The sequence below is a fragment of the Melozone crissalis genome, unplaced genomic scaffold (genome assembly GCF_028551555.1).
Source record: "Melozone crissalis strain CALT ecotype California unplaced genomic scaffold, PUWL_Pcris_2 ptg000139l_1, whole genome shotgun sequence".
NCBI lineage: Eukaryota > Metazoa > Chordata > Aves > Passeriformes > Passerellidae > Melozone > Melozone crissalis.
The window spans coordinates 529,170-600,614 of record NW_026535912.1 but is presented as its reverse complement, the minus strand read 5'-3'; positions in this window follow the sequence as shown (position 1 = coordinate 600,614).

Sequence of the window (71,445 nt, the reverse complement as noted above, 5' to 3'; positions counted from 1 at the left end):
TGTCACTGTAAGATCGTGCTCCACTTGGCCTTTGGCTCCTTCTTAAGAACTTTGCCTTCCAGGGCAGGAACATCTTTTCCTGCCTGGGAACTGGAATTCCAGCCCCTGGCAGTGTGTGCCATGGATCCCAGAGGGGCATTCCCGAGGCTCCCAGGGTGCTGCTCCTGCTGTGCCTCCCAAGGAGCTCTGCAGGACTGTAGAAGTCCATCCGAAAATCCTTCATTTTTTGCCTCACAATTGTCATGAGAAAAAGACCACTGAAGCGTTAAAAACTGTTGAGCCAGTTGGGAAAGAAAGTCTTATGCTTATTTCGTGTGTTCACACGTGGTGTTTGCAGAACATGCCATGCTGTACTCTAAGGGGGCATGCTGCCCTTTTTTGAACAATGGAACTGGACTTTCTTCCAATCTCCTGACTTGGCTGGACTGAGCTCTGGGGTGGCTCCCCCCCTCCATGAGAAGACCCCTCTTGCCTGTCTTCAACCACTGTGACGGACCAACAGAGATGCGAATCCTCTCATCAAGGAACCAAGAACCCCTCTGGCGCCCTACTGGCACCCCCATGGCCCCGCCCCCGGCAACCTCCTTCCAGAGACTGGGACTATACCCCCTCCCAACTCAGGGAGGGGGGAAAACCTGCCCAGAGTAAAACATACCTGTGAGCATTCGGCCATGAAAACAATGGAACAGTCTCACCCCCTCCTCCTGGTCCTATTCTTCTCCCCTCCATGGAAACTTAATTTTGGCCACCCTTCCCCCAACCAAGAACAGTATATCTTGGGGTTCAGTTTGACTGCCTCTCTGAGATCTCCCCAAGACGTGTATCAGCAAGTTTTGGCGGCGGGACCCCGAAGACATCACGTTTTGGTAGCTATACCCCATTCCCTAACCTTCTTTCCTCCCTTTTTCCCTTGTCCTACCCTTCTCTTCCCCGGATCCCCTAACCAAACGCATATTTAGCTGTGGTTATTGTCAATAAAATTGCATCTTGTTGATTTGTTACTGCAAAACCCCTGTGCCTTTGTTGGTTATTTTTGCACCCAAAAATCATTCGTCACCCATTTTTTTGGGGGGAATAAATCCCCTGGAAAGGGGTGATCCCTTAGCAATTGCCACTGCCCCTGACCAAATCCTAGAAAGTGTACAAAAGACTGCATGTTTGCAAATGATTCATGAGAAAAAATTAATTCCTGGTTTTGAATCCCCAATGCAATTGCCTGTGAAGCCTGAAATTCTGACCCCTTTAATTCGTGGGCTTCCAGAAACATTGAAATCAACAGCATTCACTATTCAAAAAACAGTTATGGCTCTAAGCCCAATAGATAGATTAGAAAGACTTCCTAACAACTCCACTCATCAGTCTGAGTCCACTGACACTGCACCTTCGCCCTATACACCAACACAGACCCCCACAACACCATCTGACACATCTAGCAGCAGCCGCAAGACTTGGACATGGGGTGAGGTAGCAGTTGATTTAATAAACTATTGTAGACAGTATGGGCCTGTAAAAACCCTGGAAGAAAAATCAGAAAAAACAAAAGGTGTCCGGTTTATGGGAACCCCTAACACTGAAAACACAGAACCAGGAAAACAGATTTCCAACAGACAACACTGGTGGATGCTGGGAATAAAGAAAGGGGTTCCCCGGGACATAATGGATGGTTTACCACTTGAAAAATTGCAGAAAATCATAACTAACTGGAATTTCAGAAGAACAAATACCCAGCCAAGTGCCCCGATCCCCCTCCCTCACCAGAAACTAACAAATACTCCTACCAATACACAGTTCAGTACACACAGTACATCACAGTCTTTCACACAGAACACAGGCAATGAGCCAAAGTTAACCCTTCCCCAGTTTCTCCCTCGGAACCTGGGCAGTGAGGCTGCGTCTCAGCCTCTCCCTCAGAACACAGCCAGTGAGCCAAGATTAACTCTTTCTCAGCTTCTTTCACAGAACTTGGACAGTGAAACCCTGGCTGCGTGTCTCCTGAAAAGCACCAGCAGTGAGCCGGAAGTAACTCTTTCGCAACTTCTTTCACAGAGCCTAAGCAACATAACTGCCCACCCGCCCGTGCCCCAAAACACAAACAGTGAATCTTCACCAACAGAGCTTTCGAGAAACTAGTATCTCCACCGCTTACAGGTGAGCGAAGGGGTGGAAGTTGGGTTTACTTACGAATGCTCACAAAAAATAAATCAGGAGACATGTTAATTACAGCAATCACGGGCCCTAAAAAAGTTCTGGTAGCCTACATTGTTGATACGGGAGCCCAGATTTCTGCACTAAGACATAGAGATGCCCAGAAGTGTGGAGTTGTTCCAACAAAAAGGCAATGCTGCATTCTTAATGCTTTAGGAACCATAGAACCCATGAATGTTGCTTTAGTCAAAGTAACACTCCCTGGAGAAGAAAATCAATTGGTTGTCAAAATGGTAATTGGGGACATACCAAATAATCTGCTAGAGATGGATGTCCTCTCAGGAAGGCAGTGGGAAGACACCGAGGGTTTCCTGTGGTCTTTTGGCACTCCGCCACTTAACATTAAACTGCTTCAGACCGCACCCGCACTGCCTTACAGTAAAACAATCAATGTGAAACAGTATCTCTTGCCTTCTGGAGCTAGAGAAGGCATCAAACCAGTTATTCAGGAATTGCGTGATCAAGGAATAATTATTAACACACGCTCCCCATACAATTCACCCGTGTGGCCAGTCCGAAAGCCTAACGGGAAGTGGAGGCTTACGGTTGACTACTGTAGGCTGAATGCCAACACTGACCCTCTGACTGCAGCAGTGCCAAATTTAGCTGAACTGATAACATCAATACAAGAAAAGGCTCACACAATCATGGCAACCATAGATGTCAAAGACATGTTCTTCATGATACCTATACAGCCAGAGGACATGGATTGCTTTGCATTCACATGGGAGGGACAGCAGTACACATTCACTAGACTCCCTCAGGGATACAAACACTCTCCAACACTAGCACACCATGCTTTAGCTAAGGATTAGAAAAAATACCTAAACCTGACACTGTAGCTGTGTACCAATACATTGATGACATTTTGGTGGGAGGAGAGGAAATTAAAGAGGTGGGGGATCTCCAGCAGAATATAATCTCTCATCTGGAGAGCCTTGATTTAAAGATTCCCTCAGAGAAAATTCAAAAGCCTTCTCAGGAAGTAAAATTCCTGGGAATTTGGTGGCGATCTGGCAGCACATGCATCCCACCTGACACTTTAACTTCTCTAGAGCAGATGAAAATGCCTGAAAACAAAAAAGACCTCCAGCAAGCCTTAGGACTGTTAGTATTCTGGAGGAAACACATCCCAGATTTCTCAATCATTGCTAGGCCCCTTTACAATTTACTGAGAAAAGGAGTCAAATGGGATTGGACTCCTTCTCAGCAGGAAGCACTGCAATTACTGATTTTTGAAGCCACTGCACATCAGGCATTGGGGCCCATTCACCCTAAAGACCCTTTCCAAGTGGAATGGGGATTTGCCTCCTCAGGGCTATCAATACACATCTGGCAGCGAGGTCCTGAGGGTCCAACAAGGCCTGTCAGCTTCTTTTCCCGTGGTTTTAAAGATGCTGAGAAGAGATACACTACCTGGGAAAAGGGATTGTTTGTTGTTAGCTCAGCTCTCATTGAAGTAGAGAAAATCACAAGGCAGCAAGCTATCATCTTGAGAGGTCCCTTCAAGGTAATTAAAGCTGGTACAAATGGGACCCCTCCACCTGACGGCATAGCCCAAAAGTCGTCAGTCAGGAAATGGGATGCTCAAATAGAGTATTACTGCAATAGCTTTTCTGTCACAGAAGGTGCTGCAAAATTCTTGGCAATACAAGACACTGAGAGCCTGGATAGTAGCCAAGACAAACCTGCTTCTGTAATAAAAATAGCACCACCATTCTCACCTGAAATAGCAGCAAACTGTTGGTTTACAGATGCTTCCTCAAAGCAGGAAGGAAAAATTTGGAAATATAAGGTGGCTGCCTTACATATTTCATCTGGTGAAAAGATTATCACAGAAGGGGACGGCAGCACTCAGGTAGGAGAACTCATAGCCCTCTGGAGTGTTTTCCAGCGTGAGGCACAAAACACTTCTCCTGTTTACATCTATGCTGATTCATATGTGGTATACAAAGGCTGAACTGAGTGGCTCCCTTTCTGGCAACAGAATGGCTGGGAAGTTAACAGAATCCCAGTGTGGCAGAAAGATAAGTGGAAAGAAATCCTAGAAATCACCAGTAAAGGAAACTTTCTGGTTGGTTGGGTAGCTTCTCACCAAACTGATGGGAATCAAGCAGGTGAATGGAACAACAGAGTTGATGAACTAGCAAGGCTTAGCCCCCTGAAAAAAGAAACTATTTCAGAGGATTGGAATCAACTGTTAGAATGGTTACACGTAAAAAGGCAGCACACAGGGGCCAAAGATCTGTATCAGGAAGCACACGCCCGCGGCTGGCCAGCCACCAGGGAAATGTGTAAAACATGCATATCGGCCTGCGAACAGTGCCGCAAGCGACTGGAAAGGCATCCTTTAGAGGATGATCCTCTGCATTTGAGGAAAGGTAAAGGCTTGTGGGATGCGTGGCAGGTAGATTATATTGGTCCTTTTAAGAAATCAGGAGGTAAACATTTTGTGTTAGTAGGAGTGGAAATTGTATCTGGGTTGGTACGAGCTGATGCTTTTAAAAGGGCCACAGGTGAAAATACAGTTAAAGCTTTGCAGGGATGGTTTGGAACTTTTCCAAAGCCACAAGAAATTCAGTCTGACAACGGGTCTCACTTTACTGCCAAGGTGGTTCAGGATTGGGCCAGAGCCAAAGGCATAAAGTGGACCTTTCATACTCCTTACTACCCTCAGGCTAACGGAATCGTGGAAAGGACAAATGGCCTTTTAAAGTGGTTCCTTAAGCCCCAGAAAGCAAGCTGGGACTGTTGGCTGTGGGAGGCTGTTAAAGGGCTAAATAGCAGGTGGGGAGTGAACGGCTGCCCCAAAGTCACTGCTTTTTACCCCACACCTCCAAGCATCATCCCTTCACTGGAAGGTCCCGACGATGCAAACAATCCATCGCATTACCCTGGACAACCTGTCTTAGTGGACCTGCCCACGGTGGGCGAGGTACCACTTGTGCTGAAAACCCCTCTGAATAAATATGCATGGGTAGCCTCTGACACTCTTGGAAAAGAGCACCGCATACACACACGCTGGATAATCCCCTCATTTTAAACTCCTTTCTGCCTGTCAGTGGCCGGATTTTTTGTTGTTCTTGCTTTTACAGGTGAACCCCGAGGGACATGAGAATCGTCTGAAAACATGATAACCTTGCTAATACTTTTCTGCATTTTACCGCAATTTCATGGACAACCCCCTGGTGAGCAGCTGTGGCCTGAAGCCATCGTTCAGCACACTAGTGTCCTTGGAACCTATCCCAAGGGCCGTTACCCGAGCCTGGCAACCCTAGTGCAGCATGACTCCAAGGTGTACCACCCGAATGAGTGGAGGTGGGATCAGAATGAGTTGATGAGAACCCTGACGGGAACAGTTGGTGAGTCAATTACGGTAACATGCAGAAAGGTGGAAGGAACCCTCCATGAAAAGGCCACCTCCATCATAGTTGCTGGAAATTTTATGGAAGCAGGTGGAAGGAATCATCTGGATATCCCCTCAGCAAAATTGTGTCCCACAAAGAAATGGGGGTGTTCCAAAAAAGAAAGTCCCCTTACTTTGTGTTGCCACCAGGAACATGTTGGTAGTTATGTTTCTAGTACCAAAACCACCAATGTTGCAATTACAAAAGATTGTAATGATGAATCACTTGATTGCTGGTAGTTTTGCTTTGATCAAACCCACTTATGTGACATGTCGTTGGGAGAATGACACAGCTAGTCCATTAGGACTAAGAGGCTTGGTTTACACATTCAAGATAAACACTGTACCAAAACCCACACCGAGTGCTGTAATTACACTCTCTCAGACCCAAAGTGTGAACCTTTTTTCTAACGTCACACCCCAATTGGCAGAGGCAGCAGGGAACTCCTTCGAGTGGCCCTGGTCTTAAGCCTTCCTGCAATGTACCGGATCTATGGGAGATGTCACGGGTCTAACTTGCTAACAGTAGTCACACATGAGGATAAGTTGTACACCAGACAAGAATGGGAGAAACACAAAACCTGGCAACTTCAAGGAGTAGTAGGTGAACTAATTAGTGTTGGGTGTTGAATGGTTAATGGGTCTAATTACAGCAAAGCGATGTCAATCAGTGCTTCCGCAGATCGGAAAACGAACAGAAGCAAATCTGTACGCACCCAAGCGTAAGAGGATTGCTGGCACAGCTTCACATTAACCAACACTACAGAGGTAATTTGTCTCTGGTCCAAGGATACTCAAGGCCTTTCTTTTAAATTTGTAATAAATGCTGAAACCACTGTTACCACTGTTACCACTGTTACCACTTCACCCATACCACCGGTCATACTCATCCCGATAATTTTCAAGATTGGGCCTTATGTGATCAGGAAAACTGGCCAACAACAAATATTGTTCAATCCGGCATGGTCTCTCAAACAGGCAAAATTGCTAATGCAGAACAATGTTTCAGATATTCAGCCAGCCTGTTCTCTGTTCCTGCAAACCTCTTTTGAAGGCTGGACCACTTGACTTCGGAAATGAAGCTCCTTTAAAACTAGAACACCAAGGGATGTGACCGGTGTTGTGGGTACAGGATTGGGAATTCTGAATAGCATGTATTCTGAAGTACTAATGAACAAATTGGCTACTACAACTAGAGACCTGACCAGATTGCAGCAACCACTGAGGTCATCTCTGTCAGCCTTAGGGACGCACCAGTGGCTGCTGTCAAACATTTTGCCAAATTGGGAAAGAGTGAATGTGAATGATCACAAATTGGTAATTGATGCACTTAGTGCTACACAGAACAATGTTTCCTTAGCCCTCAGCTGTATCCAGGCACAATTGTGGATGCAATCAGTCTCTGCTGCAATTATAAGAGAGGGTGAGGAAGGCACCTTCCCCACAGAAATTCGGAAGATAATCTGGGACAGTGCCACTGAATTTGAAAGAGAATTCCAATCCTGGTGGAACCTGGTGAACTTTACCTATAACCCCATTTCAAACACAGCCACTGCTTTTGTCTTAACCATACGCAATGCCTCTGTACATTTGGTCTTCCCTGTTATTGCATTAGGATTAAACCATGACGGAGCTGTTCTCTATCCTACTGAACATAGGGGATGGGCCCGTCAGGTCGATGACAAATGGCAAACTGTTAATCTGGAAACTTGTATTGTCCGAGAACAGCAAGGGTTTATCTGTGAAAGCAGTGCAATTGTAGCTCAGGATATCTGTTTGGACACAGAGCAAAACATCTGTCATTTTGAGATTCGTCCACATGAGGATACCCAGACAGTTCTTATATACATAGGCAATGGCTGTGCATGCTTTAGAACGACATGTGATTCTGTTTTTGTAGAAGATGTTGTGGTAGATACAAAGAATCATTCAAACTTTTGTGCTTGTAACTTTACTAAGATAGTAGGATGTGATTTCTCTTACGAAGCTCCAGTTACTTCTCACCACCTGTTGCAATCCAACTACACACTGATCCAGAAGCTGATGCCCACTCCTATCGGAATGAACCTCACCCTCGTGAGACAACTGCTGCTCCATCAGGACCTGGTTGACATCCTCGAGAAAATCAAGGAGAACAGACAGAAGACTCTGGTGACTGTTCATCACAACGTGAGACAAATACACCGGGTTATGGAGAGGGTAAAGCAAGATGCTGAGCATAGGTGGTGGGATACTCTCTTTGGGTGGTCATCTACTGCCACAGGTATTCTGAACAGTGTGTGCCATCCAATTGTTGTTCTTTTGATCCTAGTTACGCTTGGCTTTATCTTGTCAGCAGCCCTATTCATTCTGAATTGGAACATGATGAAAAAGCTTAAGAGACTGTCAACTGTAGTCAATGCACACTGCTTAACTGATGTACTCTATACAAGAGATGTCCCCAAAACACTTGATACGAAACAGTTATGAATTAAGCATATGTGCTTTAGAGAAACTTCTTAATTATAAAGTATGATTTACAGAAAGTTACTTTAATTTTTAGAAAATAATTTTAAAAGACAATGATTATACTGTGATTTGCTTATTGTTTTGATTATTTGTGATTTGTTTTAATAATTTTTGAAATTGTTAAACAAATGATATTGCTTTAATTGATTAATGTTTTTGAAATTGGTAAAATTAATCATAATTTTTTGAAATTGTTATAACAAATAACCACGTGTGAAATTGTTATGATGATCAATATTAATTATGTTTATGTTTATTGGTTCCCCCTTTCCCTCTTTCTTTCTTTTCCTTCTCTTCCCCTTTTATCCCCTCTCTCCTGTCACCCCTACTTTTCCGGGGTTATGCTACCGACATGCAACGAGTTTCAAAGACACTCTAGAGCACTGCTGATGAAGATTCCTCAAGACAATCGTGAGTCACGGGGTCGTGTGGAAGTCCATCCGAAAATCCTTCATTTTTTGCCTCACAATTGTCATGAGAAAAAGACCACTGAAGGGTTAAAAACTGTTGAGCCAGTTGGGAAAGAAAGTCTCATGCTTATTTCGTGTGTTCACACGTGGTGTTTGCAGAACATGCCATGCTGTACTCAAAGGGGGCATGCTGCCCTTTTTCTGAACAATTGGACTGGACTTCCAAACTCCAGGCCTGGTTGCACTGAGCTCTGGGGTGGCTCCCCCCCCCTCCATGAGAAGACTCCTCTTGCCTGTCTTCAACCACTGTGACGGATCAACAGAGATGCGAATCCTCTCATCAAGGAACCAAGAACCCCTCTGGCGCCCTACTGGCGCCCCCATGGCACCCCCATGGCACTCCCCCTGGCAACCTCCTTCCAGAGACTGGGACTATACCCCCTCCCAACTCAGGGAGGGGGGAAAACCTGCCCAGAGTAAAACATACCTGTGAGCATTCGGCCATGAAAACAATGGAACAGTCTCACCCCCTCCTCCTGGTCCTATTCTTCTCCCCTCCATGGAAACTTAATTTTGGCCACCCTTCCCCCAACCAAGAACAGTTTTTCTTGGGGTTCGGTTCGACTGCCTCTCTGAGATCTCCCCAAGACGTGTACCAGCAAGTTTCGGCGGCGGGACCCCGAAGACATCACGTTTTGGTAGCTATACCCCATTCCCTAACCTTCTTTCCTCCCTTTTTCCCTTGTCCTACCCTTCTCTTCCCCGGATCCCCTAACCAAACGCATATTTGGCTGTGGTTATCATCAATAAAATTGCATCTTGTTGATTTGTTACTGCAAAACCCCTGTGCCTTTGTTGGTTATTTTTGCACCCAAAAATCATTCGTCACCCGTTCATTTCGGGCGGACCTTCACAAGGGCCAGCGGACAAGGTCCAGCAGCTCTGTTGGTTCTGCAGTGCCACAAGGGCTCCTGGTTCCATGAGTTTCCCTACTGCCAACAGCGGTTCCTTGGTTCCCATGATGCCCTGCTGTGTCACCATGGATATTTGGTGCCATGAAGTTCTTCAGTGTCACAATGGCCTCCCTCGCTCCATGAGCTTCCGCAGTGTTACAATGTCTTCCTTGGATGGGCAGTGTCACCATGGACCATTGGCTCTATGCAGCCCCGCTGGGTCACCATGGACTCTGTGGTTCCATGAGCTTCTGGGGGTGTCTCCATTGTCTCCTTGGATCCACAGTGTCACTATGGACCACTGGATCCACGTGGCCCTGCTGTGTCACCATGGCCCCTTGGTTCCTTGGGACCCCAGGGTCATAATTGACTCCTTGCTTCCACGTCACCTCCTCAGTGCCAAAATGGTCCCTTCGCTCCATGAGGAACAAAAAAGTTTTGTAGAAACTTTGAAAAATCAATACACCTGGGAACATCTGTTTGCATTCAAGAGAGAGGTAAAAGGTGAGGATGGCAGGAGCAGCTTCATCTGCAACAGAGATCCAGGGAAACGACAGGGACAGAGAATTCAGGTGCAAGACTCAGACAATTCTGCTCCCAGAGATCATTTCTGCTCACACTGTCCCTTGTAGAAAGGTGACATCATTCCAGGCAGCCTGGACTGAGCAGGTTGTTTCTGAGGTGGGTTTGTTTTTCAGGAAACCCACTCAGGGTTTTCCATTTCTTCTGGTTTGAAAGCAAAATCAGAGAGAGACTCAATGTCAGAAATACAATTTATTACGAAAAAAAAAATCAAAAATCATGCAATAATACATAAGAAAAAACACTGATAAAGTCAGAATATAACCTGTCACTCTCTTGGTCAGGGTGCTGATAGCAGTCCAGTTGGAATGGTGGCTGCAGTCCTCCTGGAGTGGCAGATGTGGTTATGTTGGAGCAGTGATCCTGTAGCAGGGTGTAGCCTACCTCTGAAGTTCCAGTGGAAATGGCAGCTGTTGCTCTGGGGAACCCAGTGGAGAGGCAGCTTGTTTTGTCCCAAAGCCCAGATAATATCCAGGGGGGCATGCTTAGCTCTTCCCCCCTGGGTGGAGCATCTCACAATGGGCTGATATCATTCTATGAGTCATGAGGTGGGTCCATTAAACAGAAATGGCTCCTGGAGGGCATTATCTCTGAGTCATGCAGAAAGGCATTGATAGGCCTATTAACAGGAGATAAGGAATAAAACAATACCCCTCCTGTTTCAACAGCTCTTGAGGATGGGAATAGAGTACATCTTTATATTGTAACCTAGGTCATCTCTCACCAATGGAAGGGTGGGACCGAATAACTTCATATTTGGTGTCATTTTGTGCTCTGCTGGGAGTTTCCCGAGGGCTGGTAGTGCTGTTGGCTTCAGGAACAGTTTGGGTAATGGCTGTAGGACTGAGGGTTGGGTAAAAAACCAGAACAGTATTCTTGTATTTATAATCTTTTGCTACATGTCCAGTTTTCCTGCAGTTATAACAGTTTCCACTGCCTTTATTACATTCTGTATTGTGGGGAAGCACGTTTGCTGCAACCAGCATTTCAATTGCACCCTGGCTGGTGGCCTTGGCTAGGCTGGAGTCACGGTCTGAGACCGCTTGGAATATACAAGCATCAACCATCTGAGCAATGGTAGGCTCAGGGTCAAGGGGGAGGCTGTGAAGAACCTTTCTGCAGTCAATACTGGCATTATAGAAAGCTAATTTGCTAATAAGATCATCCTGGACCTTTTGATCATCTACCTGTTTTTCCAGGGCTTTCATAAGGTGCTTTATGAACTTGATATAGTTCTCATCCAGGCCCTGGCAAATGTCAGTGCAGTCAGTGTGGGGTGCAGAATTATCAGGTGTTTGGAGGAGGGTGGACCATGCAGCGCCTTTGAGATCTTCCAGTATTGACTGGGGGAAGACTTCAGCCTGATACTGCAGTCTAGTATAGTCTCCTTCCCTGGTAATGCGGTCCATTGTGAGGTGTTGTTACCCTTCTTCCTCAACATAACCTTTTGGTAACTCATGAACTTTTTTTATCCAAACTCCTTTCCAGAAAATAAATTCATCAGGTGACAATATAATTTTCATACACCGTTTTAAATTTTGTGATACCATTGTGAGGGCAGTAAATGGCACGTCCAGACAATTGTTAAAATAGGGAGAACCCCTCCCATAATCCTTGGCAGCCTTTACTAAGTCATTCATTTCCCTATGGAGGTAGGGAATCCAAGATTCAGGTGGCACCTGTGCAGTATAAGCAGGGGCCAAAACCTAAATGGGAATCTATTCCCTACGGATTCCCAGGGGCCAAAGCCTAAATGGGAATCTATTCCCTATGGATTCCCATTTAGGTTTTGGCCCCTGCTTATACTGCACACCACCTGAATCTTGGATATCACCTCCCGGTCCCCCTCCTTTGCAGCTTTTCTCCGCATCCTCTGCCAAGAATCCTTGGGCTCATCCTCACTCTCAGATAAGCTATCACTCTTTTCCTCTGTAGAGGAGGCAGGTCTGCTGGCAGAGGCGCAGGCCTTTCTGCCAACCAGCAATGCCTGGCGTTGAAGGCCTTTGGTAGCCCAAATGGCTTCCTTCCAGTTGGCCCCATGTCCGGTTCCAGTGATGTGGGAACTGGAAGAAGCTGGACTGGAGAAGGGGTCTGGAAGTGGAGAGGTGGAGCCTGCGCCGGGGAGGAGCTTTCTGATGACAGGGGAGGGACCCAATGCAGCGGTGGAATTCAACATTAAGGTGAGACCCGTCACAGAGGAGGCACCTGAAGCAAAGGTGGGAAATGGGGATGAAGGTGGGAGGGAATCTAAAATGGCGGTCTCTCTAACAGGAGTATTGCCGTCTTGTGATTTCTAGGAAGGAGGATTAGAACTAGGGAATGAAGGAATGTGGGTGAGGGAATATCTCAAGGCAGTATGGCCACTACCACCCTGAGGAGAGGACAGAAAAGGAGGGGAGATGGCAGACAGCAGATGGCTTGTCTGTGCCAAAGGGCGGGCGCCATCTCCCATCCTGTTCTCAGGGAACCTGGGTTCGGGAACGTGAAGGGCGGGTTGAATAAACCAGGGAAAAGGGTTGGAACCATGAACTCCTTAAATGATCCTATAAATTGAATGAAACAACAGATAAAATTTCCCAACTTTTAAAACCCCTTGTGTTTGTAAAATATAAAACTTTTCCCCGACAGCATCCCAAAACGATAACTGATAGACAGAATCAACAGAGATATCAGGAAGCTCCTCAAATAACCATGAACAATCCCTTTTAAACTCCCTTCAGAAATATAACTCCCCTCTAAATTTAAAACTCTCCAAAACTTAACAAAAACATCCTTTTCAGCTTGGGAATGAGTATTTCCCGTAGCTGCCCCCAATGGAAGAGGGAATGCACACCCACAGGAACAGAAAATCAGACGCCCAAACCCCTGGGAGCTCTCTGCCACTCAGTCACTCACTCTCAGTCTCACAGGCACAATCTCCAGCCAATGTGGGGCTTGTGGGGAGCACCAGAGACAGCTTTCCCTTGCTTGTCCCCACCTGGCATCACTGCCTGCAGGGTTCTGTTCTAGCTGGAACCTGGGGACACTTTCTCAGTTGTGTCCCTGACAGGGATCTCTTCAAAGTACAAGAAACTTCAGGGTTTCAACAGAACTGAGTTCTTGAGGGTTCTGTGACATCACTGAGGGGATGGTGACATCACAGAGCTGGCTGTAACATCCCAGAGCTGGCTGTGACATCCCAGAGTAGGATGTGAGGCCATAGAGCAGAGTCTGCCATGAGAGAGGGTGGCTCTGTGGCATCAGGGAGTGGGTTGTGACATCACCAGGTAGCTGTGTAACATCACAGAGAAGGCTGTGACATCAGAGAACAGATTGCGACATCACAGGGTGACTTTGTGACATCAGACTTCTGTGGCATCACAGCACTGCTGTATGACATCACAAGGGGACATAGAGTTGGTTCTGTGACATCACAGGGTCAGTGTGACATCACAGGGTCAGTATGACATCACAAGGGCTGGGTGACATCACAAGGGCTGTGTGACATCACAGATGGTGTGTGACATCACAGGGTCAGTGCGACATCACAGGGGCTGTGTGACATCACAGGGGCTGTGTGAGGTCACTGGGAAGGTCACTCTGCCCCGGCTCCCCTCACAGTTCCCCCCAGAGCAGTCGAATCCTGCTCGTGCACAGCGGGGTCCCCTGTCCCCCCGGGTCCCCCTGCCCCCGGCCCCGCAGCCTCCCCCAGAGGATGTTCCAGGAGATCGACCCCCGAGCCTGACACGGGGATGGGGGGCCGGGGCCCTGGGGGTGGCACAGGGGGAGAAGGACCCCCCAGCAGTGTCCCTGTGTCCCCCAGGGCCAGAGCCTGGGCCAGGGCTCCTTCACCCTGTTACGAACGAGGCCTTGAGAGCGCTGAAAAAATCCCCAGCAAGGGAGCAGCAAAAACCAGATTTAATATTAAGGGACAGCAGCACAAAGTTCCTTGGCAAGAGTCACTCTGCTCCTGACTGGACACTTCAGGCACACCAGGGAAACAAAGCAACAACAAAACCAAACAGAATCCAGGCAATCAAACCAGAAATTAACCCAGAACTGTCCCTCTGTGTGTGTGTGTGACACAAGGACAGTGAGAGCAAGGATCAAAGGAATATGGCCTAAAAGCTTAACAGAGCTCAAACTTAACAGGACTTAACTTATATCTTAACCTTAACTGATACTTTCAACTTCACAATTTAGCAAAAGAGCAGAGCGTAACAGCATTCAACCTAAATAAAACCTTTTGACTTTGCAATTTTAGAAAGGAATAACACTTTACAATATTTTGCTTAGTTTATAACTTACACTAAAGGTAGCAACTTAGCAATAGAACACCTCAGCAAAAGAACAACTCTTAGCAGCAATTAACTTCACTTAGGCCTTGTGATTTACCTTTCCTACAGGCCTGACTGACTCAGCTATCCAAGGCGCTCAAACTCCTCAGAGAGCAGCATTTCTGCCACATTTCCCCAGCACAGGCACTCCTGTGTGCACACTGACACAAAGAGTCAGGGCAAGGCACCTGTGAGAAATTCCCCTGAGGGCACAGAATGCTCACTGAGGATGCTTTGGCATCTTCCCAGTGGGCAGAGTGCTGAGCCTGGAAGAGTGGGGGGATCGGCCCAGGCTCTGTCATTGTTCAGGATCCCCGAGTGCAGCAAACGGGAGAGTTCCTGGCTGGGAAAGGCCCCACCCAGAGGGAGTCGCTGGCACAGGAGAGCTCCAAGGGCTCCTTTTGGAGCGCTGTGTGCAGGGCCCCAAGAGAGGGGCTTCAGTCCCAGCAATGGTTCATCCTGGCCACACTTGGCATCAACAGCTTTCTTTGGCAGTGTGAGAACAGGGATGTTGTGCCACGGAGGGAACAAAAACAGTTCCCAGGGCTGCTGCTAAAGGAACCAGGAGCTGGTTGGGCAGCAGCAGTGGCTGGAGCAGTGTTTGTGATGAGCTGCAGAGGAGCTGAGCCCAGGGGCTGTTGGCCAAGGCCCAGGCCCAAGGAGCATTTCTCAGCTGGCAGGGCGGCCTGAGAAGGGGAGGGGGGAATGCAGCAGCACAGGGCCATGGAACCAAGGGACCATTGTGACACTGTGGAGCTTTGTGACACCAAGGGACCATTGTGACACTGTGGGGCCCTGTGACAACAAGGGACCATTGTGACACTGTGGGACCTCATGGAATCATGGAGAGCACTGTGACATTGCTGGGCCTCATGGATCCAAGGGGACTGTACTGACGCTGTGTGGCTCCATGGAATGTAGGGATCATTGTGACACTGAGAGGCCTCATCAAAACAAGGGGCCATTGTGACAGCGTGGGGCTGCATGGAACCATGGAGACCATTTGGACACTTTGGGGTGTTATGGAACCAAGGGGACATGGTGACACTGAGGGGCGCCATGGAAACACAGAGACCATTGTGACACTCAGGGGACTCATGGAAATATGGAGACCATTGTGACAGCATGGGGCTGCATGGAACCATGGAGACCATTCGGACACTTTGGGGTGTTATGGAACCAAGGGGCCATGGTGACACTGAGGGGCACCATGGAAACACAGAGACCATTGTGACACTCAGGGGACTCATGGAAACATGGAGACCATTGTGACGCTGTGAGGCCTCATGGAACCAGTGAGACCATTGTGATCCTGGGAGGACCATTGTGATATTGTGGAGCCTCATGAAACCAAGAGGCCTTTGTGACACTGCAGGGCTGCATGGAACCAAAGGTCCATTGTGACACTGCAGGGCTTCCTGCCATCAGTGGTCCATTGTGACATTGGGCAACCAAAGGAGACCATTGTGACACTGCAGGGCTGCATGGAACCAAAGCTCCAGGGTGACACAGAGTGGCCTCCTGTCATCAGTGGTCCATAGTGACACTGTGGAGCCAAAGGACACCATTGTGACACAGCAAAACCCCAGGGTCCAAAGGTCCATGGTGACATTCCAGACCTCATGGAACAGAGGAGTCCTGTGACATTGTGGGGCCTGGGGAGCCACAGAGACCATTGTGACACTGCAAGGGCTCATGGAATCCTTGGGACCATTGTGACACTGCAGGGCCTTATGACACCTAGGGGCCACTGTGACATTGTGGGACCCAATGGAACCTAGGGGCCAGTGTGACACTGCAGGTCTTCTTGTAATCAAGGAGCCATTGTGACACTGCTGGAACCCATGGAATCAAGTCACCATTATGACACTGCGGGGCCCCATGGATCCAAGGAACCATTGTGACAATATGGAGCCCCACAAAACCAAGGGAACACAGAACAAGTCTGGCTGCTTTGGCCTCCCATAGACTGCCTGACTGGTCCAAGTGACCTTTGCATGTTGAGTGTCACTTCTCATCTGCTGCTGAAACACTGGGGCTCTGTGTTTTCCTTCCCAATGGAAAAGAACTGTCCTTCTGCTCCAGGCGCCCATGGCCAGAATTGGGATTTCACCTCCAAAGGTCCTTATATCCAGGGATTCTTCCAATAGGAATATTGCCAGGACAAGTCTGGCAGGCAGTAGTTTCACAAGGGTCACCTCTCATCTGTCCCCAAAACATTGGGAAAGGCTCCATGCTCTCCTTCCTAAGGAAAGAACTGTCCTGCTTCTCCAGGTGCCCATGGCTGAGATTGGGTTTCCACCTCCAAAATTCCCTAAATCCAAACTCTGCAATTACTGACAAGTCTAGCTGGCCTTGGCCTGCTGAGGCTCTCACTTGCCTTCCAAACCTTGAGGCTCTGTGCTTTCCTTCCCATGGAAAAGAACTGTCCTTCTCAGCCAGGTGCCCATGGCCACAATTGGGATTTCACCTCCAACACTGCCTGTTGTGACAGACTGGAGGAGATCGTCTGCTCTAAACATTTTGTGTGTGGGGGGGGGAGGAAGGGGCAGGTCCAGCCTTGCCCTGCCCTGTAAGCACAGCCCTTCCCTGCCCTGTGACCCCAAGGGGCCTCCAGTGGGTTTATGGTTTCTACCTGAACCGCGGCACACTGAACCCCCAGCACCGCCGTTCCACTCTGGGCACTGGGGCCCTCTTGGCTCTACTCAGTGCTGCTGCTGTACTCGGGGCAACCCAAACCCTGGTAGGGACCCGTGTCCCCGCACTCCAGGGATTGTGCGCGACTCACACTGCCCCGATCCTCCACGCACCCGGAGCTCCGTTCGGAGTTTGCGTGCCAATTCACCAATTCATCTGCCACCTTTACTCGAGTTTGGTGCACAGGAAAAACACCAAGCAGATATTCGTAAGAGGTCAAAATGACACAAAATTCTACTGGCAAAGTGCAAAAAATCAAGAACTTTGGAAGAGGATTTAACGCAACATCAAATTACACATAAAACACTTACCATAGCAGTAACTTCATTAACTTAGCCCATTTATCCTGGAAACATTAAAACATGCAAGCTGTTAGGGTATCCAAAAATGTTCCATATAAAGAGCATTAGAAGGAGAAGAAAGAGAGAGAGGCAGAAAGACAGAAGCTCTATAGAAAGACACACATATGACTAACAGCTCCTAGGGTTCCAGTGTGGGTGCGACACAAACTCCAGGAGAAGGCAGAGTCCATACCAGGGGCTCACCTTGTGCTCTATGTTTTTAAGCCCCCGGGCCCTTGTGAGCCTCCCCCAGGTGGGATTTCTGATCACACAGACCATCAGGGCTGGGTTAGCACTGTACCCACTGTGTGACTGATTGACAGCTCATCCCAGGGTGTCTCAGGACATTGATCTCATCCAGCCTCTGACAGTGACCATGGTGACACAGGGGAACCTCATGGAACCGTGGGTCAGTTGTGACAATGTGGGTCCAAGGACACCACGGGAGATGTCCTAGACAGGTAGAATAATGATAAAAGAAAAGCCTTTTGAAATGAAGCCTTGTTCAGCCATATCAATAGCTGGCCTATCATCTCTTCTGTGTGCAACTAAGCAATTACAAGTTCCCATGTGAAGCTATTTTGAGAATGAGACTTTGTGACCATTCTATTCTGAGGGTGAAAAACAAATGCACCTGCAATAACAAGTATTTTGTGCCATGAGAATCAGTGAAGAGGTAAACAATACAATAGAGAGATTTGATGCACAAGTAAAATCTATTTTATTAACCAATAATCAACTAACTGATAAGAAATCTTTGAACGAACTAAAGGTGCACACAAGGTCTGTTAAACTGTGTAAAATGAGTTGTATGAATAAAGACTAAAGAGTTCTTCTCCATCTTAGCTTAGTCCTTTGGGATTTCAGTTCCCCCCTTCTTGACAGCTTTGGGTTCTCCCTTCTTTGGAGCTTTGGGTTCCGCCTTCTTTGGGTCTTTGTCTTCCTTCTTCTCTGGGATTTTGGTTTCCTTCCTCTCTGATACTTTGGTGTCCTTCTTCTCTGATGCTTTGATTTTCTTCCCTTCTGATGCTTTGCTTTCCTTCTTCTCTGGGATTTTGATTTCCTTCCTCTCTGGGATTTTGGTTTCCTTTTTTGGGATTTTGGTTTCCTTATTCTCTCGGGTCTTGGTTTTCCCCTTTGCTGGTTTTGGAGCTTGCTTGCCAACAGAGACACTCTTCTTTCCCTTCTTCTGCCTCTCTTCCTCCTTCCTCCTCTCTTCCTCCTCTAAGGCTTTTGCCTCCTCCTGCTCAAGCTTTTGAGCTGGCTCCTTCAGCTCCCTTCTGCAGACAAAACAGAAAACATGGCTGAGAGTCCCACCAGAACCTTGGGCTCCCTAGTCCTGGCTGGCCCTGTACTTCATTCCTTGACCCTGAGGCCATTTCCGTGAATTCTCCTCAACCCACATAGGTTGGGAACATCCCAAGTGAGGGCATGGGTGGAAGGGGACCTCCAGGACCAGCCAAACCTGAGCTTTGCCATCATAAGGTGTTGACTGTGCCAGCTCCCTCTGAAGGCACAGCCAGACCCCTCCAGCCCCTGCCAAAGGCTGATCCAGCAGCTCTCTGCACTGGTGCCTGGAAACGCCCTTTGTCTCTTGGCTTCCCAGTTTAAAGCAGAGCACAGATTGCTGACATCTGCTTAGCTCTCCTACAGTTCTTACTAAGCTCATTCAGCCCCCTTCTCCCTGGGCATAGCTGAAGCATGATTTTAAAGAGTTCAGATTTCAGCTGAGGGTTACAAGCAATTCCCATTGATCAGGATGTAGGTTAGATAGGCAGACCATAGGTTAATGATTATGAGATGCTTAAGCTGGAGCTGATTGTTCTATTGTTTACCATTAGGAGCTTCTTTCTAGAGGGAAGTGGAGGAAATGAACTGTTATAAGAACATCTTGAAACCAGTAGAACAATGGTTAGCACCTGGGCTTGATGTCAATCAATCACCAAGCAGGAGACCTTGGATGGTGCCAGAGGGCCACAGAGACCTGATGAAGACATTCCTGACTTCATCCCTTAAGACCACTGACCCAATTCGAGACCACCAACCCAATTCAAGGGAAGAATTGCACAGGAGTGAAGGACCAATGACCTCATTTGAATACAGAGCAGGGATGGGAGGTGCTGGGGTTGTGCAGATGTATTGTATGTAAGATCTTGGGAAATAAAGAGAGGGCAAAGAACCTTGGACAACGCGGGCACGCCTTTTAGGGACGGCTCTGGGGCCGCCCACCGGTGTTAATAAACATCCCACTGTCTAACTTTAAATAGTTAGAGAGTCTCTGTCCGTGATCTTCGGTTTTAACGACTCCTAGCCTGCTCCTTCATGAGCACAATCCTATCAGTCAGAAAGCAAAGGCTGCAGGAACTCCTCTCCTGCAAGACAGGCTCGTGTCAGGCAGATTTCCTGCTGGAACCCAGCTGGGACCGAGCACCAAGCAAACCAGTGCTGGCTGCCATGGAAACCATTGGAAGCAGCCTCGTCCATCTCCTCCCCATGAAACCAACTTCACTCTGGCCTGAAGAAGTCCTGATGCACAGGCTTGCTTTATGCACCTCCACTCCCAGCTCCACACTTGGCCTGTGTGTCCTGAGCTGGGCTGCCTTGCTGGAGCTGAGCTTCTCCTGTGCTTGCCTACAGCTGCAGCTGCAGGGGAGCCTAAAGGACAGGAGCTTTTCTGGCTGCTCTGCCACCATAAGGAGAACCCTGGCAGATCAGCAGTGCAAGGACTTCATCTGTGGCAGGAGCAGGACCCAAAGCAAGGTTTGCTCTGTGCCCCACGCCTGCCCATACCACAATCCCACTGCTCTGGTGAAGAAGGCAGATGATGAAGAAGATGCCGCTCAACACCATGGACTTCAAGACACCTCTAGATGCGGTGCCAAGGCAAGCCCAGAGCCCAGCTCCCCGCAGACAGCAGCTAAGCCAGGAGGGCTCAGCACTCAAATAGAGAAGAAGATGTTCTGTCTCAACAGAAGAAGGTCCTTCCTCTCTTGGCAGCCAGGGAGCTCAGAGTGGCCATCCCTGTGTTGCTGCTGGCCTTTGCTCTGCAGCTCCTCTGAGCTCAGAGGCCTTGGAGCAGGGAAGCCCTGCAGGGACAATAACCCATGGCAGAGCAGGAACCCACGGAAGGCTGACTCACCTGTCCCTGAGAGGGGCCTGTGAGCCACAGCTGATCTCCTGGGGGCTCAGGGAGGAGCTGACACGTGAGGCCTCCCTGGGCACCAGCACCTCGGAGGTGGAGCCTGCCTCCATGTGGCACAGCTCCGGGACATTGCAGGTGGTGTTGAGGTGGCCAGAGAAGGTGGAGGAGACCTGCTGGCTGTCTCCTGGCATGCAGCACACCTGCCAGTGGCAGGATATTGAAAGCCTGCATGGAAGACAGGAGAGATTGAGGTGTTGAGCATGGAAATGGATCCAATGGAGCATCTTGGAGCAAAGTGCAGCTGTAGCCAGAGGGGCCTATGCCCCAAACACTGCCAGAATCACCCTCACCTCATCCTGCATCCATGCCATTGACCAGTGCAGGGACCATGGGGAAAATCTTCTCCCATACTCACAGCTCAATGCATTAATTAGTACATTACATGAAAGTGAACTAGGATGTCTCCTGGCAGTAGAAATTCTCTCTGATGCACAACTTGCCTTTAAAAAGTTTTAAAACTACCTGCTTTTAGAAAAGGAGGAGACTCAGAGTGAGAGCTCTTGGAGCTGAGGGAAGGAGTCCAGCCCAGCTCATCTGACTCCTGAGGCTCTTCCCCTCTCTCTCTGATTTAAATGCTTCTTTCTCAAGGTGCTACAGCAAAAGCTCCTGCAAAAATTTCCTGTGGAGCACCTGAGGAGTTCCAGGGGGAGCAGTGCCCTCCACAGGTGCTGCACAGCGTCCTTGGGCAGCCCTGCAAGGTGTCCTGCACGGCCTCTCCAACAAGCAGCTGCTCCAGCAGCACTTTGTGATGGGCCTGCAGGGATGGGAGGCCCCTCTGTGGCCAATGCTGAGGGCCCCCAGTGGCACTGGCAGCTCCAGCCCTGCTTGCCACACTGACAATGGGCAAGGGAGACAGATTCCCTCTTGCCTTCTCCGCTCCCAGGGCAGTGTGCGCCACGTCCAGGGAGCACCTGAATCCCTCCAAGCCTCGAGGCAGGTGAGGGTGCTCAGGAGTTGGTGCTGGCACCCAAAAAACAAGCCATTTTTTATGCTGGGAAGAAGAGACAGCCCCTCTGCAAAGTCTCCCTTTGTCAGACAGCTCCAGGGCCAGCTGTGCAATAGCAGCTCTGGGTGAAAGCAGAGCCCTGCAAACAGGGAGTCTGGCTGCTTTGGGAAGAGGCTCCATGGAGATCAGGATCATCCCAGCTTGCTCTGGGAGGGAAGCTGGAGGTGTTACCATGATGATGCAGAGAAAAGCCTCATCTTACATTGGGAAGGAAACAAGGCAAAAAATCCCACACTCAGCACAGGCCTGTAGGATCTGAGCCAGCTTCTCCAAGGAAAACTCTCCTATTTCTCCCTCCCCCTCAGCCCATGTCCAGCCACTGGCCCTGCTGCCCAGCCCACTGTCAGGCACAGCACAGCAGGGCAGCAAAAAGGGAGCTCAGCATGAGCAGGACTCGGTGCTGGCAGGCTGGGGAGGCAAAGCAAGCAGTAGGTGTACAAGAAAATCTACCTCTGCTCCTGAAGAGTGGGTAAAATCCTGCACTTCTTTCAGGGCTCTGGCTGCCTCCTCCTTTCCAGTCCTGAGGTGCCTCCATCGAGTTGCTGCACAATCCAGACTGGTTCTCCTCTCCTTCGGTGGCTGGGGTTTGAATTTAGGTGGGTGGAGCTCATCTCTGGAAAATAAATAACTATGAACAGGGACCTGCAGTGGGAGGGAGGGAGGGAGGGACACCTGCACGAGCAGCTCCTGGCCAGGATGCAGCCCCTGGCTGAGTGCTGGCACGTTGAACTGAGAAATGGTTTGATCCAGCCCTTCCCAATCCAGGCTGGGGCAGGTCTGTTCTAAAGGCAGCCCAGGGATGGCACTGAGGTGCTGCAGCAGCTGTACCTGCTTGCATTGAGCAACTACAGAGGACAGGCATTAACACCTGGTGGGGATGCAAAAAGCACAGTGGGAGAGGAAAAGACAGAGAAGGCAGCAAAAAGGTGAGATTTGAGACACCGAGGGGCAGACCCAGCCAGTGCCCAGCCAGCACAGCCCACCCAGTGCCCAAGGCCAGAAACTCGGCAGCTCCACCTGGGATTTATCAGGAATGTTCCCCTGACACCGCTGGGGGGTTGGTTGACATTTTACAACACTCCCAGGTGACTCAGGTCGCATTCCCCATCCATCCATCCATCCATCCATCCATCCATCCATCCTTCCTTCCTTCCTTCCCTCCTTCCATACATACACAGGCTGTGGTGCTGGGATCCTGCCAAGCTCTGCCAGCCTTGGGCTTGGGGAGATTTCTGCCAGCCGTCCTGAGCTCCGTAATTGTGCTCTCTGTTCCAGGAAGCAAGCAAGAAAGATTTTAAAAAACCCAAAACAAACCACAACAGACAAACCTAAAAAAGCTTCAACAGCTCAACCCTGCTCAAGTTTTTTCTTTAGGGACAGCTACCACTCTCCAGCTGAAATGCTGGGCTTTTGGGGAAAAAGAAAATTACATGTTCACCTCCAAATTGAAAAGGATTAAGGTAAGAGAACCTTTCAAATTAAAAATTATTGGCCCAAAGCTTTTATTTTTGCAAGAAATCTCTAGGTAAGACCAGCCTGACAGTTAAACAACTGGTTCTTCTGGTGGGGAGAAACCCTCCTCTTTAAGGGAAGCAGCCTGATAGTTGAAAGCAACTGTTTGGTCAAACTTCAGGCTCCCTGGCACAGCCTGCATTGCCTTTCCTTCCTGTTCACTGATTTACAGGCAGTGCCACGATGGCCCAGGTTCAGATGTTTGGTGCCATCCAGGGAATTTGGCATTGCCATTTCCATATGTTTTAATTGAAGTTTCAGTCCTTGCAAACACTCTTCAAATGCCAGCTTTCCTTTCTTTTACAGAAAGCTCAAGGTTCCCACAAGTCTTCTGACATCCTCTTTTGCGCTCAGAGAGATGACATTTTCAAACAGATGTTTCCAAAGTTAACAGCATTTGAAAGAATAATGAACTCAAATGCCCCTGGATTCCAGCTTAGCCCAACTCCATTCTGTGTCAGACACTGAGATTCCCACCTCTAAGGCAGGAGCTGTTTGTGCCCCCATCCCTCCTGTCCTTCTCCCCAGCAGCCTGTGCCTGTTTTCCCCGGCACAATCCCTGTCCCTGTGCACCCTGCCAGGAGCAGCTGCACACAGGCTCACATCTCCCCTTGCCCTCACCAGGGGGTTTCTCTCATCCCCGAACACGCCGATGAGAACGTTGGTGCGATGAGTGCCCAGGGCCTGCACTGCCACCACAACTGGGATCTCTGCTGTGCTCTGGGGCTGCACAATCCCACAGGGCTTGGGGCTGGAGTAGAGCACAGCAGAGTCCTCCTTGCGTTTCTGGAAGGGACACAATGAAACGCAGATTCAGAGGGACCTCTCAAGAAACTTCAGGCTCCTTAACATCCACCACAACAGCAACTTACACACACCTTTAAAACTCCCCAGGACAAAGGTCAAAGGCACAAACAAGATGCAAGTATTGTAGGTTCAGCACTCCCAGGGCATCCTGCAAGGAGGCTGCCAGCACAGGCACTGGTGTCTGTGGGTGCAGCAGCTTTTCACAACCCTCTAAGATCTCCCACAGGAAAACACCCTGACGACTAGAACATCAACTGTTTTTTCAGGAGCTTAAACTGCCTCCTCAAGTTTACAGTTGGGTAGGATCCTGTTCTCAGCAGATCTTTAAGACTGAATAGAAAGCAGCAAGGTCTTATCCAAACCTTTTGTTCCCCTAATAATCTCCTCAGGAATATTTGACAGGAGGAGGTGGATGTGCTGCCAAACCTGGGGAATAAGCCCGTAGCAGCCAGGAAGGTGGCTGGGATTCCTAATGAGGATCTTCCTCTCATAGGGCACCTTCAGGTGGCACTCATCACACAGCAGCACTGGGGAGGACACTTGGAGCTCAGGAACGAGACATCTGGGCAAAGAGATGACCCCAGGACAATCAGAGATACTGAGAGAATGGAGAATGCCTACCCCCAAAGATTGTGAAATGGAGCAGAACACATTGGTCACTGTCAAATGCACATTGAAGAGCCCTACAGGGATAAATTGCCTTCTACCTCTTCCCACTCCAACATGTCTTGTCAAGGAGGGGCAAACCCTGAGAGGCAGCACCCAGAGGCTGCCAAGTGCCCCAGGCAGAGCACTTTGCCCCACAGCTGCCTCAGCCCCTGCTTTACCCAAGAAGGCTTGCAAGGACTCCTGGAACAGTGCCAGTGACCCACGAGCTCTGGGGGAGCCTTGCCAACAAGGATCAGTGCTCCCTAAGGCTCAAGGAACACACAACTCCAGGGTCTCCGTAAAAATGACTCCCTTCTCTGCCATGGTGCTGTTGCCCTGCCTGAGAACTCAGCTCTTTGCCCCAGCCCTGGAGGGCACGAGACAGCAGCTGCCCCACAGAGGGGCTGATCAGCCCCTGCCAGGCCCTGCAGCTCCCTGGCTCCTTCACTGCACAGCTCCAGGCACTGCCTGGCCCCAGCTCCACCTGCTGTACACAATGGCAGCCCAGGCACTGCCTGGATGGCTCTGCCTGGCACAGGGAACAGCACCAGGGAGCTGCATCCCTCTGGGCATCACACTGACACCCACAGCAGCACAGCAGCATGGAATTCTGCTGCAGCAACAACGACTTTTGCTCTCAACTCTGACGACATTAAAGCTCAAAACGGGAAGCAGAGGGAAGGACAAAAACTGGAGCTGATCTGCCACATCAAGGGCTGCTTTCCCCTTGTCAGACCTTGCCCTCCCCACTCTTGCTGGGAGCCACTTCCCCCCTGCCATGTGCCCTCATGGACAGAGCCAGAGCCTGACTCTCAGCAGCTGCTTGCTGTGGCCCAAACCAATGCACCGTGCTCACAACCAGCACAACTCCACCTCTTGCAGCCTGAAGGAGAGGAGGCCCTCAGGAAATTTGTTCCACCTCAAGCACCAAAAACCAGGCCAATCAATGATATCATTCCTGGTGCCTTTAGAAGAGGGCTCAGGACCATGCTGGGCTGTGAGCAAACGTGCTTTTCACCACGGGCTGCTGCCCAAGCACTGCTGTTCTCGTTTCCAGCTGGCACAACATGAGGGCATTCAGCAGCAATTCTCCTTGGCAGCTGCAGCCAGCACAGCCTGGGCAAGGCAGTGCCTGCGGGAGGCCAGGCAAGGGCTGGTACCTGGCTGTGATGATCAGGGCTGCCACTCCCTTGCCAATACCCTCCAGGTCCACCAGCAACCTCCGGTAGAACTCCATCACCGTGTTGGAGCACAGGGTCACCTGGTGGAAGAGAAGAACAGTCAATGCTTCCTTACAAAAGCTCATTACCCACGGGTGATAACCTCCAGTTCCTGAGGGAGGATTTGGCCTTCATTCTTCTGCTGCTCCATGTGTAGAGCACAGTCTCAGAGTAACAAAAGCCTTCTGGCAATACCAGATTTGTTAAACACACCTTGCTATCAGGGCACAGGTCAGCTACATTAAAACATTAGACTACAGCTCCAGGCACCACTGCATTCAAATTATGGGGCCAATTTCTCATCTGGCTACAAAGACATCCATGCAGAGGAAATCTGATTGACCACAATGAGTTCAGCTTTACAGCAGGAGGTTGACGGCAAAGTGTGGCCCAGCAGGTGCTGGGCAGTTCATGGCTGCCCTGGGAGCCCGGGCCCGGGCTGGCTCTGAGAACTGCGGCCCCACGCCAGGAGTGGGGAACTGTGCCAGGGTGAGCATTGACCAGAGGCAGAACCCTCAGAACTGCCCCAGGGTGGGCATTGACCACAGGCACAACCCTCAGAACTGCCCCAGGGTGGGCATTGACCACAGGCAGAACCCTCAGAGCCTCTTGCTCTATGCCGCAAGAGACAAGCCACCAACGGGACCAGGCAGAGGAGAAAGGAGGAGGTTCTCTGTCTTGAAGTTCCACAAGGAAGGGTTTATTCCAAGCAAAAGGATCAAAGCCAAAAGAGCCCTGGACACTACTGTGCAAGAGCTTTTGTACAGACAAAAATCAGGGGGTGAATACAAACAGCAAGCCAAAAGGGAATCCTCAGGGGAGCACTGAGGGGATTACATCAAGTGTCTGGGGCCACTTTGGGTAGGAGGGTGGGGAGGATGGCTCACATGGGCCAATGGGGCCTCCAGGAATAGGGGAATTCCAAAGGGGCATTGCAGACAGGGATTGGCTCCAGGTTAAATTGGCAAAGAAGGTTGGGGAACAAAAGGGGCTGGGTTTGACAGGCAGGGAAAGAGCTGGAACAAGGGGCAGGGAATGGCATGAGGGACAGCTTTGAGGGAAGGTAAATCCCAGGGGTAAACCAACTCGGGGAGAACACGGGGTACCACAGAACAAACCACTTAACAAGGAATCAATACAATAAATTTGAACCGCTACACATGGCTGCAGATTTTTTTGTCTCCACTGGAGCTTCCTGCAGTGAACACAAATCATTCTGCTCCCCAGGAGGGGGGAAATGACACCACGAAGAAAAGCTCACTGCTTGATACAATGACATCTCTCTAACAGCCACCTTCTGCCCTCATCCTTGCTCTGCCCCATTGCAATCAAATCAATCGCCCTCAAAAACACAAGAATGGCTTCAGGCCTTGGCCATAAGGTCTGTGAACTCAGGCATATGATTTTGGAAAGCAAACAGTGCTCTTTGAGGAACATCCCGCGTAAGCCAGCTAGCAGAGGCCTCCCAGCAGTGCAGATCTCTCAGTGCCAGGATGCTCCAAGCTGGCACCAGAGCTAAAGCCCTCCCACCCTGCAGTGCAGCTCCAGCCCTGGTGCTGCAGCGGCTGTGGCCGGGCTCTTGCCGTACCTCGATGTCCTGGTGTCCCTGGGGGAGGATGGTGCCTTGGCTGGGATTCAGGGTGAACTCCCTGGGCTCCACATGGAAATGGATTCCCTTGCTCCAGGCCGGGTCGGTATCCCTGCGGATCTGATCCACGCTGTCCACAGCCGGCTGCGTGCCATCGTCCGACATGCGGAGCTGGAACGTCAGGGGCACCGCGGAGCTGTTGGTGAGGTGGCAGCGCTGCGTGTAGGGAAAGCCTGGACAAGGACACAAATATCCATTCAGGCACCCAGCAGGGCATGATCCTGGGGGCAAGATCCTGGAAGGATCACAGTGGGATTGGAGTTGAGCTCTTTATGGTCTGAACTACAGCTCACCCAGAAGCTGCCTGAGGAATTAATCGTCACTTAGTTCCCTTTGACACAGATTCCAGACTGCAGCCTTGAAAATGCCCACTCCTAGCCGTGCTGAACACTGCAAGCTTCTCTCTTTGGGATGGGGAGCAGCTCCCTCACCTGCCCCAAACCAGCACCAGGTTTCTCCCAGTGACGAGTGCGCACCCAGACCTAGCATTTACTCTGAGAATTCAAGCTGTCCAATTCCCTGCTCAGCCTGCCAACACTGCCACATTTTCAAGACATATAAAGAGTGAGTTGTCAGTGAGAAGAAGCTACAGCAAAAGAAAGTGAGGATGGAATCAGGAACTAGAACGAGAGGAAAAGAACCCTAATGCAGCTTCTCTCTGCAGGATCCTTAAGGCATCTCTTGCTTTGGGCCAAACAGACTGAGCACGTGACAGCTCAGAGCCCACTCAACTGGGGGCACAGCCAAGCCTTGCTTTGAGATTACCAATAAGGAACCAGGTCCCACCTCAGCCCACAAATAGGGACATCACAGCCATGCTGCTCACTGAGAGTGCTGCCTGCAAGGGTTTACCCCACTTTGGCTCTGAGATTTGCTTTCCATCCTGCAAAGCCAGAGATACAGCCACTCATGGTGGGGATGTCCTGCAGAGCGCGCAGAGCAGCCACAGCCTGCTCTGCACTGCACATCTGTCTGGGCTGGCCAGCTCTGTGGGGAGGAGACTTCTCCCCAGGCCTGCTCACCAAGAGCATCTGGGACACAGATGGGGAGAAAAAACAACTGCAGCTGCAGCCCAGAGCTTCTCTGTGCCCATCCAAGTGGCCACTGCCAGCTCCAGCAGGGACTCCAGCAGGGAGGCAAGAGAGGCACAAAAAGGACAAACCCAGATGTCAAAACCTCCAAGGAGACTGAGGCCAGCACATGCAGACAACAGTCAGCAGTTACAAAGAAGCAAAGACACAACAGCTGCCTTCAGCCGAAGAGCCCTTAGGAATGAAAATGGATTCAGCAGGATCAATCTCCTGCTTCAGAACCATATTTCCATCTCTTGCCTTTCGTGTTTCATTCCTTCCAAAGGCAACTTGACAAGCGCCTCCGTGGTGATGCAGGCTGGGGAAGAAGCAGCTCAAAAAAGGCAATGAATTTCCTTCAGAAGTTCATGAACTTCATTGTTCTGGGTTTAGGCTTGGCCGTGAATGTTGCCCTTGGTCTGGGAAGGGGGATAGGGGTTCTGGGGGGTTTTGGGGGGTTTTGGCCCTGGGCTGGGCTTTTCCCTTGGGGGTTTTGGGAGTTGTGGCGTGATGCCGTGGGCGGCTGTGCAGTGGGAGCTGAGGCTGGGCAGGGAGCGGAGCTTCCCTTCCTCCCGCTCGGGGATCACAGCTCGGCCGCTGCTGCTGCGGGAGGTTTGTGCTTGGCCCGGGGCTGCCCTGGCTGCAGCTCAGCGCTGGCACCGACCCTGCCTGCCTGCCCCGCTGCTGCTGCTGCTGGGCACTGCCCACATCCCCCTGCCCTCTGGGGCTCTGCAAAAGGAGCATTTCCTCCTTCCCTTTCCGCACCGGCTGGGGGGGATCACTGCCCTGCCAGTGCCCACAGCTCCTCCTGCTGTGACCAGAACTCCACCAAAGGAGAAAAACAGGACTTGGCATCTGGGAAATTTCTGTTCTTGTCTTGTCTGTGCTCTCCTGAGATAGTCTAGCAAAGAACTGTTATTCCTTTTCCCACAGTTTTGCCTGGGAGCCCTGTCATTTCAAAGGGATAATCATTTGGAGGGAGGGGCTCAACTTTCCATTGCAGCAAGATTCCCACCTTCCTTGGCACACATCTGTCTCTTAAAGCAGCACAGAGACACCAGAAAATACTGCCTTCCTATTCCTTGCTTCCATGGGATCTCACAATGGCAAAATGCCCCCTGAGGCAGCAGCAGCAGCCCTGCAGTTCACAGCCTGAAGAGGCTGCTGGGGCAGGGCAGGAGTGAGGGATGCTTTTCTGTTGGAAGGCACACATCCCTGAGGCTGTGTCCCAGCCCAGGGAACACTCACCAAAGGAGATGTCCCCGAAGTCGAGCTCAGCGAGGTCGAAGTGTAAACTCGGTGCAGTGACGCTGCCCCTGCAGGCCGAGGACAGAGCACGCAATGGCTCGGTTAAAGGCATTGCAAAGGTGCGGCTGTCGTGGCTCGGGGGCACAAAACCCGGGCTCAGGGCACCCTGGGTTTCCAACCAACACAGCCCCGTGTGCTCAGCACAGGGCCCTGGGCACAGGAGGCAGCTCAAGCCAAGGGGCAGCAGCCAACAGCCCCTGATGGGCTCTGGGCACAGGGCAGGCAGGAGAAGCCCCCGGGTTGCTGGGGGTCCCATGAAGGACCCTGAACACACACCCAGACATGGCTCCGTGCCTCAGTTTCCCCATCTGCAATGGCATGGACATCAAGGTGTCCCCACAAACTTCTGTAAGCAGCCCTTCCAGCCACAGCTTCCCTGCTTTGCTCCTTCTGAGCTGCAACTGCTGTTCCCATGGAGGAGCTTTCTCAAGACAGTTTGACCCACACAATCATTACAGACACTGTTCTGAGACACGAATCCAGGACATTCCCAAACATCCTCTGAAAAGAGCAGCAACAGTTCTACCCAGGGCACAGATGAATCCTAGAGGAAAGGACCAGCTTGTCAGCAGTGCACCAGCTGGCACAGCCAAGAGCAAGAGCTTCAACAACCAAACATGGCTGTCCTGAATCTAGCACAGCACCTCACCTGTCCTTCAACTCAGCAGACACACTCCAAAAGCCACCAACATCCACTGAAATCAGCACTTGAAGCTGCACAACATTCACCAGTTGATTTCATGGTTGATGCCAATCAGTGCCCACTCTGCCTTTTGGTTCAAAATCAAGAACCAGTGAACTGTGTCCTCTATTGTATTCACAGGACTGCCCCTGGCTCTGCTCTGCACATCTCAACAAGAGACACCTGCCCTTGCTCAAGGAGCAAGCTGCTTATGCAGAAACACCCCATGGCCACTTTTGAGGAGGGACAGAGGAGAATCAATTATTTGATGGTGAAAGGTTCACTCTTGATTTCCAAATGAAAAAAGCAGCACTTTTCCTCCAAAAACAAAGGCAGCGTCATTGTTTCTCCACTATGGGCACACCTGCTCACCACATTTCTCTTTCTAAGGAAAACCTTCCTTGTTCTTCTTTACCCATCTCCCTGATCTCATTGGTATCATCCAGTGCAGATTGCTTTCATTTCTTCACTGCCTGGAGCCAGTGCCGCCCAAGAGCAGCAGCCCAGCTCCAAAGCTGCAGAGCAGCCAGCATCAGCTCTCCTGCTTCCACTGCATTATCCTGCAGCACATGGCTCAGGCTGGCAGGGAAAGGCCTCACGCTGCTGTGGTGCTGAGCACTGAGCTCTCCCTCTCCTATGATCCGCCCTTCTCCCTTTGGCTGGGCCAGGATTGTCTCTTGCCCACGGGATGGTGCCCCAGTCCTTGGCACAGTTCCTGCTGCACAGTTCCTGACTCCCACATCAGCCCTTGGCTGGCTGTGCAAAGGAGGCACCAGAGCCCTCTGGGCACAGGAGCTGGGAGCACAGCTTGTGCCCCACAGCATGGCCATGAGAGGTGAGCTGAGGCTGCTGCTGCCCATCTGGCATGGATTATTCACACAAGGTTTTACAAACCCTGCTGCTGCTGCAGAATCAGCCAGGCTGGCCCATCTGCAAAGCCGTGGGGGCCTTGCTGGGTGTTCAGGTGGGACATCCCAGAGCAGCTGCTGCCCAAAGCTGATCCATCCCACTGCCTGCCATGGCCCAAGGCACAGGGAGATCCCTGCAGGGAGGAGTCATTCCAGCTCCCAGCTACCACACAGGGCAGCAGGCAGCCTCACACTAAAGCAATGCCAGCAGCAGAGCAGAGATTCACACCTCAGGAAACACCTTTTTCCTCTGCTCCACCCCAAAAGGAGGTAGGTGGGGGATGTCCCCGAGACAGCCACAGATGTGCCCACCCAGCTCCCAGGGTCCTTACTTGATGGTCAGGATGGCAGGCACAGGAGATCCAGCCACTCTGAACTGGAACTCCTCCTCAAAGCTCCCCAGCACGGTGGCACTGAAGGAGATCCGCACAGCCTGGCTCCCACCTGCTGCAATGATGCCCTCCTCGGGGGCAAACTTGAAACACAAACCCACGTTGGTGGCTGAAGGGAGACAGGTGAAGGGAGCATCAATAGCTCCTTGGTTCATCAGTTTCACCTGCAGCAGCAAGAAAGCAAAATGGAAATACGTGTGGAATCTTCCCTTCTGGTGAGTTATTGTCTAATGATGCAATGAACACCCAGAAAAGGCAGAAGATGCTTTGTGCTGCTGAATGGCAGAAGTCCAAAGATTCAACAGGACAACTTCTGCCTTTGGGTTTTCATGCAGAGCAGTGGCAACTCCACAGAACTGCAGTCACCCTGGGCTTATTCCATGGACACAGAGCAGTGCCCCTCTGCTCAGCAGCACCAAGCGCATTGAGAGCTGGCCCTGAGAGCAACGTGGGCTGATTGCAGCTGCGTAGGGAATCACCCCAGAGCTGCTGCTGCCCCAGTGAGCACAGCTCCAACAGCACCATCTGCTCATTCACCTTTTCCCAGACCATGAAAACAATACATTGAGAATGAGGCATCAGCATCAAAACGTACAGACAGCACCATCTTTTGGTGAGAAAACTCAGCGTCTTTCCCATCCACAGCCAAGATTTTAAAATTGTCTGCCATGATGCAGTGCCTCATGAAGTTTTTGCAAGCTTGACTCTACTGGAGGGGAGGCAAATAGGTAGAAAAACCCTTTGCTTTATTCCCAGGAACACTTTTCTCTTTCTAGAGCCAGAGATGCACCGAGGCTGAAGTGTGGTGAGGGACTGGTCAGCAAGGGAGAGAACTCCCAAGGATTTCCTGTGATTGCAGCAATAAGCAGCAGACACTTGGCTGGGAGTTGTTGGCAGTGGGCTGAAGCTCAAAGGCAGCCAGTTTGTTGCAGCTGCTTCTGCACAGCCCAGTCTAAAGGTGCCTTGTGTCTGGCACTGCCACAAAAGCCTCTGAACATGCAGCTTTTGGAGCCAGCGATGGTTTCATGTGCCAAGGAGTTGTTTTGCAGGAAGACTCCCAGCTGATCCCTAAGGAAGGCTGCCCAAAAGCAGGGACTGGGGCTTCAGGAACAACTGACACACCTTTGTGACCCCCCAGATTTCAGCAGTCCATTAAATATTCCATGCTCACAGCTGCCCAGGTTGGCAGCAATTCCACAGCTGCACCAGGCTTGCTGCTGCCTCAGGAGCCATCAGCATCCATCCCAAGCCCTGCTGCTCACCTCATAGACATGGAGGGTGTTGACGAAAACGTTCCTAAGGTTCAGAGTAGGAGAGCTGAGTTCAACCAAGGGTCCTTGGCCTTCCCCTCTCAGCTGCAGGGGCAGCCTGCTCTCACAGCCTGGGGAGAGATGTCCATTGCAGTACAATCATTCCCTCTGCTCCACTGCATTTTCCAGGCTGCCTCAGTGCTAGTCCCCGACTCTGAGCTGGATGCAACCAGCTCCTGATGCTGCAGGAGAAGATATGCACCCTTCTCTTCCCTCAGGACATATCCCCTGAGGCTGACTTGCAATTTCTAACCCATTTCCTGGGCTGCTTTCCAATTTGAGCCATCAGTTTGCTGAGTTTAAAACATCTCTGGTGCCTGTAGTGACAGGCCATGGAGTTATGGGTAGAAATGGAGAGAAAGGAGATTTAGGTGAGATATTAGGGAAGAAATTTTCCCTGTGAGGGTGGTGAGGCACTGGAGGAGGTTCCCCAGGGATGTTGTGGAGGTTCCAGCCCTGAAAGTGTTCCAAGCCAGGCTGGATGGGGCTTGGAGCGCCCTGCTCTAGGGGGAGGTGTCCCTGCCCATGGCAGGGGCCTTGGGACTAGATGATCTTTAAGGTCCATTCCATCCTTACCATACTGTGATTCTGTGCTTTCCTTCCCATGCACCTAGAGGAGCTTTGAAATCCATTCAGTGCAGGCACAAAGCTCATACGGAGTTTGGCAATTCCCAAACTCCCTGGCCCAGGAGCACAGGACTTTGTTGCCCAAGTGCTCCCCTTGTGACACTCAGCACTGTGTTCTATTGCCACAGACTGAGAGCTGCAAGGTGACAACTGCCACACAGGGAGAGAAGCAGCTGCTGGCCAAGGCTGCTCCCTCTACCAACAGCCCGGGCTCAGGGGGGCTCAGCCCCCTCTGCTCTGCTGCTGTCTGGGCACTGGGAGGTGATCCAGGCTCAGGGAGCCCATTTCTAACTCAGCTCCTACCACCTGATGATGGATCCATGGCAAATGGAGCCATCCTGGAGGCCAGGGGCCTGCAGGGGCTGAGTGCTTGTTCACTAAAGCTGTTCTGCTCTGGAGCTCTCTGGCCTTTGAGGGAATGCTGGCAAAGCCATGGCATGAAAACCTCTCCCTGCACTGCCTGGGCTGTTCTGGGATCACTCAGGCACACACAGCATTCTGAGCCCTGGCCTGGCACGGGAGACTCCCTGGGAGCTGCAGGGCCAGGGGGGATGTGCCAGCACTGCCCTGCTGACCAGGAACTCTTCCCAGCACTTCCATGGGAGCCCAGCGGGCGCAGGCTGGCACCATGGCTTCACTGAGGGGGAGAGAGGCAGGGCAAAGGAGCTGCACCTGAGATGCTGCAGTAAGCCACACTTCCATACTCCAGTGCTTCCAGGGGTTTGAAGGTCACCTTGATTTCAGCTGAACAATTCGGCCCGATTTCTCCCTCCTACAGCAGAAAGAGACAGCAAAACCTTGCTTTGCAAACTTCACATTGCTTGTTTTCACCACCCTCCTGTAAGCCTTTGTTTAGAGCATCAGTGATGAGTGAACAACACAAGGAGCCAAGGAAACACTCCAAACCCAGCCCAACACAGCTCTCAATGCTCAGCTGATCAGCTCCCACTCTCCACAATATTCCTGCTGCTCTGACACAAGCTCTTGGGCACATCATGCTGCTGTCAGCTACAGTGGGATGCAACTGCCACTGTGCCCTGCTGGCTCTTGGCCTTAGATGGGCCATAGCTGTAACCAAGAAGAGAACATGATCCCCTTCCTTGCAAATAAAAATATTAGTTTAACCTGTATTGAAAAAAGCAGAGGCTGGCATTATTCTAGGGTTTACTCCAACATGAGAAGGGATGTTGCATTGTGCACACACCAGGCATTCATCATCTCTCACAATGCCAGTACTCAGAATCAAGGCTCTGGTTGATGGGAGCATGTGGCAGTTTGCTTGCATCACCAGAAAAGGAAAGGTTTTCTGTCCCTGTGTGCAGGACAACTCCAAAGGCCCATTTCAACCTTCCACCCTTGTGTCCAGGCTCACAGATGACGCTGGAAGGGACACTCAGAAATAGTGCAAGGCATGGTTACAGGAGGGGATTAGCATCTCTGTCATTAACCTTGGGCGGAATTTGGCCTCCTTTTGCCAGGGAACAATTGCAAGCTCCAGGTCAGTGTGTGAGCTGGCAGTGCTCCAACAGCCTCTGCTGAGCCCCACGTGTGGGGGGAGCCCCTGCCTACAAGAACTGCTCCCTGGGACACTGACAGGACACGCAGGCAGTGCCTTGAGCTCCAGTCTGGCAGCAGAGCTGGGCTTTGTCAGGCTCCCAGCCCTGCCTGGAGCCTGCAGGGCACAAATGCTTTCAGCAGCGAGCCCTGCAGCCTCACCAGAAACTCCATGTCCTCCCTGCCAGCACATGGGGCCAGCTGAGGATCTGCCCAGTGACCGCAGCCAGGGAAGGGGTGGGTGTAGGGAGTAGGGTGGGTGGGAGGACGGGGGGGGGAAGGAGGAAGAGAATGTTCTCAGCTATCACTTACCATTGGCTCAATGAAAAAAATGTCATCAGAGAACAGGATGGGGTCTTCTTGCACCTTTGCCATCTTCTCCTGGACCATGCTGCTCAGGAGGGCACTGTGATCTCCACAAGAGCCCTTCACCTTCTCCGTTTCTTTCTCCTCTGGGAAGTTTTCCTGGGACACCTCTTTCGGCAGCCACAGCAAACACTTCCTGCAGCCCCAGGGAGAGACAAGGCCAGCAGATGGTTTCATGAGCCACAGATTTGCAGAGAGAAGTGTGAGCGCAGGAGAGCAAAGCACTTGAGGAGGAGCAGCAGCAGCTCCCCAGCAAAGGCTGAGCCCAAGCCACGAGGGTCCCACAGGGATCAGAGGACAACTTGCTGTTCCCTGGCCCAGCAGGGAGTTTCACTCCACATTTGCAAGCTCAGCAGAGGTTTCCAAAGCCAGCATCCCTCCAGAGAACCTCCTGCCTCAAAGCCTCTGCCATAGCTGAGGGAGAATCTACCAGCCATTTCAAGTGGCTTTTCCTCCCACTCAGCTGCTTGGGAGGGCACAGAAAGATCACAGAGCACCCACTGCAGCATTTCCCTGCCAAGGGGAGACAAAGCTGGCTTGCAGCTACGTGTTACCAGCATCACTCTTTGTTTCTTCCATTTTGGACCTACCCGGTTCCCTACTCTGCCTTTCACAAGAGCATCCCAGAGCACTTCCACAGGAAATTGATGAATTCAGGCACCGAATCCCTTCAGGGACATTCAAGTTTTATATATGCAATATGCATGAAAACAGAGCCTCTGAGAGGGGAAGGAACTTTGTTGTGCAAGAGGGAGACAGCAAACTCCTGGAGAGACCTTTTCATGAGCCAGAGCTTTTTGGATCCCATCCCAGTGCATGGCACTAGAATGTCCTGAGAGGGAAAGGATCCTGCGCTATCTTCTCTTACAAAAAATCCTCTCTGCTCTGAGAGCTCAAAACCTCTCTGACAGCAGCACAGGGACACACAACCAGCCTGCATGGGCAAGGAGCTTTTGAAGGAACTAAGGGGAAAAAAGAGGGTGTATCACCTTTGGAAAGAGGGACTGGCAACTCAGAAAATGTTAAAGGATGTTGCCAGGTCATGTAGAAAGAAGAGAAGAGAGACAAGAGCCCAATTAGGACCTGAGGAAATCCAGTCATCACAACCAACCTTTCCTTCCCAAAATGCCATCCCTGGTTGGAGTATAAATGACCTGGAATGCTGAGTGCTGAGCTCCTGAAGCCCAGGGACACACACCCCAGTGCCGGGCATGGTTTACTTGGCCTAAACCATTCAAAAGCACCAACATCCCCTGAGGCCACATGTTAGCTCAGTCTTGGGCCTGTATCTCACTGAAATGCATCTTTCAAACCAACCTCCTCTTCTCTTCATTCTCTTCTTCCTCAGTAGAAAAAGCCTTCCACTGGAAGTGGGCTGTGATGTTACTCCTGTTTTCAATGAACAGGGTTCTGTGGCTTGACATGGTGGTGAAAGTCTTGTCAAGCTCCACGGAATTTGTGCTCAGCCCAACGTTGACATCTACAGCTTCTCCCTGGAGCTTTGTGTGGATTCTTTCTTCACCTGGAACAAAGCAAAGGGGAGTCTTTGCTCAGCTCACTGGCTGATGGAAGCACAAGGAACAGAGCAAGGCACAGGGCACAGAAGAAAGTGTCCCAGTTTTGCGCTGAAGGAGCAGTTCTGTGGACCACTCCATTGATCACATCCTTCAGCTCTGTGTGTACAGCGTGAGGATGTCCTGGGCACCTCCTCAAACACCTTATTTCTGAGGGTGTTTGTAGAGATTTGGCCCTAAGGTGACAGGATGGACAGGGAGATTGGTCCATGTGCTCCGGTGACCCACTCAGATCACCAGGATTTCTGCATCCAAGTCCTTCACGTGACAGGGCTGAGGAGCCCTGCTCAGTCCTGCCTTGCCCAGGCTCTCGCCGGGCATCCCAGGAGACTCCTGTCTCTCCTGATGCCTTGGATCCCTTCTTGCTGACCAGCAAATATGCCTGGGGCAGGTGGGCAGCAAAAGGAGGCCCAGAGGAACAAGTGAAGTGACAGCCCACAGCAGGAGGGGACACAGGTGAGGAAACACAACCAGCCTGGCTCTGCAATGTGACAAACCACTACAGAATGAGCACCATGAAAATCATCTCCCTGTCCAAACCCACAGCCACATCAGTCTTTAAATATTTTATACTGTTCTGATCTGAAAAACCAAGCTGGAGCATTGCAAATCAAATAAGAAAGGGACAAAGGAAAGATTAGTGAGTACCGAGCAGTTTCTACATTAAGACTGAATGGGATCCCTCAGTCTAGAAATCAAATGGGAGATAGATGTGAGAGGTTTGTAACAGCTTGAACAGCCTGGGAAATGGGGACAGGGAACAATTTGTTTTGATTCGACACAAAAAAGGAACTTGAGGGCCTGAAAATGTTATTAGGCAGAAACTACATCTATGTGTAAGGGCCACATAGAGAAAGGGTCCTTGGCAAGCCAGTGGAGAAGCAGCATATGGGACAGAGGTGTGCAAGAAACCCATTGCATTGGAGAGAGTCTGATGGAGACCTCACCTACAGCACTGCCCAGGAATCAAATAAAACTTCACCCAGGCATAGCCACATGGTAGTGGAGAATCAGAGTTCCTCCTTCCTCCACTCAGCAAGTCCCAGCAAAACAGCAGTCAAAAATCTTTGCCTTTCTCAAGCCCCTAAACACCAAGGAGTTCTCAGTTTGCTTTGGGGTAAAGGTGAACAGGGCAGGCACCTCTGGAGGGAATGCAGGGGATGGACAGCAGGCAGCCATGTGCAGAACTGTCCTGTGCCCTGCAGGGCCCAGCACTCACCTGAGCTGCAGCACACGGCCAGGGAGCCGCAATGGGCACCGCTGGCCAGCGGGTGAAATGCCACTGTCACCTGCACGGTGTCACCAGCGCCCAGAGCTCCTGTGGCCGGCACCACGGAGAAAGGACTGCAACACAGAGAGAGGGGTCAGGCCTGGGGACACCTGGCCATGAGATTCCTGCTGCACTGCAGCTCCCTGCAGCTCCCTTGGGCAAGCAGGGAGCAAACCAGGCACAGGCAGCACAAGAGACAGAACAGACAGGATCACAAACAGCCACCGAGCCACTGCTGACAAGATCCAGCCCTCACAAGATCCTGGGGGTAAAATGACCTCAGCTCCCCATACTCTACATCCAGCTCCCTGCAATGAGCCTCAAGGCTCCCACTGCCAGAAATCCCATCAGAGAATGGTTTGTGAAAAGCACAGAGAGGGTTCAGAGCTATTTGCATGCACAACTTGACACTGACTGCCTCAGGAATTTCTCTTTTCCTGCTGCCTATAAAACTCATCTCAAGAGATGAAAATGTTAGGGCACTCCCTGTCCTGGGAGATTACACCCTAGGAATCAGACAAGGAGAAGGAACTTTTCCCTGAAGACCAAGGAATAGTTCCTGTTGAATTTGCAGTGTGCTTCTTTGGTTTATTTTACCTTGAAATCATCGTGATTTAGCCTAAAAGGGGCAACTTTTCTAAGCATTTCAATGAAAGCTGCTCTAAGAAAAGGAGCAATCAAAACTCTGAAAGAGTGCAAATGCAGATTAGAGCAATACAGTGACATGGAAACCCAAAAGGATGATGCCATTTACAGTCTGAAGGGTCCAATCCCAGCTAAATGAAGCACCATGAGCAGGAGCACATCAAGGAAGCAGAACAGGAGGTTTCTGTGTGTTTACCAGCAATGCAGTCTGGGACTCTGGGCTGTCATGCAGGCTGGTAACTGTTTGCTTGGCCCAGCAGAGAAACTCTGTGCAATGTGTTGGAAATAATGATGCAGATGTGTTGGTGCACTTTGGATTTAACAGGAGCAATCAGGATTTAGTCACCAGGTAAACAGCTCTTGCCTGACAAACACAAGACTCTGTGCTTTGATGCTCAGGGACAGCTCAGGGGAAATGTGCTTCTGCCCAGCAGCTGCTGGGCTTTGTGCCCTTCTACAGCCCCAGTGAGGAAACAAAAGTTCCTGGCCTTGGTGCTTTGTTGCTGGTCAATCTGTCACTTCAGATGTGTTCTGGGGACTTTGCTGATGAATGCATCACACACAAAAACAAAGAGAACATCCGCCAAGCTGAACTTTGTTCATGTCAGTAGTAACAGCTGATGAACTCGCTTCAGGTTCTGCTCATTAAGGACCTCTTGCTGTAATTATGGGCTGACCTGTTCCCATTGCCACTGGTGAGAACATCACTGCTGGCTGATGGAGAAGCCTTGGGCCAGCAATGTTCATGTGCTGGACGTGAGACTTTGGAGGGAGGGGAGGAAAGACAAGGCCCCAGCAGCCCCAGAGCCAGATCAGTGCTCGTGCTCCTGCATTTGCCCCGGGGCTGATGCCAGCACGGCTGCAGCTCTGCTGGGGCTGGGGGGATCAGGGCCTGCTGGGGGCAAGGCACAGCATTCTGTTCTTAGTCTTTGGCCAGAAATTTCACCGCAATAGAGAAGCTGCCAGTTAGGGGAATCCCTGGCCATGCTTCAGCACTACCTTCCATTCCATTCCCTTCCCACTCCTGCCCCATGTTACATGCTCCTGCCTTCAGGTGGCAGGATGGGAATAACATTCCAGGGATGACTTCAGAGCTTGCCTGAGAAAGAAGGTGTATTCTTCTTTTCAAATTATCAGGAGAAGAGGATCCAGCCAAGTTCAGGACTCAGCTGTCAGGTCTGGAAAACTGAGTGCAAATCAGCCCCCGCATCTCCTCCATCCCTGGGCTGTACCCACCAGACTCCTCTGTTCCTGCTGTAGCACTCATCTCTCACACACACCTGGCTCCCCAAGACCCAAAGACACAAGCTCCACAGCTAAACTTAACTCCTCTGAATTTCAGCCAACATCACTAAACTGCTCCCTGAGCCCACAGCTAGAAGAGCTGTGAAGGAGACATCCCTGACACTGTAAGAACCAAAGGAAAATCACTGCCAAGAGATAGGCCTGGAAAGCTAAATTTTGGGCTTTTCTCTGTTAATTGTGAGCTGCTCCTTAAGACACTTCTTATCCTGTTAGATCCATCCTCTCAATGAATCACTACTGCACCTGACAGGCAGTAAAGATAAGGTATGGAGGGGTTTTAAAAGGTTGTTTTCTTCTGCTTTTATAACTAGGTCCATTGACATGTTTGTTTCCTTGTATGGCATCTAAAGACAGGTCCATGTCTCCCAATGGCACCTTGCAACCCCCACACACTGCTCTTGCTTTGAGCAGTGTGTTTGCTCAGATGATTTCCAGAGGTCCCCTCCAGGACCACTGCAAAGCCACGTGCCCGTGGCCTCCCAGAGAATGGCTCTGTTTGGCTGACAGTGCTGAGGAAGCATTTCAGAAGCTGCTTGTGCTCAGCAGGGTGTAAGCCAGCTCCCAACATGTTCCAGCAGCCTCCAGGAAATCTGGGACGCAGAAAGCTCCAAGGCCACTGAAAGCAAGAGCAGATGCCTTCCATCCTGCTCACTTCCAGCCAGGCTGCAGGGCAGCAGATCCGATGCTTGGTTCCTTCTGTAGCTCTTTCCCAACTCCGCTCTCACCCAAAGCTGTTTGCACAGGGACAGATGAGCTGCCTCACCTCTGGGTGCTCAGCTGGTACCGAGCTGCCCGGGCACCGACATTGCGCACCAGCAGAGTCTGCTGGGTGCTGACCTGGACCTGACACTTGGAGAAGTCCAGCTGGGCAGGGAAGTCCAGCACAGCTCGGGCACCAATGGCCCGAATTGGCACAACGATCCTTTCCCTTGCAGTGAGGCACACCAGCTCGTGGCAATAATCCTGCAGGAAAAGAAACTGGCTCAGCACAGGACATTTAGTGCCATCCCCATGGCAGAAGAAAAACCATTTCCTATACCCCTTCAAGGCCATCAATTTACCTATTGCACCCTCAAATGAACACGAAGTTCTACTACTATGTCACATTTTAAAGGCACCAGTGCACTTTGCAAAATCCGTCTCAGTGGCATTCAGCTCTTGTGTCACTTGGGTCATACGGATAACAGCCCTAGGCCACCATCATTTTTACTCTAAACTTTAATGATGTTAAAGAATTCCTAAGCCCCTTCTAAGCAACATGGAGCTGGGGAACACAGGACATTGCTCTTTAGGCTTCTGTATTCCCACTTTCTGAGAATAGGACAAAGTGTTCAACTGACTCTAAGCAGCAAAAGGAAGAGGAGAAAACAGCTGCACCCAAAGACATCCTGCACCTCTGGCTTGGTGCAGAAACATCGGTTGGCTCACAACTCCCCTCTAACTTTGCCTGTCCAACCAAGTCAGGAGAAGAACAGTGCTAAGAGGTAGCAGGATGCTGTTGGAAAAGGCCTCTCTGTTTCCCTGCCAGGCTTCCTCCCTTCCATGCCATGCCCTCAACCCTTCTGTATGAACAAGCCTCCAGATCAGAACATGAACCCTCCAGATCCCAGCACTGAGATCAGACTTGCCAGGGCCTCAGCACTGCTGTTCAAACCTCCCCACAAAAGCAGCTTTGGCACAGAATGGGTGCCAGCTGACAGAGCAAGCACAGCGACAGGCATGAAGACAGAGCCCCAGCAGTGTCACTGCCACGGGCTCTGGGCTCACAGCTCTGCCTGCAGCTTGTACCTGCCCTACACCAGCTCCTGCAGGCAGGTGTCCAAGTCCCCTGCAGCTCAGCAACCTCCTGCTGACCAAGGGCACCCAGAGCCCAGTGTGCCTGTGCCAGGCCGGGCTCACGGGCACAGCACGTCCTCTGCCCTGGCCCTGCAGCTGTGCCATGCTCACTTGTGCTCTGGGACAGCACAGCTGCGAGGCTGCACAACAGAGGGGCTGAAAAAGCACCGGCTTTGCTCCAGCCCAGGGGCACGCAGGGAAGCTGTTGGCAGTCCAGGAAGGAGGAAAGCTCTCTGACCTCTTTGTTCCTCTGGTGTTTTCCATCAGAATGATACCCCTTCCACTGGACCTAGAGATGGCCCAACATCTATCAACAGCCCTCTGTCATTTTCATCCTGTTTCCTGTGCATCTTCCCTTGGCAATGCTCAGCAATGTGCAGGGAGGGGAAGCAGAGCCTGTCAGGCCTGGCTGCAGTGCCTGCCAGCAGTGCCAAGGTGTGACTGGCTGCAGGCTGCCTGCCCACGCCTGGAGCCCAGCTCACAGCATGCAATGGGCTGGAGCCAGAGTGCAGGGAAAACAATGGCTGTGGAGATCATTGTGTGCTTTGGCTCCTCCAGCCTCACCTGGTTCTTGCTGGGGGTGAAGCGGATGCGCACAGGGGCAGAGGCGCCCGGCGGCACGGCACGGTACGCATCGCTGGAGCTCACCAGCTGGAAGTAAGGTGAGCTCTCCATGGAGACCTTCACCACGTGAAGAAACTGCAGCAAAGACATGAAATTATCATTTTGCCACTTGTGGAAACAGGACGAGAGGAGACCTGTCCATGCCCTGCTAACATCCCTCCCTTGACCCTCTTCCAAAGCACTTTCAGCTGAGCAGGCACAGGCACATCATTCACAAGGCTGAACTTGAATCCCTTCTCTCTGGCTCCAGCATTTGGCCAGGGCCATAGGGCAGTGCCTGCTGGGAAGGAAGGGCTGAGCAGGTCAGCACCAGCAGGATGGAGACACAGCACCTGAACCAAGTCACCTGCATATTCAACAAGGCCAAAAACCTGCTGGCTTCTGCCTGCACACAGGCATCAAGTTGTCATGTTCCAGAGGGGGAATGTGCTACCTAAAAGCAAACCAGCACATTACTGTGGGGCAAGGAAGAAATTCCCTTCTGGCAGAGCAGGTTTGGGTAGGGACTTTCTGGGGGATACAGTCAGGCAGGCAGAGCAGCAAGACAGGAGACCAAACACTGTGGTCTTACTGGGAATAAAAGCAAACCTGAAAAGCAAAAGAAGGAATGAACACAGCAAGACAATCCCTAAAACAAGGAGATGGCAAAGAGAATTTAAATGGGCAGTAAAGCAGCAAGGAAGAATCATAAAACCATGAGAGCAACCAGCTTGCCAAAAGTGACAGAAACACAGACAGGCGGTGTCTATTGACCATGGGGCTTCAGAGGCATTTTCTGCCTGGAGAAACAGGACCAGCGCTGACTGACAGTGTGGTTCCAGTATGCAAAGCCAATCTTGGCTCTCCAGGGCTTCCTGCTGCCTGTACAGGCAAGCTGGGCTGCTGGGCATTCCTGCCTGCAGCCAGCAGGCCAGGTTCTGCCCTCTGGGGCTCACAGACAGAGCACACATGCATTTTCTAGCACACTGATATCATCAACCCCTGAGCACCAAAATGCTCTCCAAAAGTCTAAACCAGATGATTTGGACTCCCTCCTGTCTCCTCCCACCAGCCCACTCTTGGCACTAGCCTCACTTGAGAAAATGTTTCCCTGACTGAAATTCAAATGGTCTCAAGTTTTCCTCTTTACAGTGGAACACAACTGACATTTTTCAACTGTTTCCCTCTCAGCTCTCTTGGGAAACTGCAAAACAATCCCAATTTCTTCAGGTGAAGGTGGAAACCTCCAGGAGCACATGGCTGTGGATGTGCTGTGCTTCTGCAAAGGGAAAGCAGCGCACCGTGTTGCTTTTGGAAAAGCTGAGCAGAACTGGATGAAGCTGAGCAGGAGCCTCAAGTGGCACCTAAAGGCCTCTCACTGCTTCTGCTCCATCACTCTGATTGCAGGGCTCTTGCAGAACACGGTTCCTGCAGGGCCAATGCCATTAGTGAGAAGTGATTCCAGCATAAAGTGCAGAAGGCTCAGCCCCTGAGCTTTGCCTGTGAGCTGCACAAAGGGAGCCAAACTGGCTGACAGAGGCAGAGATTCCTACCAGGAGCCAAGATTAACCAAGGACACACAGGGTGTGCTATAGACCCAAGGCCAAGCATGAGAGCAGGTAAGAACTGTACAGCCCTCAACATTCCTGTCAATCCAGAGCTTTCAAGAGAAGGAAACTCCTTTGGGATAGACACCATCAATGCCTGGCCAAAATCTGGGGACAGTTCCCAGCAGGAAGATTTCCACCATCTTGCAGAAGAAGGTGCTGAGACATTTTCTTCTGCATGTGCTGCAGCACATAACTTGCTTTGCTCTACACTGAGGGAATGACAGCACTCTCCTCTTCCAGCACAGTGTTAAAGCTTCGCGTGCCAGCACTTACCTTGTCCTTATTCATGAGAGACAGCACCATTTCAGAGACCTCCCGAGCGACGAAGTTCTGAAATACCAGCTCTGGTGGGGAAACCCCAAACCAGCTCTGTTTCGGGGCAGCTGACGGCAGCTGGAGAGGAGAGAGAGCAGGGAGAGCTTCAGCTGCTGGGAGGATGGTTCATGCAGGAGAATCTTCCACTGATCCCCAGTGAAGTACAGACTCTGGGGGAGCATGTCTGCCCAGCCCACACTGGGCAAACAGTGGCTCACCCACCTCTGCTCTGAGCTGATCCACAGCTGCTGGGCCACACAGAGCAGGCTCAAGCCAAGCTGCTCTTCTGGCATGGATTTCTCCAGGTTTCTTTCTCCAGAATGCCAGGCAGCACTTTCCTAAAACACAGCCCTGTGCCCATGTGGTCACAGAGCTCTGGGGCACTGACTGAGCACTCAAGGAGTAAGTAAAACCCATGAATTTACAGGAAACTCCATGGGAAAGGATTTTGGATGTCTTTTACTCTGAGACAGGGAAACCGAGGCCCACACAACTGCAAATATCTTTTTTGCTCTACAACTTAGACATCTGTAAGAAGAGCACAGGACCAGAGGTGGTGTGAGAGATGAGGTGACACTTGGCTGAAGCCAAAAGGTTATTAAGCAAAAGAATGGAATTTGTTGGTTCTGTGTGTTATTTGTGGTTTGCATTTGTTCCGGTTGGTTTGTTGAGTGTCACAGTGAGAGGGACAGGGTTGAAGACCTGACCAAAAGGAAGGAGAACGAGAAGGGAGGGGACAGAAAAGTTGGTGCTCAGTAGAGAATGGAAGCTCCTGAGTAGCCATCCAATGGCAAAGGGCACAGGGACCACCCCAGCCGGGTACAAAGGGGATACAAAGATTGCCATTTTCTCAGAGGGTGTGTGTGTGCGCTTGGCTCTCAGGGAGGGAGACATCCCCAGCTCAGCTGAATCCTTACTAAGAAACACTTTTTATTTGCTTTGATGATTTTGTTCCTTTTCATTGTATTTAAAAGTTAGTGGGTTCCAAAGAGAGGAAAAGGCAAAAATAAAAAGACAAATGAGCTGAAAATAAAAAGACAAGTGAGGTGAATGCTGAATGAGGATAAGGTTCAGTTATTTTCTCAGCAACTTGGGTAAAAGTAGAGTTGGTATCTCCTTTTTCAATGGCCTTTAAATGGGTGCTTTCTTGTCATTACTGCGACCTTATTTCATGCCATTCTAGAGGCACGTCTGGAATGACACAACAACAGCAAATGCTTCTGGAGCAGAGACATTGCTTGGAGAAAACTCTGCCCTGCTTTCTCTGCCTTCTCCAGCCACACTGCTGTCACTGCAGAGATGCAAGCAGTTCTCCTCTCTGACTTCACAGCAGACACATTCTGCTGAAGAGAGTGGCTGCAGCACACTGTCCCTTAGCTGTGCCCCTCCCTGAGGTGTTCCCAAGGCTCCTCTCCAGGACAATCCTTTACCTGGATTGTGTTCTGTGTCTCTTGCTGCCAATTTCCTGCCCAACTGCCCACCTCAGTCACTTACCCGTTTGGACTGTGCTTTATACCGAGCTAGTCCTGCCAGAAAAGCAGCTTTAAACACACCTCTGAGTAGGCACTGATCCAGATAAAGCACATCCATTCCCCTCTGCCCAGGGCCAGTCCCCTGGACATCTGGCAGCCTGCAAAATCTAACACCCCATCAGGGTCCAACACATTGTTCCAGCCCAAAGCAGTAATGCAATTTGTTGTGTTCAATCTGAAGTAATTCCTGCACATCCTTGGCCTTCAAAGGCCAACGCTGCCACTCTGCAGGGAATCCTGTGACCCCGAGCATTTGATGGTGACCACACCAAAGCAAGAGGTGGCTCCTTCAGCAGGAGAATGGCAAAGGGCAATTTTGTGCCTTTGTGTCCCCAGCCTTCCTCCCATTGTTTTAGCAATGGCAGCTGCACTCCAGCACACCCCAGCAGCTTCAGCAGAGGGTATTTGTGTTGCCTTAGTGCAGATCAGGACTCCCAGTCCACCACTCCCAGCACCTTGCAATGACAGCAGGACCTGGACACTGAGGTATTTTGCTGGAGGCAAGCCTGTCACAAACACACACCCTCTTCAAACTTCATGTGAAACAGAAAGGAAAAGAGCAGGAAAAGGCTACCTTTGGGCGAGTCTCACTCCTGTCTAGAAATGGGCCAATTCTGGGCAGGATACCTTCCCCAGTGCTGGCCTCCTTCTTCCTGCTGAGAAACTTCTCCCTCTGGAACTTAGAGGGAAGCAGCTGAAAGGCAAAAGTAAACCAGCTAGAGCCTCAGAGTTGTGCTTGTTCAGAAAGGCTTTTCGTGAACAAGTGGCACTGCTGAATAACTTGTGATCACAGCCACTAGGACAGTCCTGGAAGCCCTGGGAGTTTCCTGCTGAAATACTTAGCATCAGTCAATTAATAATACAGAGTGGAACACATATACTCCAGCCATATGGCTCTGTCCCATTGGCTTCTCCATGATTGCATGGGACATGGTTGGGGATTTCTGCTCTTTGGGCATTTGTTTCCTCTTGCGTTTCGTTGGATTGAGGCAGTGACCTTTCCAGAGAATGGGGAGGAGCTCTCAGAACTGCCTGAACTCCATCCCTGCACAACGCTCAGAACTCACAGCAAGGAGATATCGCTGCTGGATGAGTCCAAGAGATGCAAGAAAGGAACACTGTACCAAGACTGAGGTGCACAGGAATGTGTCTAGGTTTTAGTTCTCCCTGTTAATTGTTTTCTCTGTTTGGGCTGACAGAGCCCTCCACAGAAGAAAACAGAGGCATCTCCTTGACAGAGCCTCAGCAGTGGGGCATCTTCAGCCAAGTGAGCTGCAGACAGCAAGGGACCTTTGTGGCCCTGGCTCCAGCGCTGCCTGCAGGGCTGCATCTGTGCCCACACAGGAGCTGGGAGAGAACAGCTGCTTTGGAAGCTCTTCCAGCTGGGACCAGCCGTGGCTCTCAAGGCTTTGGGCAGAGTTTGAGCTTCCCTCCACAGCACATGCCCAGGTGCCCAAGGGCAGGATGGTCAGAGCAGCACAGGTGAGTGCCCAGCCTGACAGAAGGAATTCCTGTGGCAAAGGGAAAGGGACAGAACACATGCTCAGGCCTTCAGCTGTACATTGGTTTCACTCGGCTCTGCTGGCACAGACAGGCAAGACACAGCTGAAGCATCCCACAGTGTTCCCTATTGCACCAGGACAGCCCCAGAAACAGCAGCACAGCACAAAGGGCTGGGCAGGGGCTCTGCAGCTTCACAGCACTGCTGGACAACAGGGGCAGGGAGAGCAGGGACACCAGGGCAGTGCCAGCCTTAACACAGCCCCAGTGGGTACTCACAGTATTAGGCTTCAGCCCTTCCCTGGACAAAAGACGAGGTGTTGGTGTCTTCTTTGGCAATCCAGACGCCATTTCCAAGGGACGATGTTGCAGGTCAGCGACAATGCCTCAACAAAACTGGAAGGAGCAACAATGGAACTCTGAAAATCCACAACCCAATTCGTGGCAGATTCAAGGCATATTCTGCTGCTAAAAATGTTACATTACTTGAAAGTAGCTAAGTGCTTGTTTGGTGTAAGTAGCTAGTATAGTTAGGCCTCTAGTTGGACTGTATTTGAACTATATGGCTACCTTGTGCAATTCAAAGTTAGATCATACTGAAACCTGGAGCTAAAAATCTGAACATTAATAACAGTTCGAACAGACAAAGCTGTAGCTTAAATATTACTCAAAAATAGCTAGAGTGGGCCTCCTCTTCTTTAGGCTAAAGCACCCTTGCTCTATCAGCTGCTCCTCACAGCTGAGACACTAATGAGAGACTGGAATGTTATGGCTAATGGCTTAAATATCATTATAAAGGACTTTCTGCCCATTGTGACAAAACTGTATAAAGAAGCTGCGACCACCCAAGCCCACCCTTCCCTGAAAATGCCTCCTGACTGGAACTAGGCACTGTGAGTTAAGCTGCCTAAGAGAACTTGAGACAAGATCAAGGGGACACTATTGTCCCATTACCTCAGGTCTGGGGAGAAGTAAACAAGGCTGAGGAGAAAAACCTATCCACAACAAAGCCAAACTCAGCAGCTGTCCTGAAAATCACCTCTGTCTGGGCTCAGGCTGGGGAAGTCATAGCCACAGACTCTTCTGCTGAGGCCAGGTTTGCACACAAACCTCCCAGCAAAGACCTCCACAGTGCCTCCAGACCCATTCCTGAGGCCTGCACCTGACCACTGCAGGGCATGCAAAGCAACACAACAAATCTGAAAATCCAGAACCCAACTCATGGCAGAGTCAAAGGATATACGGGTACTAAAGATTTTATATTGTTTGAAAGTAGCAAGAGACAGAGTCCAACTTGCCCCCCCCCCGGGAGGTACCTGGGCAAGGTATCATCTTGCCCAAATCTCCATTAATCCATTGGAGTCTTACATTTTGCCAGACCTCACCACAGAGAAGACCACAAGAGGATTTAATGGTAGGCAAATGGGATCCATGGAATGGTGATATTTTCTACTAAATCTCTCTCTGTCACTCTCTTTCCCCTCCCCGCCTTCCCAACTTCCATCCCCCTCCCACTTTTTCTTTTCTTTCTCTCTCTTTCTCCCTCACATTTACTGTTCCATAAAATCCAGACCATTGACTTTGGCATATGGTCTCGTTTGCACCTCAACACAGAGGCATCTCCCTAAAAATTTTAAAACCCAGATGATAAAAACCCACTGAAACTTGAACAGAACTCATTCACCTTTAAGCAGTTTAAGCAGTTACTATAGGACAAAAATGTATAGACTACTATCTTTAGAAAATGTTGCATTTCTTCACTAAAAAAAAGCACAATCAGTAGTCCATTTATTGGTCATCCTCTCAGGTGTACATGTCACTGAACTACTGTGCCAGAAGACTGGCATGATCACATCCTCTATTTCCCTTTGGCATTCTCTTTCAGAGCACAGATGAAACAAAACCAAAAAGTTCAACTTTAGTCGGTCTTTACCTTCAAATGAAATTCAGGACTCCCTAGCAGACACCAGTGTTCTGCATGCTGCGGCGCTTTTCGCAGAGGCCAATGCTCTGCACCTTTAGCAATTCTCTACGCCGACAATTCACCTGGCGAATGGCCCGGTGCAGCCGCCTGCAGGAGCCCAGGCTGCGCACACCCAGCCAGGGCCGCGCTCTCAGGCAACTGAGGCCGCGCCGCTGTCACAGACGCTGAGGGCCCGGGCGCGGTTCCGGGCAACCGCGGCACCGAGTGCGGGGCCGGGCGGGGCCGCAGGGATTTGCAAAGGAGATTGGCACTGCGGCGACTGACTGCAGTTTGGGCCTTCCCAAGAGTCTTTGTGTAACTAATGAAAGGTTAAAATGTGCGGATAAAGGCACCTATGCCAGGTCTGTACAGTGCTCTTTGCAGCACTAGTATCCCACCCTGGCTGGAACAGCAGGAGGGGCTGAGGCAGCAGGGAAGGGGGCTCAGCCTGGAGAAAAGGAGGCTCACGGGGAACCTTCTGGCTCTGCACAACTCCCTGACAGGAGGGGACAAGAGGCTGCTGCAAGTTCAGGCAGCGCCGGAGCCGCCTGCCTCCCCCTCTCCTCCCCAGCTCCGCCTCTTCCTCCCTCCCTCCTCCTCCTCCTCCGCTCCCGCAGCCCTCGCAGCCCCCGGGAGGGGCGGGGATGGAGCCGGGACAGGTCGGAACGCAGAGAGGCCTGGGGGGATGCCAGGACTGGGAGTGACTGGGCTGTACTGGGATCATCCTGGGAGCAGCTCCTGGGTGACTGAGTTCTACTGGGATCATCCGGGGATCACACTGGCAGTGAGGAGGAGCAGCGCGATGGCTCCAGCGCTGGGGCTGAGGGCGCTCGTGGGGGGCCAGGGGGGAGTGGGACCCCCAGCACCGGGACCCTGAACCGCCACTGCCAGCACCGGACCCCCCTGCTCCCCTTAGCCTGCACAGGGGCCCCCTGAATCCTCCTGTTCGGACATCATGACCCGCTGCTCCCTTTTTCCCGGCCATCCCATGGCTCCCAGCCTCCAGACTTGGCGTGGGCTTGACTCTGGGACAACGTGGAACGCCTTGGTCTCCCATTCCTGCCTTTCCCAGGCACACCTTTCTGCAAAACCAGAGACCCCCTGAGCTCCCCCTTTCCGAACATCCCGGGTGACCCCACTCTGGTCCCCCCTTTTTGGGAAACCCTGGACTCCCCTTTCCTGGGCTCAAGGACCCCCTGGAAGTCCATTCTACCTCTCCACGTCCCTGCCCTCCCCCCCTCATTTTCATGACCCTGAGATCCCCCTGGCACCCCCATTCCTGAGAACCCAGACCCCCCTGCATCTCTTCATCGAGCACCAACGCAACCTTTTCCCGGCCCCCCCGCCTCTCCCAGCCCCCTGCCCCACCCTTTTCTCTGGCCTGGGACCAGAAGTGCAACTGACTGAAAACAAATGTGACAGAAAGCAATAATTTTGCGCCTTTTATTTACTATTGAAATACAATTTCCTCCCTTTCTCACAAATCTCCTCCCAGTGTCATTCAGCAGGGTGGTCAGAAAGTCCTTAATTCTGGGTGGGTGTTCCAAGCTGCAGCCACAAGGAAACAGGGAATGGGGATTTTCCTGCTCCTGGGAAGTTTGACATCCTCAGCTGAGGAGAGGAGGCACCAGAAGGAAAGGGCAGCTGGGCTTCATCTTTCCACAGGGAAGAGGGGGCGAAAAATCTCTCATCCTGTCTGCAGCTTCTCCCACAGGGATGTGAGGGCTGATCCCAGAGCCCTAAGGATCACAGTCAGGGCTGCCCTCAGGGAATGCTTGCCTGGTATGGTGGGGCAGTGTGCGAGCACCTGGATCTTGGGGCACCCAGCTGCCCCTCATGTTTGGAGGTGCCTGAGGAGGGCTGGGATGATGGCAGGGACATCCTGCAGTGACATCCCCTCTGTCCCGCTCTGGGTGAGCTCAGTCCCAAACCTGACCCTGATCCTGCTCTCAATCTCACTCCACGTTTAGACAAACTCACAGTTCTGTATTTAATCACATCCCAATTCCAAACTTGTCTAGCCCCAGACCACAACCCAACCCCAGCCCAAAGCCAATCCCATGTCTAGCCTTAACCCCAATCCCAGCTCTAATCCAAATCTCAGCCCCAACTCCAACTCAGCCCCAATTCCAGCCCCTTCCTAAATCCTCAGCCCCAAATCAAATCCCAGGTTCTGCCGTTCTGGGGGTTTGCGGGTGTCTCTGTCCCTCTGACCCCGATGATGTTTGGGTGGGGTCACACCAGGGCTGAGAGGGACAGAGACTGCCCCGACCTCCGCAGGTGTAAGAAGGTCGGAGAGCCCCCACAGCCCCAAGCACCCTCATCCGTGAGCAGCACCCCTGCCGTGTCCTTTCTCCAGTGACAGCACAGACATTCCTTTGTGCCCAGGTCTGTGCCAGCCCCGCACACAGCACTGCTCTGCGGCAATGGGGACACGGGAAACGGTGCCCGTCGTGTGTCCCCTTTGTGTTGCTGTGTGTCCCCGCATGTCTGGCTGTGTTCCCCTGGCCAGGGAGCTGCTATGGCCCGGGATGGCCGGGCCCAGCCGCCAGGCCTCGCCGGCAGCGGGCAGGAGCCGGCCCGGGCTGCGGGACACGGCGGGGCTGCCCAGCTGGAAAGCAGCTCTGGCTCCCGCCAGGGAGCTGTGGGCAAGGGGCTGCCGGCTGTGCGGGAGGAAAGCCGCTGGGCCAGCCCCTAATGCTGCCCCGCAGAAAGGAAGGGGAGGAGGGAGCTCGGAATGTGGCAGTGCAGAGATGAAGGGACAAGTGCCCTTGGGGGCCGCGGGTCGGGGCCAGCCCTCGGGCACGGCTCTGAGCGTCTCCTGAGCCGGCATGAGGGCTGCCTGTAAGGATTGCAGGCGGCAGCTGAGAGCAGCATCGCCGGCATTGCCAGCCGGGCCCCATGGCCATCTGCCCGTGCCTTCGCAGCCCGTGAGGGCCGCGGGCTCTGCAGCGCGGCTCCTGCTCCCACAGCCGGCCCGGAGCCTCAGGGCTGCCCCGCAGGCGCCGCGGGAGTAGCAGCGGCCTCAGGGCCTGGCCCGGGGCTCGAACTGCTCAGCCCGGGGGCAGAACCACAGCAGGGGGGAAGGAGCTGAAGGAGCACCAGGGAGCCTGGGGAGAGGCAGGCTGTGAGACAAGGCTCTGCCCGTAATTTTAACAGTTTTTATTAACCTAATAACTATATACAACCAACTTAGTTATTATATACAAGTAAAAAGTCAAGTTCCTTATGACAGTTGTCACAGGTGTTTCTCGCTTCGGACAAGATGTCCCAGGTCGAGCATTGGGCGCTGAGTCCTTTCCAGCTGACCAGGGGCTGTTGATGTCTGGCGGGGCTGGAGAGGCTGCTCGAGCCCTGGGGCCCATGAGAGCTGTCGAGGAGCTGTGCCTGGCCGGTGCTGTCCTGAGGCGGCAGGGCCTGGGTGGTGAAGGACAAGGGTGAGCCGCCACAGGTGCTGGCCCCAGCACACCAGGACTCAAGGTCTTGTCCCACACTGGGCATGGCCATTCTCCCACGTTACTCCAGCTCCAAGCTCAGTTGCCCCATGTGCCAGTCCTCCTGCTCCATTCTGCCCCTTCCTTCTTACCCCAGACGCAAAATACCCATGCCACATAACCCAGCTCTGTACACAGAGCCCTACTCATCCCCCAGCTAGCACCCTGCAGATAATCAGCCCCCTGTCGTCACTGACCCCCTTGCCCTGACAGGGCCATATCTGACACATCCTGTGTCCTGGTCGCCGTGCGATGCTGGTCATTACGGCCCCTCGAGATGTGTCCATCACTGTGCAGCAGGGTCACACTAGGCTGAGGAGGAGAGGGCAGCTGGCTGCAATGCAGGGCCCAATCCAGCACCCCCCAATAATCCTCCCAACCCAGGTCTCCCTGGGGACTGAAGACACAGATTCCTCCTGGATAGTCAGCAATGCTTAAAGCCTCAGTCACCATTCTGTGTCTCTACCTTCATCACACCTACCTTGTTGTGGTGTACCAGGAGACGCTGCAGCTGTGCACTTGTATGTGGGGAAGCCTTGATGTTCTGCATCGTGAAACTGCTGCTTTGATGGTCCCCAGAGATCTGAGGCATACGGGGGACACTGGCACAGACCAGCAGCCTCCTGTGGGATGGGACAGAGGAGGCTCAGTGCCCAGCCCTGTGGCATGCAGGGCATCACCCTGCTGTGCCAGGGAGGGCACTAGCAGTGCTGCTTGCAGGGGCATGTCCCTGCCAGCTCCTGTCCACCTGCTGCAGGAGCCCCAAGCCCATCCCACCAGGCTTGATCTGCTGGCTCTGTCCCCACAGCAAGGTGTGCTGGCCATGGCCATGGCAGGTCCCTGTGCACAGGACACCAGCTGGCAGGAGCTGCGCTGTCCCAGCTGCAGGGATTGGTTTTGGGAACTCCTTTCACAGGAGGCACACAATTCCCCACCAAGCCTGAGCTCAGACTGAAAACAGACACAGCTCATCAGATGTGCTTTCAGCAACCTTGGGACAGAGAAGTGGGCCAGACAGAGCAGTGCAAGGCAAGGAATGCAAAAGCCCCCAGCCCTGGGGCAAGCACTGGCCCTCCACAGCTGCCTTCTGCTCCCCTACCCTGCCCCGTCCCCCCAGGCTCCTCTGCCCCAGCCCAGGTGCAGAGCCCTCCTTGCTGTGTCAGGGCTACCCTGCACCCCAGGCGCGGGGAACGTGTCCTCAGAGCCCTTACCTTTGGCTGGGCGGTGGCTCCTTGCTAGGAGGCATCGGCTGCAAATACAGGAGTTTTTCGGGGTGCCTGGGGAGGGCAGGAGTCACAGGTGTGTGGCAGGGGACAACGAACCTGTTCCTGTTGGAGGCAGCAACCCAAGGCCATGGGATTGTAGCCCATGGCATCTCGCTGCCTGTAGCCCTTGGGATGAGCCCCCATAGGCCCTGCTGATGGGCAGGGCTGCACAGGGGCTCCCCACATCAGCCCCTCCCAAGCAGACACTGTCACCCCTGTGCCCAGCACAGCGGGTCACTGCTGGCACCCTCCCCCCCCCCATGCCAGCCCTGCTGCCCCTGATGCACTGGTGCTACTCACTGGCCAGGAACCTGCACGCTGAGCATGCGGTCACAGGACAGACACGTGAAAGGGACTGGCAGCTGCCTATGGAGGGTGAGGGAAGAGGGCCAGCTGAGCTCTTGGGGCCACAGGCTTGCAGCACACAGGCAGCTCTGAAAGAGAATGCCAAAGGGAAATAGAGGATGTGATCGTGTCAGTCTTCTGGCGCAGTAGTTCAGTGACATGTACACCTGAGAGGATGACCAATAAATGGACTACTGATAGTGCTTTTTTTACTGCAGAAATGCAACATTTTCTAAAGATAGTAGTCTATACATTTTTGTCCTATAGTAACTGCTTAAACTGCTTAAAGGTGAATGAGTTCTGTTCAAGTTTCAGTGGGTTTTTATCATCTGGGTTTTAAAATTTTTAGGGAGATGCCTCTGTGTTGAGGTGCAAACGAGACCATATGCCAAAGTCAATGGTCTGGATTTTATGGAACAGTAAATGTGAGGGAGAAAGAGAGAGAAAGAAAAGAAAAAGTGGGAGGGGGATGGAGTTTGGGAAGGAGGGGAGGAGAAAGAGAGTGACAGAGAGAGATTTAGTAGAAAATATCACCATTCCATGGATCCCATTTGCCTACCATTAAATCCTCTTGTGGTCTTCTCTGTGGTGAGGTCTGGCAAAATGTAAGACTCCAATGGATTAATGGAGATTTGGGCAAGATGATACCTTGCCCAGGTACCTCCCGGGGGGGGGGCAAGTTGGACTCTGTCTCTTGCTACTTTCAGAAAATACAAAATCTTTAGCACCCATATATCCTTCGAGTCTGCCATGAGTTGGGTTCTGGATTTTCTGATTTGTTCTGTTGCTTTGCATGCCCTGCAGTGGTCAGGTGCAGGCCTCAGGAATGGGTCTGGAGGCACTGTGGAGGTCTTTGCTGGGAGGTTTGTGTGCAAACCTGGCCTCAGCAGAAGAGTCTGTGGCTATGACTTCCCCAGCCTGAACCCAGACAGAGGTGATTTTCAGGACAGCTGCTGAGTTTGGCTTTGTTGTGGATAGGTTTTTCTCCTCAGCCTTGTTTACTTCTCCCCAGACCTGAGGTAATGGGACAATAGTGTCCCCTTGATCTTGTCTCAAGTTCTCTTAGGCAGCTTAACTCACAGTGCCTAGTTCCAGTCAGGAGGCATTTTCAGGGAAGGGTGGGCTTGGGTGGTCGCAGCTTCTTTATACAGTTTTGTCACAATGGGCAGAAAGTCCTTTATAATGATATTTAAGCCATTAGCCATAACATTCCAGTCTCTCATTAGTGTCTCAGCTGTGAGGAGCAGCTGATAGAGCAAGGGTGCTTTAGCCTAAAGAAGAGGAGGCCCACTCTAGCTATTTTTGAGTAATATTTAAGCTACAGCTTTGTCTGTTCGAACTGTTATTAATGTTCAGATTTTTAGCTCCAGGTTTCAGTATGATCTAACTTTGAATTGCACAAGGTAGCCATATAGTTCAAATACAGTCCAACTAGAGGCCTAACTATACTAGCTACTTACACCAAACAAGCACTTAGCTACTTTCAAGTAATGTAACATTTTTAGCAGCAGAATATGCCTTGAATCTGCCACGAATTGGGTTGTGGATTTTCAGAGTTCCATTGTTGCTCCTTCCAGTTTTGTTGAGGCATTGTCGCTGACCTGCAACATCGTCCCTTGGAAATGGCGTCTGGATTGCCAAAGAAGACACCAACACCTCGTCTTTTGTCCAGGGAAGGGCTGAAGCCTAATACTGTGAGTACCCACTGGGGCTGTGTTAAGGCTGGCACTGCCCTGGTGTCCCTGCTCTCCCTGCCCCTGTTGTCCAGCAGTGCTGTGAAGCTGCAGAGCCCCTGCCCAGCCCTTTGTGCTGTGCTGCTGTTTCTGGGGCTGTCCTGGTGCAATAGGGAACACTGTGGGATGCTTCAGCTGTGTCTTGCCTGTCTGTGCCAGCAGAGCCGAGTGAAACCAATGTACAGCTGAAGGCCTGAGCATGTGTTCTGTCCCTTTCCCTTTGCCACAGGAATTCCTTCTGTCAGGCTGGGCACTCACCTGTGCTGCTCTGACCATCCTGCCCTTGGGCACCTGGGCATGTCGGGGGGGGAAGCTCAAACTCTGCCCATAGCCTTGAGAGCCATGGCTGGTCCCAGCTGGAAGAGCTTCCAAAGCAGCTGTTCTCTCCCAGCTCCTGTGTGGGCACAGATGCAGCCCTGCAGGCAGCGCTGGAGCCAGGGCCACAAAGGTCCCTTGCTGTCTGCAGCTCACTTGGCTGAAGATGCCCCACTGCTGAGGCTCTGTCAAGGAGATGCCTCTGTTTTCTTCTGTGGAGGGCTCTGTCAGCCCAAACAGAGAAAACAATTAACAGGGAGAACTAAAACCTAGACACATTCCTGTGCACCTCAGTCTTGGTACAGTGTTCCTTTCTTGCATCTCTTGGACTCATCCAGCAGCGATATCTCCTTGCTGTGAGTTCTGAGCGTTGTGCAGGGATGGAGTTCAGGCAGTTCTGAGAGCTCCTCCCCATTCTCTGGAAAGGTCACTGCCTCAATCCAACGAAACGCAAGAGGAAACAAATGCCCAAAGAGCAGAAATCCCCAACCATGTCCCATGCAATCATGGAGAAGCCAATGGGACAGAGCCATATGGCTGGAGTATATGTGTTCCACTCTGTATTATTAATTGACTGATGCTAAGTATTTCAGCAGGAAACTCCCAGGGCTTCCAGGACTGTCCTAGTGGCTGTGATCACAAGTTATTCAGCAGTGCCACTTGTTCACGAAAAGCCTTTCTGAACAAGCACAACTCTGAGGCTCTAGCTGGTTTACTTTTGCCTTTCAGCTGCTTCCCTCTAAGTTCCAGAGGGAGAAGTTTCTCAGCAGGAAGAAGGAGGCCAGCACTGGGGAAGGTATCCTGCCCAGAATTGGCCCATTTCTAGACAGGAGTGAGACTCGCCCAAAGGTAGCCTTTTCCTGCTCTTTTCCTTTCTGTTTCACATGAAGTTTGAAGAGGGTGTGTGTTTGTGACAGGCTTGCCTCCAGCAAAATACCTCAGTGTCCAGGTCCTGCTGTCATTGCAAGGTGCTGGGAGTGGTGGACTGGGAGTCCTGATCTGCACTAAGGCAACACAAATACCCTCTGCTGAAGCTGCTGGGGTGTGCTGGAGTGCAGCTGCCATTGCTAAAACAATGGGAGGAAGGCTGGGGACACAAAGGCACAAAATTGCCCTTTGCCATTATCCTGCTGAAGGAGCCACCTCTTGCTTTGGTGAGGTCACCATCAAATGCTCGGGGTCACAGGATTCCCTGCAGAGTGGCAGCGTTGGCCTTTGAAGGCCAAGGATGTGCAGGAATGACTTCAGATTGAACACAACAAATTGCATTACTGCTTTGGGCTAGAACAATGTGTTGGACCCTGATGGGGTGTTAGATTTTGCAGGCTGCCAGATGTCCAGGGGACTGGCCCTGGGCAGAGGGGAATGGATGTGCTTTATCTGGATCAGTGCCTACTCAGAGGTGTGTTTAAAGCTGCCTTTCTGGCAGGACTAGCTCGGTATAAAGCACAGTCCAAACGGGTAAGTGACTGAGGTGGGCTGTTGAGCAGGAAATTGGCAGCAAGAGACACAGAACACAATCCAGGTAAAGGATTGTCCTGGAGAGGAGCCTTGGGAACACCTCAGGGAGGGGCACAGCTAAGGGACAGTGTGCTGCAGCCACTCTCTTCAGCAGAATGTGTCTGCTGTGAAGTCACAGAGGAGAGCTGCTTGCATCTCTGCAGTGACAGCAGTGTGGCTGGAGAAGGCAGAGAAAGCAGGGCAGAGTTTTCTCCAAGCAATGTCTCTGCTCCAGAAGCATTTGCTGTTGTTGTGTCATTCCAGACGTGCCTCTAGAATGGCATGAAATAAGATCGCAGTAATGACAAGAAAGCACCCATTTAAAGGCCATTGAAAAAGGAGATACCAACTCTACTTTTACCCAAGTTGCTGAGAAAATAACTGAACCTTATCCTCATTCAGCATTCACCTCACTTGTCTTTTTATTTTCAGCTCATTTGTCTTTTTATTTTTGCCTTTTTCTCTCTTTGGAACACACTAACTTTTAAATACAATGAAAAGGAACAAAATCATCAAAGCAAATAAAAAGTGTTTCTTAGTAAGGATTCAGCTGAGCTGGGGATGTCTCCCTCCCTGAGAGCCAAGCGCACACACACACCCTCTGAGAAAATGGCAATCTTTGTATCCCCTTTGTACCCGGCTGGGGTGGTCCCTGTGCCCTTTGCCATTGGATGGCTACTCAGGAGCTTCCATTCTCTACTGAGCACCAACTTTTCTGTCCCCTCCCTTCTCGTTCTCCTTCCTTTTGGTCAGGTCTTCAACCCTGTCCCTCTCACTGTGACACTCAACAAACCAACCGGAACAAATGCAAACCACAAATAACACACAGAACCAACAAATTCCATTCTTTTGCTTAATAACCTTTTGGCTTCAGCCAAGTGTCACCTCATCTCTCACACCTCCTCTGGTCCTGTGCTCTTCTTACAGATGTCTAAGTTGTAGAGCAAAAAAGATATTTGCAGTTGTGTGGTCCTTGGTTTCCGTGTCTCAGAGTAAAAGACATCCCAAATCCTTTCCCATGGAGTCTCCTGTAAATTCATGGGTTTTACTTACTCCTTGAGTGCTCAGTCAGTGCCCCAGAGCTCTGTGACCACATGGGCACAGGGCTGTGTTTTAGGAAAGTGCTGCCTGGCATTCTGGAGAAAGAAACCTGGAGAAATCCATGCCAGAAGAGCAGCTTGGCTTGAGCCTGCTCTGTGTGGCCCAGCAGCTGTGGATCAGCTCAGAGCAGAGGTGGGTGAGCCACTGTTTGCCCAGTGTGGGCTGGGCAGACATGCTCCCCCAGAGTCTGTACTTCACTGGGGATCAGTGGAAGATTCTCCTGCATGAACCATCCTCCCAGCAGCTGAAGCTCTCCCTGCTCTCTCTCCTCTCCAGCTGCCGTCAGCTGCCCCGAAACAGAGCTGGTTTGGGGTTTCCCCACCAGAGCTGGTATTTCAGAACTTCGTCGCTCGGGAGGTCTCTGAAATGGTGCTGTCTCTCATGAATAAGGACAAGGTAAGTGCTGGCACGCGAAGCTTTAACACTGTGCTGGAAGAGGAGAGTGCTGTCATTCCCTCAGTGTAGAGCAAAGCAAGTTATGTGCTGCAGCACATGCAGAAGAAAATGTCTCAGCACCTTCTTCTGCAAGATGGTGGAAATCTTCCTGCTGGGAACTGTCCCCAGATTTTGGCCAGGCATTGATGGTGTCTATCCCAAAGGAGTTTCCTTCTCTTGAAAGCTCTGGATTGACAGGAATGTTGAGGGCTGTACAGTTCTTACCTGCTCTCATGCTTGGCCTTGGGTCTATAGCACACCCTGTGTGTCCTTGGTTAATCTTGGCTCCTGGTAGGAATCTCTGCCTCTGTCAGCCAGTTTGGCTCCCTTTGTGCAGCTCACAGGCAAAGCTCAGGGGCTGAGCCTTCTGCACTTTATGCTGGAATCACTTCTCACTAATGGCATTGGCCCTGCAGGAACCGTGTTCTGCAAGAGCCCTGCAATCAGAGTGATGGAGCAGAAGCAGTGAGAGGCCTTTAGGTGCCACTTGAGGCTCCTGCTCAGCTTCATCCAGTTCTGCTCAGCTTTTCCAAAAGCAACACGGTGCGCTGCTTTCCCTTTGCAGAAGCACAGCACATCCACAGCCATGTGCTCCTGGAGGTTTCCACCTTCACCTGAAGAAATTGGGATTGTTTTGCAGTTTCCCAAGAGAGCTGAGAGGGAAACAGTTGAAAAATGTCAGTTGTGTTCCACTGTAAAGAGGAAAACTTGAGACCATTTGAATTTCAGTCAGGGAAACATTTTCTCAAGTGAGGCTAGTGCCAAGAGTGGGCTGGTGGGAGGAGACAGGAGGGAGTCCAAATCATCTGGTTTAGACTTTTGGAGAGCATTTTGGTGCTCAGGGGTTGATGATATCAGTGTGCTAGAAAATGCATGTGTGCTCTGTCTGTGAGCCCCAGAGGGCAGAACCTGGCCTGCTGGCTGCAGGCAGGAATGCCCAGCAGCCCAGCTTGCCTGTACAGGCAGCAGGAAGCCCTGGAGAGCCAAGATTGGCTTTGCATACTGGAACCACACTGTCAGTCAGCGCTGGTCCTGTTTCTCCAGGCAGAAAATGCCTCTGAAGCCCCATGGTCAATAGACACCGCCTGTCTGTGTTTCTGTCACTTTTGGCAAGCTGGTTGCTCTCATGGTTTTAAGATTCTTCCTTGCTGCTTTACTGCCCATTTAAATTCTCTTTGCCATCTCCTTGTTTTAGGGATTGTCTTGCTGTGTTCATTCCTTCTTTTGCTTTTCAGGTTTGCTTTTATTCCCAGTAAGACCACAGTGTTTGGTCTCCTGTCTTGCTGCTCTGCCTGCCTGACTGTATCCCCCAGAAAGTCCCTACCCAAACCTGCTCTGCCAGAAGGGAATTTCTTCCTTGCCCCACAGTAATGTGCTGGTTTGCTTTTAGGTAGCACATTCCCCCTCTGGAACATGACAACTTGATGCCTGTGTGCAGGCAGAAGCCAGCAGGTTTTTGGCCTTGTTGAATATGCAGGTGACTTGGTTCAGGTGCTGTGTCTCCATCCTGCTGGTGCTGACCTGCTCAGCCCTTCCTTCCCAGCAGGCACTGCCCTATGGCCCTGGCCAAATGCTGGAGCCAGAGAGAAGGGATTCAAGTTCAGCCTTGTGAATGATGTGCCTGTGCCTGCTCAGCTGAAAGTGCTTTGGAAGAGGGTCAAGGGAGGGATGTTAGCAGGGCATGGACAGGTCTCCTCTCGTCCTGTTTCCACAAGTGGCAAAATGATAATTTCATGTCTTTGCTGCAGTTTCTTCACGTGGTGAAGGTCTCCATGGAGAGCTCACCTTACTTCCAGCTGGTGAGCTCCAGCGATGCGTACCGTGCCGTGCCGCCGGGCGCCTCTGCCCCTGTGCGCATCCGCTTCACCCCCAGCAAGAACCAGGTGAGGCTGGAGGAGCCAAAGCACACAATGATCTCCACAGCCATTGTTTTCCCTGCACTCTGGCTCCAGCCCATTGCATGCTGTGAGCTGGGCTCCAGGCGTGGGCAGGCAGCCTGCAGCCAGTCACACCTTGGCACTGCTGGCAGGCACTGCAGCCAGGCCTGACAGGCTCTGCTTCCCCTCCCTGCACATTGCTGAGCATTGCCAAGGGAAGATGCACAGGAAACAGGATGAAAATGACAGAGGGCTGTTGATAGATGTTGGGCCATCTCTAGGTCCAGTGGAAGGGGTATCATTCTGATGGAAAACACCAGAGGAACAAAGAGGTCAGAGAGCTTTCCTCCTTCCTGGACTGCCAACAGCTTCCCTGCGTGCCCCTGGGCTGGAGCAAAGCCGGTGCTTTTTCAGCCCCTCTGTTGTGCAGCCTCGCAGCTGTGCTGTCCCAGAGCACAAGTGAGCATGGCACAGCTGCAGGGCCAGGGCAGAGGACGTGCTGTGCCCGTGAGCCCGGCCTGGCACAGGCACACTGGGCTCTGGGTGCCCTTGGTCAGCAGGAGGTTGCTGAGCTGCAGGGGACTTGGACACCTGCCTGCAGGAGCTGGTGTAGGGCAGGTACAAGCTGCAGGCAGAGCTGTGAGCCCAGAGCCCGTGGCAGTGACACTGCTGGGGCTCTGTCTTCATGCCTGTCGCTGTGCTTGCTCTGTCAGCTGGCACCCATTCTGTGCCAAAGCTGCTTTTGTGGGGAGGTTTGAACAGCAGTGCTGAGGCCCTGGCAAGTCTGATCTCAGTGCTGGGATCTGGAGGGTTCATGTTCTGATCTGGAGGCTTGTTCATACAGAAGGGTTGAGGGCATGGCATGGAAGGGAGGAAGCCTGGCAGGGAAACAGAGAGGCCTTTTCCAACAGCATCCTGCTACCTCTTAGCACTGTTCTTCTCCTGACTTGGTTGGACAGGCAAAGTTAGAGGGGAGTTGTGAGCCAACCGATGTTTCTGCACCAAGCCAGAGGTGCAGGATGTCTTTGGGTGCAGCTGTTTTCTCCTCTTCCTTTTGCTGCTTAGAGTCAGTTGAACACTTTGTCCTATTCTCAGAAAGTGGGAATACAGAAGCCTAAAGAGCAATGTCCTGTGTTCCCCAGCTCCATGTTGCTTAGAAGGGGCTTAGGAATTCTTTAACATCATTAAAGTTTAGAGTAAAAATGATGGTGGCCTAGGGCTGTTATCCGTATGACCCAAGTGACACAAGAGCTGAATGCCACTGAGACGGATTTTGCAAAGTGCACTGGTGCCTTTAAAATGTGACATAGTAGTAGAACTTCGTGTTCATTTGAGGGTGCAATAGGTAAATTGATGGCCTTGAAGGGGTATAGGAAATGGTTTTTCTTCTGCCATGGGGATGGCACTAAATGTCCTGTGCTGAGCCAGTTTCTTTTCCTGCAGGATTATTGCCACGAGCTGGTGTGCCTCACTGCAAGGGAAAGGATCGTTGTGCCAATTCGGGCCATTGGTGCCCGAGCTGTGCTGGACTTCCCTGCCCAGCTGGACTTCTCCAAGTGTCAGGTCAAGGTCAGCACCCAGCAGACTCTGCTGGTGCGCAATGTCGGTGCCCGGGCAGCTCGGTACCAGCTGAGCACCCAGAGGTGAGGCAGCTCATCTGTCCCTGTGCAAACAGCTTTGGGTGAGAGCGGAGTTGGGAAAGAGCTACAGAAGGAACCAAGCATCGGATCTGCTGCCCTGCAGCCTGGCTGGAAGTGAGCAGGATGGAAGGCATCTGCTCTTGCTTTCAGTGGCCTTGGAGCTTTCTGCGTCCCAGATTTCCTGGAGGCTGCTGGAACATGTTGGGAGCTGGCTTACACCCTGCTGAGCACAAGCAGCTTCTGAAATGCTTCCTCAGCACTGTCAGCCAAACAGAGCCATTCTCTGGGAGGCCACGGGCACGTGGCTTTGCAGTGGTCCTGGAGGGGACCTCTGGAAATCATCTGAGCAAACACACTGCTCAAAGCAAGAGCAGTGTGTGGGGGTTGCAAGGTGCCATTGGGAGACATGGACCTGTCTTTAGATGCCATACAAGGAAACAAACATGTCAATGGACCTAGTTATAAAAGCAGAAGAAAACAACCTTTTAAAACCCCTCCATACCTTATCTTTACTGCCTGTCAGGTGCAGTAGTGATTCATTGAGAGGATGGATCTAACAGGATAAGAAGTGTCTTAAGGAGCAGCTCACAATTAACAGAGAAAAGCCCAAAATTTAGCTTTCCAGGCCTATCTCTTGGCAGTGATTTTCCTTTGGTTCTTACAGTGTCAGGGATGTCTCCTTCACAGCTCTTCTAGCTGTGGGCTCAGGGAGCAGTTTAGTGATGTTGGCTGAAATTCAGAGGAGTTAAGTTTAGCTGTGGAGCTTGTGTCTTTGGGTCTTGGGGAGCCAGGTGTGTGTGAGAGATGAGTGCTACAGCAGGAACAGAGGAGTCTGGTGGGTACAGCCCAGGGATGGAGGAGATGCGGGGGCTGATTTGCACTCAGTTTTCCAGACCTGACAGCTGAGTCCTGAACTTGGCTGGATCCTCTTCTCCTGATAATTTGAAAAGAAGAATACACCTTCTTTCTCAGGCAAGCTCTGAAGTCATCCCTGGAATGTTATTCCCATCCTGCCACCTGAAGGCAGGAGCATGTAACATGGGGCAGGAGTGGGAAGGGAATGGAATGGAAGGTAGTGCTGAAGCATGGCCAGGGATTCCCCTAACTGGCAGCTTCTCTATTGCGGTGAAATTTCTGGCCAAAGACTAAGAACAGAATGCTGTGCCTTGCCCCCAGCAGGCCCTGATCCCCCCAGCCCCAGCAGAGCTGCAGCCGTGCTGGCATCAGCCCCGGGGCAAATGCAGGAGCACGAGCACTGATCTGGCTCTGGGGCTGCTGGGGCCTTGTCTTTCCTCCCCTCCCTCCAAAGTCTCACGTCCAGCACATGAACATTGCTGGCCCAAGGCTTCTCCATCAGCCAGCAGTGATGTTCTCACCAGTGGCAATGGGAACAGGTCAGCCCATAATTACAGCAAGAGGTCCTTAATGAGCAGAACCTGAAGCGAGTTCATCAGCTGTTACTACTGACATGAACAAAGTTCAGCTTGGCGGATGTTCTCTTTGTTTTTGTGTGTGATGCATTCATCAGCAAAGTCCCCAGAACACATCTGAAGTGACAGATTGACCAGCAACAAAGCACCAAGGCCAGGAACTTTTGTTTCCTCACTGGGGCTGTAGAAGGGCACAAAGCCCAGCAGCTGCTGGGCAGAAGCACATTTCCCCTGAGCTGTCCCTGAGCATCAAAGCACAGAGTCTTGTGTTTGTCAGGCAAGAGCTGTTTACCTGGTGACTAAATCCTGATTGCTCCTGTTAAATCCAAAGTGCACCAACACATCTGCATCATTATTTCCAACACATTGCACAGAGTTTCTCTGCTGGGCCAAGCAAACAGTTACCAGCCTGCATGACAGCCCAGAGTCCCAGACTGCATTGCTGGTAAACACACAGAAACCTCCTGTTCTGCTTCCTTGATGTGCTCCTGCTCATGGTGCTTCATTTAGCTGGGATTGGACCCTTCAGACTGTAAATGGCATCATCCTTTTGGGTTTCCATGTCACTGTATTGCTCTAATCTGCATTTGCACTCTTTCAGAGTTTTGATTGCTCCTTTTCTTAGAGCAGCTTTCATTGAAATGCTTAGAAAAGTTGCCCCTTTTAGGCTAAATCACAATGATTTCAAGGTAAAATAAACCAAAGAAGCACACTGCAAATGCAACAGGAACTATTCCTTGGTCTTCAGGGAAAAGTTCCTTCTCCTTGTCTGATTCCTAGGGTGTAATCTCCCAGGACAGGGAGTGCCCTAACATTTTCATCTCTTGAGATGAGTTTTATAGGCAGCAGGAAAAGAGAAATTCCTGAGGCAGTCAGTGTCAAGTTGTGCATGCAAATAGCTCTGAACCCTCTCTGTGCTTTTCACAAACCATTCTCTGATGGGATTTCTGGCAGTGGGAGCCTTGAGGCTCATTGCAGGGAGCTGGATGTAGAGTATGGGGAGCTGAGGTCATTTTACCCCCAGGATCTTGTGAGGGCTGGATCTTGTCAGCAGTGGCTCGGTGGCTGTTTGTGATCCTGTCTGTTCTGTCTCTTGTGCTGCCTGTGCCTGGTTTGCTCCCTGCTTGCCCAAGGGAGCTGCAGGGAGCTGCAGTGCAGCAGGAATCTCATGGCCAGGTGTCCCCAGGCCTGACCCCTCTCTCTGTGTTGCAGTCCTTTCTCCGTGGTGCCGGCCACAGGAGCTCTGGGCGCTGGTGACACCGTGCAGGTGACAGTGGCATTTCACCCGCTGGCCAGCGGTGCCCATTGCGGCTCCCTGGCCGTGTGCTGCAGCTCAGGTGAGTGCTGGGCCCTGCAGGGCACAGGACAGTTCTGCACATGGCTGCCTGCTGTCCATCCCCTGCATTCCCTCCAGAGGTGCCTGCCCTGTTCACCTTTACCCCAAAGCAAACTGAGAACTCCTTGGTGTTTAGGGGCTTGAGAAAGGCAAAGATTTTTGACTGCTGTTTTGCTGGGACTTGCTGAGTGGAGGAAGGAGGAACTCTGATTCTCCACTACCATGTGGCTATGCCTGGGTGAAGTTTTATTTGATTCCTGGGCAGTGCTGTAGGTGAGGTCTCCATCAGACTCTCTCCATTGCAATGGGTTTCTTGCACACCTCTGTCCCATATGCTGCTTCTCCACTGGCTTGCCACAGACCCTTTCTCTATGTGGCCCTTACACATAGATGTAGTTTCTGCCTAATAACATTTTCAGGCCCTCAAGTTCCTTTTTTGTGTCGAATCAAAACAAATTGTTCCCTGTCCCCATTTCCCAGGCTGTTCAAGCTGTTACAAACCTCTCACATCTATCTCCCATTTGATTTCTAGACTGAGGGATCCCATTCAGTCTTAATGTAGAAACTGCTCGGTACTCACTAATCTTTCCTTTGTCCCTTTCTTATTTGATTTGCAATGCTCCAGCTTGGTTTTTCAGATCAGAACAGTATAAAATATTTAAAGACTGATGTGGCTGTGGGTTTGGACAGGGAGATGATTTTCATGGTGCTCATTCTGTAGTGGTTTGTCACATTGCAGAGCCAGGCTGGTTGTGTTTCCTCACCTGTGTCCCCTCCTGCTGTGGGCTGTCACTTCACTTGTTCCTCTGGGCCTCCTTTTGCTGCCCACCTGCCCCAGGCATATTTGCTGGTCAGCAAGAAGGGATCCAAGGCATCAGGAGAGACAGGAGTCTCCTGGGATGCCTGGCGAGAGCCTGGGCAAGGCAGGACTGAGCAGGGCTCCTCAGCCCTGTCACGTGAAGGACTTGGATGCAGAAATCCTGGTGATCTGAGTGGGTCACCGGAGCACATGGACCAATCTCCCTGTCCATCCTGTCACCTTAGGGCCAAATCTCTACAAACACCCTCAGAAATAAGGTGTTTGAGGAGGTGCCCAGGACATCCTCACGCTGTACACACAGAGCTGAAGGATGTGATCAATGGAGTGGTCCACAGAACTGCTCCTTCAGCGCAAAACTGGGACACTTTCTTCTGTGCCCTGTGCCTTGCTCTGTTCCTTGTGCTTCCATCAGCCAGTGAGCTGAGCAAAGACTCCCCTTTGCTTTGTTCCAGGTGAAGAAAGAATCCACACAAAGCTCCAGGGAGAAGTTGTAGATGTCAACGTTGGGCTGAGCACAAATTCCGTGGAGCTTGACAAGACTTTCACCACCATGTCAAGCCACAGAACCCTGTTCATTGAAAACAGGAGTAACATCACAGCCCACTTCCAGTGGAAGGCTTTTTCTACTGAGGAAGAAGAGAATGAAGAGAAGAGGAGGTTGGTTTGAAAGATGCATTTCAGTGAGATACAGGCCCAAGACTGAGCTAACATGTGGCCTCAGGGGATGTTGGTGCTTTTGAATGGTTTAGGCCAAGTAAACCATGCCCGGCACTGGGGTGTGTGTCCCTGGGCTTCAGGAGCTCAGCACTCAGCATTCCAGGTCATTTATACTCCAACCAGGGATGGCATTTTGGGAAGGAAAGGTTGGTTGTGATGACTGGATTTCCTCAGGTCCTAATTGGGCTCTTGTCTCTCTTCTCTTCTTTCTACATGACCTGGCAACATCCTTAAACGTTTCCTGAGTTGCCAGTCCCTCTTTCCAAAGGTGATACACCCTCTTTTTTCCCCTTAGTTCTTTCAAAAGCTCCTTGCCCATGCAGGCTGGTTGTGTGTCCCTGTGCTGCTGTCAGAGAGGTTTTGAGCTCTCAGAGCAGAGAGGATTTTTTGTGAGAGAAGATAGTGCAGGATCCTTTCCCTCTCAGGACATTCTAGTGCCATGCACTGGGATGGGATCCAAAAAGCTCTGGCTCATGGAAAGGTCTCTCCAGGAGTTTGCTGTCTCCCTCCTGCACAACAAAGTTCCTTCCCCTCTCAGAGGCTCTGTTTTCATGCATATTGCATATAAAAACTTGAATGTCCCTGAAGGGATTCGGTGCCTGAATTCATCAATTTCCTGTGGAAGTGCTCTGGGATGCTCTTGTGAAAGGCAGAGTAGGGAACCGGGTAGGTCCAAAATGGAAGAAACAAAGAGTGATGCTGGTAACACGTAGCTGCAAGCCAGCTTTGTCTCCCCTTGGCAGGGAAATGCTGCAGTGGGTGCTCTGTGATCTTTCTGTGCCCTCCCAAGCAGCTGAGTGGGAGGAAAAGCCACTTGAAATGGCTGGTAGATTCTCCCTCAGCTATGGCAGAGGCTTTGAGGCAGGAGGTTCTCTGGAGGGATGCTGGCTTTGGAAACCTCTGCTGAGCTTGCAAGTGTGGAGTGAAACTCCCTGCTGGGCCAGGGAACAGCAAGTTGTCCTCTGATCCCTGTGGGACCCTCGTGGCTTGGGCTCAGCCTTTGCTGGGGAGCTGCTGCTGCTCCTCCTCAAGTGCTTTGCTCTCCTGTGCTCACACTTCTCTCTGCAAATCTGTGGCTCATGAAACCATCTGCTGGCCTTGTCTCTCCCTGGGGCTGCAGGAAGTGTTTGCTGTGGCTGCCGAAAGAGGTGTCCCAGGAAAACTTCCCAGAGGAGAAAGAAACGGAGAAGGTGAATGGCTCTTGTGGAGATCACAGTGCCCTCCTGAGCAGCATGGTCCAGGAGAAGATGGCAAAGGTGCAAGAAGGCCCCATCCTGTTCTCTGATGACATTTTTTTCATTGAGCCAATGGTAAGTGATAGCTGAGAACATTCTCTTCCTCCTTCCCCCCCCGTCCTCCCACCCACCCTACTCCCTACCCCCATCCCTTCCCTGGCTGCGGTCAATGGGCAGATCCTCAGCTGGCCCCATGTGCTGGCAGGGAGGACATGGAGTTTCTGGTGAGGCTGCAGGGCTTGCTGCTGAAAGCATTTGTGCCCTGCAGGCTGCAGGCAGGGCTGGGAGCCTGACAAAGCCCAGCTCTGCTGCCAGGCTGGAGCTCAAGGCACTGCCTGCGTGTCCTGTCAGTGTCCCAGGGAGCAGTTCTTGTAGACAGGGGCTCCCCCCACACGTGGGGCTCAGCAGAGGCTGTTGGAGCACTGGCAGCTCACACACTGACCTGGAGCTTGCAATTGTTCCCTGGCAAAAGGAGGCCAAATTCAGCCCAAGGTTAATGACAGAAATGCCAATCCCCTCCTGTAACCATGCCTTGCACTATTTCTGAGTGTCCCTTCCAGCGTCATCTCTGAGCCTGGACACAAGGGTGGAAGGTTGAAATGGGCCTTTGGAGTTGTCCTGCACACAGGGACAGAAAACCTTTTCCTTTTCTGGTGATGCAAGCAAACTGCCACATGCTCCCATCAACCAGAGCCTTGATTCTGAGTACTGGCATTGTGAGAGATGATGAATGCCTGGTGTGTGCACAGTGCAACATCCCTTCTCATCTTGGAGTAAACCCTAGAATAATGCCAGCCTCTGCTTTCTTTCAATACAGGTTAAACTAATATTTTTATTTCCAAGGACGGGGATCATGTTCTCTTCTTGGTTACAGCTATGGCCCATCTAAGGCCAAGAGCCAGCAGGGCACAGTGGCAGCTGCATCCCACTGTAGCTGACAGCAGCATGATGTGCCCAAGAGCTTGTGTCAGAGCAGCAGGAATATTGTGGAGAGTGGGAGCTGATCAGCTGAGCATTGAGAGCTGTGTTGGGCTGGGTTTGGAGTGTTTCCTTGGCTCCTTGTGTTGTTCACTCATCACTGATGCTCTAAACAAAGGCTTACAGGAGGGTGGTGAAAACAAGCAATGTGAAGTTTGCAAAGCAAGGTTTTGCTGTCTCTTTCTGCTGTAGGAGGGAGAAATCAGGCCGAATTGTTCAGCTGAAATCAAGGTGACCTTCAAACCCCTGGAAGCACTGGAGTATAGAAGTGTGGCTTACTGCAGCATCTCAGGTGCAGCTCCTTTGCCCTGCCTCTCTCCCCCTCAGTGAAGCCATGGTGCCAGCCTGCGCCCGCTGGGCTCCCATGGAAGTGCTGGGAAGAGTCCCTGGTCAGCAGGGCAGTGCTGGCACATCCCCCCTGGCCCTGCAGCTCCCAGGGAGTCTCCCGTGCCAGGCCAGGGCTCAGAATGCTGTGTGTGCCTGAGTGATCCCAGAACAGCCCAGGCAGTGCAGGGAGAGGTTTTCATGCCATGGCTTTGCCAGCATTCCCTCAAAGGCCAGAGAGCTCCAGAGCAGAACAGCTTTAGTGAACAAGCACTCAGCCCCTGCAGGCCCCTGGCCTCCAGGATGGCTCCATTTGCCATGGATCCATCATCAGGTGGTAGGAGCTGAGTTAGAAATGGGCTCCCTGAGCCTGGATCACCTCCCAGTGCCCAGACAGCAGCAGAGCAGAGGGGGCTGAGCCCCCCTGAGCCCGGGCTGTTGGTAGAGGGAGCAGCCTTGGCCAGCAGCTGCTTCTCTCCCTGTGTGGCAGTTGTCACCTTGCAGCTCTCAGTCTGTGGCAATAGAACACAGTGCTGAGTGTCACAAGGGGAGCACTTGGGCAACAAAGTCCTGTGCTCCTGGGCCAGGGAGTTTGGGAATTGCCAAACTCCATAGGAGCTTTGTGCCTGCACTGAATGGATTTCAAAGCTCCTCTAGGTGCATGGGAAGGAAAGCACAGAATCACAGTATGGTAAGGATGGAATGGACCTTAGAGATCATCTAGTCCCAAGGCCCCTGCCATGGGCAGGGACACCTCCCCCTAGAGCAGGGCGCTCCAAGCCCCATCCAGCCTGGCTTGGAACACTTTCAGGGCTGGAACCTCCACAACATCCCTGGGGAACCTGCTCCAATGCCTCACCACCCTCACAGGGAAAATTTCTTCCCTACTATCTCACCTAAATCTCCTTTCTCTCCATTTCTACCCATAACTCCATGGCGTGTCACTACAGGCACCAGAGATGTTTTAAACTCAGCAAACTGGTGGCTCAAATTGGAAAGCAGCCCAGGAAACGGGTTAGAAATTGCAAGTCAGCCTCAGGGGATATGTCCTGAGGGAAGAGAAGGGTGC